The sequence below is a fragment of the Ornithorhynchus anatinus genome, chromosome 17, assembly GCF_004115215.2.
Source record: "Ornithorhynchus anatinus isolate Pmale09 chromosome 17, mOrnAna1.pri.v4, whole genome shotgun sequence".
Lineage (NCBI taxonomy): Eukaryota > Metazoa > Chordata > Mammalia > Monotremata > Ornithorhynchidae > Ornithorhynchus > Ornithorhynchus anatinus.
In genome coordinates this window covers 16,754,446-16,826,059 of record NC_041744.1, presented here as the reverse complement: position 1 = coordinate 16,826,059, position 71,614 = coordinate 16,754,446, and the positions used below count along the sequence as shown (strand labels likewise).

The following is a 71,614-nucleotide window of genomic DNA, read 5'->3' as shown; positions in this document are numbered from 1 at the left end:
TTAGGTCAGTGATAGAGGGAATGTTCAAGGAATGAAGAACAGTCCAAGGAGATATGGGCATCGGTGTTTCTGCCTCTCTATCTCCTTAGTCTGCTCTCTTTCATCCCATTCAGCTGCTGTGCCGTTGATTTCTGTGATGTCAGACAAGGAAGATTAAAAAAATATATGCCTAGAAATAGTGTCAGAAGACTGAGCCGATGAGGAGTTGGTGACTATTTCACCATGTGGCCATGCAGTGGATGCTCCAGGTGGTGGTGGGTACTTAGGTCTCAGAGAAAGAGATTATACAAACTTGCGCTCACAGATGTACGATCTGGCTGATGCACAATTTTCAGTATATACTGATCTTTGGCTTGAAAATATTGGACAGTCTTTACCCCTTCCTTTGTAGGTGTCATGACTATAGGGAAAAAAAGAAGAGAAACTTCGGTCACATGCATCTGCAAACAGAAATAATGTTGTAAAGGGCCAAAACCTCTTGGAAATCAAGCTCCAGATTTCCCCTGTTAAGATGGAATGACCGAGTGCCCAATAATTCCCTTAATGGCCCCAGCCTCCCTGACAGGTGCCTAACTCATTAAACCAACCACTGGATAGTTACACTCTCTTTCCTTTGCCACATCAGCCAAAGTCCCTATTTCAGAGTAAAATATCCATAGGCATGTATTAATGATAGACCACAAGAATTAGGAATTCTGTGTTTATAAATGGAATTCCGCAATTTCAGTAATGGGGGATTAAGACCTTTCCCCGGGAGGTTCAGTTGGAAGAAAATAAAATTGCTAAAAGATTACGAATTGAGAAGTCAGAGGATGTGGGTTCCAAACCCAGCTCTGCCACTTGCCCGCTGCATAACTTTGGGCAAGTCACTTAGACTTCTCTGTGGCTCAGTTTCCTCATCTGCAAAATGGGGATTCTGTACTTGTTCTTGCTCTTTTCTAGACTATGAACCTCATGTGAGACATAGATTTTATCGGACTCAATCAACATCTGCCTATTGAAAGCACTTGGCAAATACCACAATGAAGTGTTAATTTTTCACAAAAGAAAAATGTTGTGACTCCCTGTCCAACCTTGTTGTGGGCCACCCTTCAGTTAATCTCTGAAAAATGAGGCATTCAAGTAGGAGAAGCTTCAAGGGACTATCAGAGTAAATTTTCCAGTTTCAAAATGATGCTATAGCGCATTTAAATTGAGGATTCATTGGAGTAGGGGACGTATGAGAGAGAGTATACAGACAGTTCCATTGTGGAGAATGTACAGACGAATTCAGTTTGAGTTTTGGTTAGGATTGTGCCCTGTGTGTATGTTGTTTAGGAACCTGCACTGCAGAGTTGCTGGTCAGGACTTTCCTCTCTCTCTGTTGTAATGTACTCTCCCAAACACTTAGTAGAATGCTCTGCCCACAGTAAGTGTTTCATAAATATAATAGAATCAATTAATCTCTGGACCCTGAAAGTGAATGTGAGAGAGCCAGGGAATTTAGGAAAATCCCCATTGAACTCTCTAGTATTAAGGATATTGTTCCTTGGGTAGCTGAAGACTGAGCTGGCTATGAGGGGAACCAATAACTTTGACACTTGTCCCATCATCATCCCGTCCTAGGGCTCAGACCCCAAAGTTTCTCTTTCTCCCAGAGCCTTAGAGCTTCTGCAGATCCATGAGGCACATCAAGGGTAATGCCCTGGAGAACAGTACTGAGGAGAGACTTGCTTTTGTCTGGAGTAAGCCATTCCATCTTCCCACTGCCAAGAAGTGCTAGGTATGTCACGGGACAGTCCAATCCACGAAGAAAGTCTGAATAATTTAAAGAAATCCTGTAGGAAGTCAGAGGTACAAAGGTAATTAATTCTCCATCATGGAAAGGCACAGGCTAATCCCCTTTTTTAATTAGTCCCATCAATGATACCCTCATCTGGACAGTCAAGTCCTTCCTACTTGTACCAGAGCAGCTTCCCTCCAGACACTATAGTTAAAACCATCCAATCCAGAGAAAGTAAATAATCAATGGTATTTATTGAGTGTTTACTCTCTACTAAGTGCTTAGGGGAATTGGTAGACATATGTCCAGCCCACGGTGAGCTTACAGTCTATTCGGGGAGACAGACATTGGTATGAACTAATAATCTATGGCCATGTACCTTTTCTCTGCTGTTGTTTATGTGCAGGAGACTGGAGTTCTGGGACTTGCAGGCCTGCTGACTCTCCTTCCAAGGTTTCAGTTCAGCAGAATAGTGGTAACAATTCATGCCGAACTGAATCCAGTTCCCTGGGCATGGAGAGCAGGAACAATCTAAATGAGAAATTATATCAATTCCTGAGGAGAGAAGTGCATCATCCTAAGACTGTTCCAGCCCAATCCACCTTTGTCCTGGGAAGAATTCAGAACCACCATCCTCTGAAAGTCTGGCAGAGAAATGGGTCACGGGATAATCAGGGGTAGGGCAATGAGTGACATTTTACTGGTCCCTGTGGACGTTACCCATTCCATCTCCAACCAAGTAAGGAGGAGAGCATGGAGAATGAGTTGAATGGTTATACAGAAAGATCAGGAAGAATCTGAGGCATGGGCTGGAATGGAAATATCCTGGATTCTGGGCTGTCACCACAACTCTGTCTTTGGCCTATGTGTCTTAACCCATGGATGGTCTCTAGGTTTGGGCTGCCCCAGGACAAATATTAGGGTCACTGAAAGGACCTACCTGTCCTGGGGCCTGTCGTTGGCAACGAAGGAGTGTTTTGCGCTCCGTGACTGGACAATACTATGGAAATTATTGTTAGAATGGTTATTTTTTGCTGTGGTGAAACATGGTGAACAAAAAAAAAACCCTTTCTCGGCCCCACTTCCCCTTCCAGTTATCGCCCTATCTCCCTACTACCCTACCTTTCCAAAATCCTAAAATGAGTCGTCTACACTCGCTGCTTAGAATTCCTTAACTTCCATTCCCTTCTGGACCCCCTCCAATCTGGCTTCCGTCCTCTCCACTCTACCAAGACTGCTCTCTCTAAGGTCACCCATGACCTCCTTCTTGCCAAATCCAATGGCTCCTACTCCATTCTAATCCTCCTTGACCTCTCAGCTGCCTTTGACACTGTCGACCATCCCCTCCTCCTCCACACCTTATCTCACCTTGGCTTCACGGACTCTGTCCTCTCCCTGTTCTCCTCTTATCTCTCTGGCCAGTCATTCTTGGTCTCCTTCGTAGGCGCCTCCTCCCCCTCCCATCCTTTAACTGTTGGAGTTCCTCAAGGGTCACTTCTTGGCCCTCTTCTGTTCTCCATTTACACTCACTCCCTCAGTGAACTCATTCGCTCTCACGGCTTTGACTACCATCTCTACGCAGATGACACGCAGATCTACATCTCCGCCCCTGTCCTCTCCCCCTCCCTTCAGGCTCGCATCTCTTCCTGCCTCCAGGATGTTTCCACCTGGATGTCTGCCCGCCACCTAAAACTCAACATGAGCAAGACTGAGCTCCTCATCTTCCCTCCCAAGCCCGGTCCTCTCCCAGACTTCCCTATCACCATGGATGGTACCACCATCCTTCCCGTCTCTCAGGCCCGCAACCTCGGTGTCATCTGTGACTCATTTCTCTCGTTCACCCCACACATCCGATCTATTACCGAGATCTGCCAGTCTCACCTTTACAGTATCGCCAAGATCTGCCCTTTCCTCTCCACCAAACGGCTACCTTACTGCTACAGGCTCTCATCATATCCCGGCTAGACTAATGTGTCAGCCTTCTCTCTGATCTCCCTTCCTCCTCTCTCTCCCCGCTCCACGCTATTCTTCATTCTGCTGCCCGGCTCATCTTCCTGCAGAAACGTTCTGGGAGTGTCACTCCCCTTCTTAAACAGCTCCAGTGGTTGCCTATCAACCACCGCTCAAAACAAAAACTCCTCACTCTAGGCTTCAAGGCTCTCTATCACCTTGCCCCTTCCTACCTCTCCTCCCTTCTCTCTTTCTACTGCCCACCCCGCACGCTCCGCTCCTCTGCCTCCCACCTCCTCACTGTCCCTCGGTCTCGCCTATCCCGCCGTCGACCCCTTGGCCACATCCTCCCGTGGTCCTGGAATGTCCTCCCTCCTCACTTCCATCACTCTAATTCTCTTCCCCTCTTCAAATCCCTACTTAAAGCTCACCTCCTCCAAGAGACCTTCCCAGACTGAGCTCCCACCTTTTTCCCTCTGCTCCCTCTACACCCCCTTCACCTCTCCTCAGCTAAACCCTCTTCTCCCCTCTTTCCCTCTCCTCCTCCCCCTCTCCCATCCCACCCCCTCAGCACTGTACTCATCCACTCAACCGTATATATCTTCATCACCCTATTTATTTTGTTTATTTTGTTTAATGAGATGTACATCACCCTGATTCTATTTATTTGCCATGGTTTTTATGAGATGTTCTTCCCCTTGATTCTTTTTATTGCCATTGTTCTTGTCTGCCTGTCTCCCCCGATTAGAATGTAAGCCCATCAAAGGGCAGGGACTGTCTCTACCTGTTGCCAACTTGTACATTCCAAGCGCTTATTCATTCATTCATTCAATAGTATTTATTGAGGGCTTACTATGTGCAGAGTTTAGTACAGTGCTCTGCACAAAGTAAGCGCTCAATAAATACTATTGAATGAATGAACTAAAAATTGCTTTGAGCAAGGCATTCTTAATACTAATAAAGAGTAAGGTTGTTGAAAGACAGAACTTACCTGTACTGGAGTCTGTTGTGGGCAGTGAAGAAGTGTTTTGAGCTCCATGATTGGATGGTACTTTGGAAATGATTATTAAAATGGTTATAAACTTTGAGGTGGTTAAATATTGTTAAAAATGCTTTGACCAATGAGGTAATAATAATGACAAGAACGATTAGAATAATGATGACACAACTATGACTAATAATAACAATTAGAGTATTTGTTACACACTTACTAAGTGCCAACCTGTTTTAGATACTAGATAATTAGGATAGCCCAGAGGAATCAAACCTGGGGAAATAGAGAAGGAAAAATCATGGGACAGGGACCATGTTCAACCCGACCATCTTTTATGTACCCCAACATGATTACCTTGTATCTACCCCAGTACTTAGAACCATGCTTGGCACAGAGTAAGTGCTTAACAAATACCCTAATTGTGATTATTATTATTACATGGAGATGATGGAGGAAGTGTCGCAGAGGGTGCTGGTGTACAGTGGCCAAGGTGCACTGGACACCCAGTGCATGCGCTATTTCAAAGCCAAAAACTGGGTAAAGTGTTGTTGGGGTTGCCCGGAGCCTGCTTTGGGGGCTGTGGGTAGGCCCGGGCTTTATTTTCTCGGGGGAATCTGAGCGGTGCGGGAAGGTGGGGGTGGCCAGGCAGCCTGTTCTCTTGTTCTGCCGTTTGCTGGGGGTCTGGGGATCCGGTGGTATGGGTCGGGAACTCAGCTTTCTGGAGGTGCTCACCATCCCTCCCATTCCATCCCAACCCATGCCACTAGTGTGGTTTAGTGGAAAGAGCAAAGGCTTGGGAGTCAGAGGACATGGGTTCTAATCCCTGCTCCTCCTATTGTCTGCTCTGTGACCTTGGGAAAGCCTCTTCACTTCTCTGTGCCTCAGTCAACTCATCTGTAAAATGGGGATTGAGACTGTGAGCCCCACTGGTGAAAACACAATTACCTTGATCTACCTCAGCCCTTAGAACAGTGCTTGGCACGGAGTAGGCATTTAACAAATACTATGATTATTATTATTAGCAGAGTTGGTAAACATGTTCCCTGCCCACAGTGTGCTCGGCCACTTGTCAGCTGTGTGACCATGGGCAAGTCACTTAACTTCTCTGTGCCTCAGTTACCTCATCTGTAAAATGGGGTTTAACTGTGAGCCTCACGTGGGACAACCTGATTACCCTGTATCTACCCCAATGCTTAGAACAGTGCTCGGCATGTAGTAAGCACTTATCAAATACCAACATTATTATTACAGTCCAGAGGAAATACCTGTCCAATTGCCTTTTCAGAAAGACTTTATAAACAGGACAGCTCTCCTTCTTGAACAGGTATAGCTGTGATTCTGCCACTGAAGCAAGTGTTACTTCTTTCAGGCCACTCAAGTAAAACTGATTTCATTAAACAAGATGGACACATATCATATTAATGAGCTGAAAGAGTTAAGGCACATTTTACCATTCATGAAAGAGGTCGTTTGCCCATAAAGACCTGCAAAATCAGTGGTTTCAAAGTAAAAGACTTCTAAGCCAGATGACTATCCAACAAATTATTTCATCTCTGAGTACTCACTCCGGAAAATCTGTAGAGCCATAAATGCCACAGTGGCCACCAGCCCAAGGCACAGGATCCCCAGAATCCCAGCGATGAGCCTCCATGGAGGGGACAGGGAATCTGACAGAGAGGGTCAAGGAGATAATCAGCAGGAGGATGAGCAGAGGAAGCAACAAGAATGGGACATGGATGAAATAAGTCCCAATTCCCCTTGTCAAGATTGAGAAACCTGCTCCAGAACAAGACAATTATTTTTCCCCCGTGAGGGTCATGGGGGGAAGACACCTATTCCATGGGTTTCCAGAAGCAAGCCCTCTAGGCCTTCATTAACAGCACCAATCATTTTTCTACTTGAAGATACTTTATTTCGCATCGTTGATTCATTCATACAATTGTGCATGGGGGAAGATGATTCTCAAATCTACATTTCCTGCCCTGATCTCTCTCCCCTCTCTCCACTCTCACATTTCATCAAAGCATCTCTACTTGGATGTCCTTCCATCACCTCAAACTTCACATGTCAGAGACAGAGGTCCTTAACTTCCCACCCCAACCCTGTCCTTTCCCCGACTCTCCATCACTGTAGACAGCACCACCATCCTTCCTGCCTCATAAGCTCATATCGTTGGCATTTTCCTTGACTCCTCTCTCTTATTCAACCCACATATTCAATCCATCACTAAATTCTATGGGTCCATCTTTCACAACAACGTTTAAAATCCTCCCTTTCCTCTCCATTCAAATGGCTACCATGTTAATCCAACACTTAACCTATCTCCCCTTGATTACTGTAACAGCCTCCTTGCTGATCTCACTGCCTCCTGTCTCTCCCCACTCCAGTCCATACTTCACTCTGCTGCCTGGATCATTTTCCTACAAAAACATTCTTCCTTCTACCTCACCTCATTAATCTCTTACAGCAATACAGCCCACACATCTCACTCCTCTAATGCCAATCTACTGTACTCAGTTCTCATCTATCTCACCGCTGACCTCTCACCCGCGACCTGCCTCTGACCTGGAACATCCTCCTGCTTCATATCCGACAGAAAATTACTCTCTTACTAAAATTACTCTTACATCTTTACTATGGACATATCTCCTCGAAGAGGCTTTCTCTTCCTAAGCCCCCTTTCCTCTTCTCCCACTCCCTTCTGCATCATCTTGACTTGCTCTCTTTGTTTATCCCCCGTCCCAGACCACAGCACTTATGGAGATATCTTTAATTTTATTTATTCATTTGTATTAATGTCTGCCTCCCCCACCATACTGTAAGCTTGTGGTAGGCAGGGAATGTACATGTTTTTTGTTGTACTTGCCCAAACACCTAGTACGGTGTTAAGCACACAATAAGTGCTCAAGAAATACAACTGACTGAATGACTGGCTGAATATCCCCGGACATGACAAGGAGAAGAGTAAAATCCTTTGGGAGAAGCAGAGGGTGACCTGTCATACCTTTGTTCTGTCCAATCTCACACCTGCCTTGGAGCTGAGGATGACGAGGCAGTTTGAGGTCTGTGTGGGTCACTTGCTGATCACTCTGAAGACCTGTGTTCTGGGCGTCCTTATATCTTCTGTGTTGTAGATGCTGAGATGGCTTTGCATTTTTCACCTCTGTGTAGATCGCCTGTTGCTCCGGTTCGCTGTTGGGAATGTTCTTAGATTTTCTGTGCTTTCGCTGCTGAGAAGACTTGGAATTTTTCATCTCTGCTTGGGTCACCTCCTGCTCAGTGGAAGCATCTTTATTCTTGCGTATCTGTGATCTCCCATCTGGCTGGTGGGATGAGTTGCGAACAATCAATTCTGAGTAGATGACTCGGTTTTTTTCCATCTCTAAGGGATAGAGAGACAGAGTTCAGGTTTTCAGAGTGAATCTGAGAGGAAAGGACAGTAGGTCTGTTGTTCTCTTCCAAGGGCTTAGTACAGTAGTCAGTCGGCACTCAGGAAATTATAATGACTGATTAACTGATTAATCTGCCCCACCACTCTCTTAGTAGTAGAAACCATGTGCTCCAGTATGAGGTGTTTGGGGACAGGGAAGGATATTCATAACCTGTACCTACCCCAGCATTTAGAACAGTGCTCTGCACATAGTAAGCGCTTAACAAAAGCAACATTATTATTATTATTATTATTGTTAACAATAACAGTGTCACCCACTGACACACTGCTGGTTCTGACAGGAAATCCTTTTTTGTTGTGGTATTTGTTAAGCGCTTACTAGGGCTTGGATACTGGACTAAGGGCTGGGGTAGCTACAAGATAATCCAGTCGGATCCAGATCAGGTTCCACATGGGGCTCATAGTTTTAATCCTGATTTTGCAGCTGAGGAAGCTGGAGTGGGTTATTCCTCAGAATTCCAGACTCAGGGTTGGTTGGCCTCTTCTCTCCACATGCCGAGAGAATGGGGGAGTTGGTCTGGTTAGAGCTGTTCTATCAGACATGTGAATGGTTAAAAAAAACTCACTTCTTATAGCAGAAGAAGTTACTTATAGATGTAGATATTCTCTGTTCCATTTGAGGTTTGATTTAGAAATGCTTCACTTAGCAAGATCCTGTACGAATGCATCACCAGTCAGTAGAATCCATGATTATGCACTGTGAGCTGGACAATACTTTAAGCACAGTAGGAAGAAGAGAAGTAGAAGAAACAATCCCCATCCTCACGGGGTTTTCAGTAAACTGAGGGAAACAGAACTGCTGCGCACCCAGAAGCATAAAAATAGATGAAACAGATAATGAAACGTTTGAACATGAAGAAAACCTTAAGAGTTAAGAAGTTAACTCTTCTTAAGAGATAAGAAAACCTTAACCTCATCCCAGCAGCAAAGAGAAGTTAAAGGAGCAAATTTGCACATCTATGCCTAAGTTTTAAAGAATAAGTAGGTTGGTCAAAGTGGCTGGAGCCAGGTAAAGTGAATCTGGAAGGCTTCAGGGTGGATGGGTGAATTTTGGCAAGTTTTTGAAAGACAAGCAGGGGATAGTTCGGTGGAGTAGACGTTGGCGTCGACAACATCTCAAATATTTTGAATCCTGAAGTTTCTGTTGCTTTTCATAATTGTTATATCTAATATAATAATCATAATAACAATATGCCTGCGGTACTTAAGCGCTTACTATATTCCAGGCACCCTACTAAGCACTGGGGTAGATACAAGATTATTGGGTAAGACAAAGCTCCTGTCCCACAGAGAGCTCACAGTCTTACATCCCCATATTACAGATGATGTAACTGAGGCACAGAAAAGTGCAGTGACTTTCCCAAGAAATGGCAGAGCCAAGATTGGAACCCAAGTCCTTCTAATTTCCAGGCCTGAGCGCTATCCACTAGACCATGCTGCTTCTCAAAATGTGGAACCCCTTCTAACCTACAAACTTTTCAAAATGCTCTTACTGCTAAGGGATTCAAGTCTAACTAAAAAGCTAGTGTTAATATCATCTCTGTATTTTCCACAGCATTTTGAACCCCTCCATTTTCAGCTTTCTTCTCCTTTTGGATCAGCATAATTATAACCTTGTGTTAATCAAGATGATTCATGATTTTAAGAAAAATGTCAAAACCCACCAAAGTCCACCATAGAGAATCCACGTCTGGACTCCAGATCCTTGGAAAACGCAGAAAAGAATTATGATGAATATGTACATGGCATCAGAGGGAAAGGCTGAACAAATACAGCCCATCTATCCATCAAAGGCATTTATTGAGCATTTACTCAGAATGGATTGTGTCCAAAATAAGTCCAAAGAGTACAAGAGGAGAGAGTACAAAGAGTAAGTAGACATAATCCCTACCTTCAAGGAGTTTACCATCTACTGGGGGGGAGAGAAAAACATTAAAATAAATTACCAGTATGAGGTGGTAGCAAGCGATTACAAACATAGATACAAGAATGCCTGTGGGAAGCAGCCAATTGGGTGACTACTTATCTCTTTATCCCCTTATTATTATCCAAGATTATCTCTTCAACTGACCTCACATAGAATGTAAAATGAAATAGCAGGTACCTGTTTTGAGAAGGGGGGTTGCAGACCTTTTCTTTCTGAACGGTGAGTGTGTACGTTGCAATTCTCACCTGGGGATCTCAGAATTTTGCAATTGTGCTTCCAGTGAATATAGCTGTAGATCCTGCAGGAAAGTCTACCACAGAGAAAGCAACACCAGGAGTCCCCATTTGACTGTCCTGCGAGCAATGAACACTGAGCCACCAATGGAAATACATTCACCAGTTTAGTGCTCTGGAAGAGACCACCCAGGAAATGCTGATGTTAACTACTGGGGTGGAGTTAACTCCACCTCCTGAACACTCTCTGACCAGAAGGCTGTGATCTCTCTGGTCCTCAGTGGTATTGAAACCATTTTAGCTGAGCCTGAGATTATCTGAACGCAACTCCGGTAAGTCATTCCTATGGGACAGAACTCAGCGTGTGTCCAAGGCCCTTTTCCCATCCAGTACTCATCCTCTGGGCTATCTCTTCACATTTATACCTTATTGATAGCTGCCCTTACCAAAAATGCACTGTCTCTGAGCCTCAGCTGGGGCTAGATTAGATTTTCTTGGCTGTAATGTCAAGACACTCATCAAATCACGTTCTTCTCATTTTTCCCAAGTTAGCATCTGATGATGTTTCTGGCTCTCTTTCATTAGAATAGAAACAGCGTATCATTCAATCTATCAATCAGTGGTATTTATTACTGCGTGCAGAGAACTGAACTAAATGCTTGGGAGAGCATGATACAACCAGGTTGGGAGACATGATCCCCGCCCAAAAAGATCTTGTAGTCTAAAGGGGAAGATAGACACTGAAAGAAATAAAATTGCTGACAAGGGAAATGGCAGGGTTTGAGGCTATGCCTATAAGTGCTACGGGGTGAGGATGGGGTGACAATCAAAGGATGAAAGGGTACAGATCTAAATGCAGAAATGACACAGAAGGGAGAGCAAGTGGGGGGAATTAGGGAAGGAAAGTGTCATTAGCTCCTTCAGATAAGAAGGAACAGAAAGCCAGCCGAACCATCTTATGTCCCTGCAGTGATAGGCTGGCCAGATCCCTAGGCCATGAAGACAAGGTCATGATGGAGACAGTCTAGCAGAGGTCCTGGATACTCTTCAGCTTACTGTTGCTCAAAAGGGTACTGTCTCATTCAAGTTACCCCTCTATCTTCATCCCCCTGGGGACACTGGTTCGTTTGTTTCCGGAGATCTGGACAAACAGGGTAAGTCCTTTAGGGTGGGATGGTTTGAGTCCACATTCTTTGGTTCTTCCTACCTTGTCATAAATAATACCTCTTCTTCCTCCTCTCTCTGTGTGCTCTTCAGAGTAATAATTGTGATATTTGTTAAAAGCTTACTTTGTGTCAAGCACAGTAATAACACTAAGGTAGATACCGCCTAATCGGGTAAAATATAGTCCATGTCCTAGTCAAAGATCACAGTCTAAAAATCGACGTTTTATAGATAAGGAAATGGAGACACGGGACGTGAAGTAGCTTGTCCAAGGTCACACCGCAGGCAAGTGACAGAGCTGGGACTAGACCTAAAACTCAACATGAGCAAGACTGAGCTCCTCATCTTCCCTCCCAAGCCCGGTCGTCTCACAGACTTCCCTATCACCGTGGATGGTACGACCAACCTTCCCGTCTCTCAGGCCCGCAACCTCGATGTCATCTTTGACTCGTCTCTCTCGTTCACCCCACACATCCGATCCGTTACCAAGACCTGTCGGTCTCACCTTTACAATATCACCAAGATCTGCCCTTTCCTCTCCACCCAAATGGCTACCTTGCTGCTACAGGCTCTCATAATATCCTGGCTAGACTACTGTGTCAGCCTTCTCTCTGATCTCCCTTCCTCCTCTATCGCCCCGCTCCAATCTATTCTTCACTCCGCTGCCCGACTCATCTTCCTGCAGAAACATTCTGGGCATGTCACTCCCCTTCTTAAAAACCTCCAGTCGTTGCCTATCAACCTTCACTCAAAACAAAAATTCCTCACTCTAGGCTTCAAGGCTCTCCATCCCCTTGCCCCTTCCTACCTCTCCTCCGTTCTCTCTGTCTACTGCCCACCCCGCACGTTCCGCTCCTCTGCCACTCACCTCCTCACCGTCCCTCAGTCTCGCCTATCCCGCCGTCGACCCCTGGGCCACGTCGTGCCGCGGTTCTGGAATGCCCTCCCTCCTCACCTCAGACATTCTAATTCTCTTCCCCTCTTCAAATCCCTACTTAAAGCTCATCTCCTCCCAGAGGACTTCCCATACTGAGCTCCCCCCTTTTTCCCTCTGCTCCCTCTACACCCCCTTCACCTCTCCTCAGCTAAACCCTCTTCTCCCCTCTTTCCCTCCCCTCTTCCCCCGTCCCGTCCCACCCCCTCAGCACTGTACTCGTCCGCCCAACTGTATATATCTTCAACACCCTATTTATTTTGTTTGTCCTGTTTAATGAGATGTACATCACCCTGATTCTATTTTGTTGCCATTGTTTTTACGAGATGTTCTTCCCCTTGACTCTATTTATTTCCATTGTTCTTGTCTGCCTGTCTCCCCCCATTAGACTGTAAGCCCGTCAAAGGGCAGGGACTGTCTCTATCTGTTGCCAACTTGTACATTCCAAGCGCTTAGTACAGTGCTCTGCACATAGTAAGCGCTCAATGAATACTCTTGAATGAATGAATTAATCTAGATTTCTTACCACCCCCAGACCTGGGTCATTTCCACTAGACCATGCTGCTTCCTGGTTTAGGAGGCTGTTATGAGGTTATTATTCACTCCTTCATCTACAGGATGAATAATTTGACTTTGTCTAATCTTTCCAACTCGGTCTCATTTCTGAAGCTTTTAAGCACCTGAAGTGGTTGTCCTCTAAGCCATCCCCAATTTTTCCTCCCCCCAGGACTTTGTACAGAACTTCAGAAATGAAGGTTTATGCAGAGCGGAAGGATGATTTGTCTTTATGCCTACGTATGCAACCCAGGATCACAGCTGTATGCTGCTGAACTGCACTGCTACTTTCTGACCCTTCCCTAGATTGTTTTTGCTTTCCTCATATACTGTAAGCAGTCATTCTCATCTTTATTCATGTAGTTATTGCTTTTACTTTTTAATTGGGCTTTTGAACTTATTTTGTTTTTTGACCAGGGCTTTTTTAAGTGCTTTATGCGTGTATTAATCAGGTTGGACACATTTGCTGTTCCACATGGGGCTCAGAGCCTAGGTTGGAGGGAGGAGGATTCCCATTTCACAGATGACAAAACTGAGGCACAGAGAAGTTAAGTGACCTGCCCAAGGTCACCCAGCGGGCAAGTGGTGGATATGGGATTAGAACCCAGGTCCTCTGATTCCCAGGTCCAGGTTGTTTCCCCTAGGCCAAGATTCTCCTATTACCTGAAATTTTCCCGAAGTAAGCGCTTGATAAATACCATAAATACCATTGATAATGACGGTGGTTATGATGACGATGGAAACTCTTTTTTGACTTATATCTTGTCCAGTGACAGGAAATCTTTCTCTTGCATAATATGCTTCCAAGGGCATTAACAACTGTGACTTGGACAGTGACCATCACACCTCCCCACACCTTTGTAGGTCATTGAGACCCAGGAATTAATATACCTTGTGGGAAGATGTAAAATTTTAAAGAGGTTATGAGAAAGAGTCATGTTGAAAAAAATGAGATGTGAGGGTCATGACTCAGGAGAACAGGACTATGTAAAAAGTTCAGCCTTGGGAACTTTAACTTATCTTCAAAGTATTATATCTACCTTTAAGCCTCATACTGACCCAGTTGTTTATTTCTCTGCATCTTGGGCACAGATATAAATGGATTCTCTTTAAGGACTTTGCTTAAGCAATTGATTACATGTTGTCCTCACACCAAAAAACTGAATGTGAACAGAATGTCAAAATGACCCATATCATAAGTGGAAAGTTTGCATTTGCTAACACAGCAGCTCAAGAGTAGCAATTTAGGAATAACCACACTTCTGGGCACTTTTAAAGCTGAAATCATTCAGGAAGACTGAAGATCAGAGACCTCATTGTTTCATTGTGCCTGTCCTTGCCTCAGTTCTCAGAGAGAGGGTCTTTACCCTGTGATTCTGACCAGAATTGAACCGCCTGAGTTCTGGGTGATGGATGGAATGGGGAATATAAGTGTCACAGTCCCAGCTAAGATGAAATAAATCACAGGCTTAAAATCTCTTGGACTCTCTTAGCAATTAATGAGTTATTTCATTCATTCTCTTGTTTATGCAATTTTTTGGCTATATTATGGGCAGCAGCGGCATAGGAAAGAGTCAAAGGCGGATGATGCAGTGATCAAAGTGTTGATCAAAGACAGTGGCAGAGTCTAAAGTTTTTACTGTGGAGAAGGGAAAGGTTCTGAATTTTTTACCAAGAAAACTCTATGGAGATAGAACCATAGAGTCGTGATGAATCAGAAATGACTTGATAACTGAGGAGAAGATTTTCTGGATTAAGTAATTCAATCAATCCTTCAGTAGTGTTCATTTACAGTTTACTTTGCTCAAAACACAGACCATTTGGAAGAGTAGAATAGAATCTACATAATTTATATATCTATTGGGGCATATTCTGGTCTTATGACGTCGAGTCGTATCTGATCCATAGCGACTACATTGACACATATCTCCCAGAATGCCACACCTCCATCTGCCATTATTCTGCCAGTATATCCATAGAGTTTTCTTGGTCAAAATACAGGAGTGGTTTACCACTGTCTTCTACACAGTAAACTGGAGTCTCCACCCTCGACACTCTCCCATGCCGCTGCTGTCAAGCACAGGGGAGTTTTGACTTGTAGCAGATGGCCTTCCACTCGCTAGCCACTGCCCAAACCATAAATGGAATGGGTCTGCCTCTGCTTGACTCTCCCTCCCATAGCTGAGACTGGTAGAGTACTGGAAACTCTCCAGGCCTGATCCTGAGAGGGGAATGGGGCACAGAGACCCTAAAATGAATTTCAGGTAGGGAAAGCTACTAAGCCTAAAAGTAGGAAAATTCAAAAACTAAAGGGTTTGGTTGTCCTTTGAAGATGTCACGTGGTCATCATGATCGTCATTATCACCTTTATCTTGTTCATCATGGCTGTCACAACCATGGTCAAAGTTACCATCTCATCACCACTGTGATGGTGTACATTAATCCACAGCTTCCAGAGTGTGAGCTGCTGAAGCCTAAACTGCTCAATGTTTAGGGTCCCTATGAAGGGCAGCGGAACCTCAGTTTTACACATCTTTTCACCACATGCAAGAGAACCAGTTCAGCAGCACTGAATGAGAAATGAAAATCTCTTCCTCTTGCTAGATCACTCAATTTCATTTCCAGGAAATTACAGAATTACAGAGCACTGCCTAATGCCACTGAGCTCAGGGACTGATTTTAGGGGCTTCAAGAGTACATAGCCTGGAAAGAATTTGAGAAGCAGCATGGCCTAGTGGAGAGAGCATGGACCTGAGAGTCGAGGCACCTGGATTCTAATTCCGGCTCCTCCACTTGTCTGCTGAATGACTTGGTGTAAGTCACTTAACTTCTCTGTGTCTCAGTTACCTCATCTGTAAAATGGGGATTAAGATTGTGTGCCCCATGTAGGACATAGACTGTGTCCAACCTGATAAGCCTGTACCTACCCCAACATTTCATACAATGTCTGGCTAATTAGTAAATACTAAAATACCATAAAAAATAAAACAAAACTTGTGGGGTGTTGCTTAGTCCTCTGAGCTCAGTTAGGAAATATTTTAAACTGAACTGACTTGAGGAACTTCAGTGAAAGGCATTCATCAATCAAAGAAATTTGAACTAAGCACAGTGCTCTACACAAGGTTTTCTACACTGAGAAGCAGTGTGGCTTAGTGAAAAGAGCATGGGCTCGGGAGTCAGGGGACGTGCGTTCTAATCCTGACTCCTCTTGCCTGCTGTGTGACCTTAAACTTCTCTGTGACTCACTTACCTCCTTCCCTCCCAAGCCCTGTCCTCTCCCAGACTTCCCTATCACGGTGGATGGCATGACCATCCTTCCTGTCTCTCAGGCCCGCAATCTCGGTGTCATTCTTGACTCCTCTCTCTCGTTCACCCCATACATCCTATCCGTTACCAAGACCTGCCGGTTTCACCTTTACAATATCGCCAAGATCCGTCCTTGCCTCTCCACCCAGACGGCTACCTTACTGCTACAGGCTGTTGTTATATCCCGGCTAGGCTACCGTGTCAGCCTTCTCTCTGATCTCCCTTTCTCTCTCGCCCCGCTCCAGTCTATTCTTCACTCCGCTACCTGACTCATCTTCCTGCAGAAACGATCTGGGCATGTCACTCCCCTTCTTAAACACCTCCAGTGGTTGCCTATCAACCTCCGCTCCAAACAAAAACTCCTCACTCTAGGCTTCAAGGCTCTCCATCCCCTTGCCCCTTCCTACCTCTCCTCCCTTCTCTCTTTCTACTGCCCACCCTGCACGCTCCACTCCTCTGCCGCCCACCTCCTCACCGTCCCTCGGTCTCGCCTATCCTGCCGTCGACCCCCGGGCCACGTCTTCCCGCAGTCCCGGAATGCCCTCCCTCCTCACCTCCGCCAAACTAATTCTCTTCCCCTCTTCAAAACCCTACTTAAAACTCACCACCTCCAAGAGGCCTTCCCAGACTGAGCTCCCCTTCACCCTCTACTCCCTCTACCGCCCCCCCCTTCACCTTTCCGCAGCTTAACCCTCTTTTCCCCCCATTTCCCTCTGCTCCCCCCCCCCATCCCCTCAGCACTGTACTCGTCTGCTCAACTGTATATATTTTCATTACCCTATTCATTTTGTTAATGAAATGTACATCGCCTTGATTCTATTTAGTTGCCATTGTTTTTACGAGATATTCTTCCCCTTGACTCTATTTATTGCCATTGTTCTCGTCTGTCTGTCTCCCCCGCTAAGACTGTAAGCCCGTCAAATGGCAGGGACTGTCTCTATCTGTTGCCGACTTGTTCATTCCAAGTGCTTAGTACAGTGCTCCGCACATAGTAAGCGCTCAGTAAATACTATTGAATGAATGAATGAATACCTCATCTGTAAAATGGGAATTAAGACTGTGAGCCCCACATGGGACAACCTGATTACTTCGTGTCTACCCCACACTTAAAACAGTGCTTGACACATAGTAAGGGCTTCCCAAATATCATAATTAATTATTATAATTATAAACTCTCAAATGTGAATGAACCAATCAGTGATGTTTTCTGAGCACTTACCGTGTGCAGAGCATTGTTCTATATACCTGGGAAAGTTTTATACAACAGAGTTGGCAGATGCTATCCTTCCAAGGTTTTTACAGTCCATAGGGATAAACAGATATTAAAATTCTAACAGAGACTCAAGGTATTTGTTCCCCTGCAAAACCACACTCAATCTTCAGGTCCTTGTTTCTCATCTCCTCCGGGTAGATCTATAACTCATCAGGATATGCAGTATTTCTAGAGGAGATCTCCTGCCTTCTCTCCTGCTTTCTCTCAAAATCCAACCCCTCCACCTGATGCCTCCAGCCTCATTCCTTTGGATGTTATCAAACCACTTGCCCCCTCCCTTCTTCCCTTGGTAACTGCCGTCTTCATCTGTTTGCTCTCCATTGGATTCTTCCCCACTGCTTTCAAGCATACCCACGTCTCCCTTATCCTAAAAAAAACCTTCCCTTGAACCCACAGCACCCTCCAGCTATCACCCCATCTCCCACCTACCATGTGGCCTAGTGGAAAGAGAGACTCAGAGGATCTAGATTCTAATACCGGCTTTGCCACTCACCTGTTGTGTGACCTTGGATAAATCACTTAATTTCTCTCTGCCCCAGCTTCACCATCTGTAAAATGGAGAATCCATACCTGTTCTCTCTTCTACTGAAACTGTGAACCCTCTATGAGACAGGGACCTTGTTTAGGCTGAGTATTTTGGTTATACTGTAGGCTTAGAACCCCCCCCCCCTTGGCATTTAACAAATACCATAATTATTATTCCTAGGGAAGTATTATGGAGTTAGATGATATGAGTAGAACCATGTAATTGATTGTCCACCTCTGATTGTCACCTTCATCAATCATACTCCTCTTTAATGTCCTTTATTAGCACTTTTGGAGTCATAATACTGGGCTGAAAGGACCATTGGTTTGACAGACTAATGAAATTTTCTATACTTATTTTCTTATTTGGGTCAGTTTCCAGGTGGTCATTATCCTTATGCCACAGTAACTGCTATTTCTGAAATTTTATTAAGGACTCATTTTAGGGGATGCCATGGCAATGGAGATGACTTTTGTTTCTGTAACTCATGAGAAGAGCTATTTTACAGTTCTCTAAGTGTTTATCACCTTTATAGGACTTTCTATTGTCTTGTTCAGTGGAATGGATTTTCCCAAAAGACAAGGCTGTGAGAAACTCCGAGAAACTGTGACTGCGACTGGAGCTGGTTTGTAGCTACTTTAAAGCAGCAGGTTGCCAAGACATTTTTCATTTCAATTTGACTGTGAAATTTTACCTTTATTATCGAGACTGGGGCATTTAAAAAGCTCCATGCAAAATAGCAGTAAAAGAAAATGCATGATAGTAATATTGTAATGAAGAAAAATAAAATCTAATGCCTATGGGTTTAGTTCACTCAATTCTTGAGCCATCCACAGAAATGCCTATAAATCCCCCACAAAATATTAACAAAGGAAAATAGTTGTGATGAGAGGAGAATAACTAATAAAAATAATGAAGAATTAGAAGTTCCAATTTTTTTAAGAACAAAATGGGAGCTAATTAATTCTTTCAATTGAGAAATATAGAGTCCTGCAAGGTAAATTTCTCAAGTGTTCTAGGAAAAGTTTGTCTCCAATACTCTCTTGGACTCAGGAGATGGTTATAGACAAGCAGTGTGGCTTAGTGGAAAGAGCCCGGGCTTGGGAGTCAGATGTCTTGGGTAGGAATCATGGCTATAACACCTGTCAGCTGTTTGACCTTGGGCAAGTCACTTCACTTCTCTGTGCCTCAGTTCCCTCATCTGTAAAATGGGGATGAAGACTGTGAGCTCTATGTGGGACAACCTGATTACCTTGCATCTACTCCAGGACTTAGAACAGTACTTGGCACATAGTAAGTGCTTAACAAATAGCAACATTATTATTATTACTAAGCGCTGGGATGGATACAAGCAAATCGGGTTGGACACAGTCCCTCTCCCATGTAGGGCTCTCAGTCTCATTCCCCATTTTACAGATGAGGTAACTGAGGCACTGAGAAGCGAAGTGACTTGCCCAAGTCTCACACAGCAAAGTGGTGGAGCCAAGATTAGAACCCATGACCTTGTGACTCCCAGGCCGATGGTCTGTCCGCTAGGCCATACTGCTTTACTAGAATTATAGTTTAAAATGAAAGGCTGGAGATTAGGTGCACATATACACCAGCATTTTAATTACACAAAAGAACTAGGAACCACTGTGTCCAAACTGTTAGTGAAGAAGATTGATGATGAGTGTTACGAAAAGCAAATCACAATTAATTGGTTGGGGATTTATCTTCTTTAGGGGACAGTGCAGCTTCATCTCCTCTTCCTCCATCCAAGACCCAAGGGCACTTAAGATTGCTGTTGCCCTCTAGTTTGTAAGATTCTCGTGAGCAGGGATCATGTCTACCCCTTCTATTGCATTATATTCTTCCAAGAGCTTAGAACAGTACTCTGTAACCACTAAGTGCTCAATAAATACCATTAATTGGTTGATTACTGGTGAAAGGAAGGCACTGGAATCTGTCAAGTGGAGAAGCCAGTTTTAAGGATTCTCTTTCTTGTGAGTGACTCGTGGGTTGCTCTTCAGTCTGCTTTTCAAGTATTCCCGGCAAATGGCTGTCTTCTGCTGTATTCACAGATATAGTTCTTCGCAGTTGTACAGTTTTCTGCGTGTCCTGAAGTTCGTGAACCATACGCTATGCAGTCCCCACCAGGAGATTTCAGCTTAATGTTGAAGCTGTGAAGGGAACAAACAGGTCATTTCCACACATGCTTGTTCCCCGGGAATCATGACATTTAATAGGATGATAAGGAGACGGACATCATCTACCGATGTAAGGATTGTAAAACAGGTGACTGTTGCTTCTTAGATCCTGGTAATGAAATAAGACCAAGAGCTTACAGGAGCTGTGGGGCTGGTTTGGTAGAGGTGAAAGCTTCCTGGTGATCTCAGGCTGTGGCTAGCCCTGAACTATACGTAAAAGTAAATTTCTGCACTGAAAAAGTTCATGCAGATCGATCAATCAATCAATTATATTTACTGAGAGCTTACTGTGTGTAGAACACTGTATTCAGCATTTGGGATAGTACGGTATAACAATATAACTGATGCATTCTCTGCCCACAAAGAGCTTACAGCATAGATGGTGAGACAGACATTAATAAAAATAAAAAAATTACAGATATGTACAAAAGTGTGGTGGGACTGAGAACAGAGGGGTGAATCAGGGAGCTAATAAGGGCAACGCAGAAGGGAGTGGGAGAAAAGGAAATGAAGTCTGAGTAAGGGAAGGCCCCTTGGAGGAGATGAGCCTTCAATATGGCTTTGAAGGTAGGGCGAGTAGGTGGGTAGAGGTTAGAAACCTTTGGGGCTGGACTTCTCTCCTGCTTCAGGGATCGTCACTACTTTTGCAATAATATCCTGCCCAGGGCCATGCTAGGGCCCCAGACACTTTCCTGTCTGAAGATGAAGGTGCTGGGGTCTTTTCACAGTTATTCTCTGGGTTGAGACTCAATGCCCCACTCTGACCCTAATCCTTCCTGATTCCACTCAGCGGGATTCTTCTGGTGCCTAAATCAGTGAGAGGAGGTTGGTACCTATGCTGAAGAACCATTCACCCTTTAAACCATGAATCAATCCACACTGGAGACTGAGAGTCAGTGCTTTTCCCCTGGCCCAAAGTCCCGCCCTGCCCAAGGTGATGGACCTGCAGTGAGAATCGAGATAAAACACATGGCTCCAGAGGACAGATTCAAGGAGAATAAGAGTCATGAAACAGACAGACCTTGCCTAGGAACACAGACACTTACAGTCCAGAGGAGAACAGTGAGCCTTCTGTCCACTGCCAGGACCCAGCATTTTGGGAACGATTGAGTCCGATCCAGTGGTAGAGATAAAGTGAATTGAAGAAATCCTATTTGAAACACAACCAAACCAGAAAATCATGTTGCAGAGAAGCAGCGTGGCTCAGTGGAAAGAGCATGGGTTTTGGAGTCAGAGATCATGGGTTCAAATCCCGGTTCCGCCGCTTGTCAGCTGTGTGACTGTGGGCAAGTCACTTAACTTCTCTGTGCCTCAGTTCCCTCATCTGTAAAATGAGGATTAAGACTGTGAGCCTCACGTGGGACAACCTGATTTCTCTGTATCTACCCAGGACTTAGAACAGTGCTCTGCACATAGTAAGCGCTTAACAAATACCAACCTTATTATTATGTCGCATCCTGAACCTTTTCTGGAGCAGAGACATCATCAATGGGATGTGAGCAGGAGGTTCTGTGACCTGGAAATCACACAACTCGTCAGATATCCTTGGTTCAGTTGAATAGCTGCCTCTTGGGTCTCAGATCACATCACTCTTTTGCTCTGCACATCATTTCCCTTATCAATCATTCAATCATATTAATTGAGCATTAACTGTGTGCAGAGCACCTTGCTAAGTGCTTGGGAGAGTCTAGTAATTGTGGTGTCAAATATTTATTATATACCAAGCACTGCTGTTTGAGTGCTTTCTATGTTATAATTAATAATGATAATTTTGGTATTCAGTGCTTACTATGTGCCAAGCACTATTCTAAGTGCTGGGTAGATACAAGGTAAGCAGGTTGTCCCATGTGGGGCTCACAGTTTTAATCCCCATTTTCCAGATGAGGCAACTGAGGTACAGAGAAATTAAATGATTTGCCCAAAGTCACACAGCTGATAAGTGACAGAGCCTGGATTAGAACCCATGACCTCTGACTCCCAAGCCCAGGCTCTTGCCACGGAGCCACACTGCTTCTTTAGGGAGTGGTGGCAGATACAGTACAATCTAATAATGATAATATTGGTATTTGCTAAATGTTTCTTATGTTCCAGACACTGTACTGCGCACTGGGGTGGACACAAGCAAATTAGATTGGACAGTCCTTGTCCCATATGGGGTCCACAGCCTTAATCCCCTTTTTACAGATGGGGAGACTGAGGCCCAGGGAGGTGAAGTGACTTGCCCAAGGCCACACAGCAGATAAGCGGCAGAGCTAGGATTAGAGCCCCTGACCTTCTGACTCCCAGGCCAGTGCTCTAACCACTGTGCCAGGCTGCAGACACAGACCAATGGAGCCCAGTCTAAATAGGAGGGATAACAGTTATTAATCCTCGTGTTATAGATGGGCAAACTGGGGTAGAGAGAATCCAAAGCCCCATAACAGACAATTGAAAGAGTCTGGGATTAGAACTCAGGCTTCTAATCCAAATCTGGTGCTCCATGCACTAGGCCATGCTGCTCCTTCAGGGTTCGATTGTGTGCTCTGCTCTTCAGTAATACTGATGATAGAACTGATTTAAAACATACTGAATGTCAAGTAATGAGCTAAATGCTCAGTTAGATGCCAGATAACCAGATTGAGCATATTCTATGTCCCATGTTGGGATCCCAGTCTAAGGGGGAATGAGAACACTTATTCATTCCCCATTTTACAGATGGGGAAACGGAGGCCAGAATCGTTAACTTGGCTCAAAAAAATGGTTTGCTCGAGGCCAGACTGCTGGCAAAGAGCAGAGCTGACACACAAACCCAGTTCTTACTCACGCTGCTCTTTCCATTAAGTCGTGCTGGAACGCTGGTAACCTGCCAGAATTTGTGCTGTGAGCAATAGTTATTTCTGACACCACAGCCCCCATCACCCTTCCTCCCAGAAAACAGGCTCTAGCACCAGGAAAGAGAAGCCAGGGTGGCAGAAACTGATTCAAGGGTCCCCTCCCAGGGTGATAGTGGTACAATCTCATAGACTCTCCCTCTGGTTCTGGATAAGGTCAGGTGCAGATCATACATAGGAGTCAAAACTACCTTCATTGTCCTGTAGAGAAAGGAAATTGAGTGTTGGGAAAACACATTGTCTTTCCTTGGATCCTTGGGTCTTGCAGGATATTGATCCCCATCAATCCTCACCATCAGCATCATAAGCGTCACTGACATCATCGACACCATTATGATTTTCATCATCATCACCACTACCATCATCATTTCCCATTTACTTGTTCCCTTGTATGCAGTTTTTCGGAGAGATTCACAAATTTGGATCATTTATATAAAGGGAAACGCCTTGCTTTTCTCCCCCTCCCTTACAAATCAGTCGATCAGTTGAACAAGGGACACTGTGCTATCCAGGTAAGATGATTCGATGATATTCATTTCCATATTCCTGACTCCTGTAAGAATTTTGCTTTTAGGGGGTCCCCTCCTATTTCTCGGGAAATTCTCCCACTGCTTCTTCTCCTCTCTGACCTTGCAGGCCTGTACAAAAGAGACAGCAACGTTGGAATGAAGAACCTACCAAATCTTCCTTGCTGTCCATCTTCACGAGACTGGAGTTCAGAGAAAAGCAGGCCTTGTGGCTGTCTTGCCAAGTTTTATTTTCTACAGAAGCAAAATAACAGGTATTCCTATAGTTCATCCAATTGACTGGACATGGACCACAGTGACATTCTAGAGAAAGAAAACAGGTGAGTAGGTTGAAGGGAATTTATTTTTCCTCCGTTCGGAAGAATCTCTGTGGAATCTTGGAATTCTTTTTTTCAAAGGTAAATGTGAAATTTACTAATGTTCTGAATAAAATGTATTTATTTTTCAATCAGTTGTACCCCCCTTTCTTTTCCCTCCTTTGATTTACTTCTTCTCTCCCCACTACCTCTAATCCTTTCTTATCTTTTGCTTCCATAACTGCTTCTGTTTTTTCCCCTATACTTTGGGAATTGTGGGAAATTAATAGTACAAATCACAGATTATATCCTTCCAAAGTAATTATCTAAATCTACTGAATGGCGATAGGATCGATCAATCAGTCAATCAATGGTATTTACTGAGCACTTATTATGAGTAGAACACTGTAGAGCATGAATGGGAGTCAGAGGTCACGGGTTTGAATCCTGACTCTGCCACGTGTCAGCTGTGTGACTGTGGGCAAGTCACGTAACTTCTCTGCGCCTCAGCTCCCTCATCTGTAAAATGGGGATTAACCTGTGAGCCTCACGTGGGACAACCTAATTACCCTATATCTACCCCAGTGCTTAGGACAGTGCTCTGCACATAGTAAGCGCTTAACAAATACCAACTTTATTATTATTATTATTATTGAAAGAGGGGTTTTTAGAGGGTGCTGTTGAAACTGGACCTAGATGTTCCTCTTCAGGCTTCTATACCTCTAACTTGGAATAGAGACTGAGTCCTTACTGACAGCATCTCTAACCCATTGAAATACCACCAGAAAGACCAGCTTCCTCAAGGATAAATCCTTTCGTGACAATTTTCTTCTGGATCCAGGAGCACGAGTAAGGTTCTATTTCCAGCCTTGTCTGTGATCCATATTCAAAGCCACATCCAACCAGCTTCCCTGGCCTTGAAACCCTATTAAAGGTTTTGACAGGAAATGTCTGTGAGGGAGACCTCTCTAAGGAAACCTCCTAAGAGCATTCCTTTAATCAAATGATCCATCAGTAGAATTTCTTGAGCACTTAAGGTGCCTATAAAGAAAGAATTAACAGCATTGATTTGTGGTTACATTGTCTTCAGTTTCCTCTTTCCTTAGAATTAGCTCATCCTCCTCCTTTCATCCTCCGTTTTGATCTCTCCCTTCCCTTTCAGAACCCTGCTGAGATTTTTAATTGTCACTTTCCTCAATCAATCAATCAATCATTATCTACTGATTGCTCACTGTGTGCAAAGCCCTGTACTAAGAGCTTAGGAGAGTACAGTATAACAATTTAACAGTCCCATTCCCTGGGAATTAAATACCTCTTCTCCCTCCTACTTAGAATATGAACCCCAACTGGGACCTGATTATCTTGAATCGACTTCAATACTTAGTACAGTGTTTGACACATAGTATGCGCTTCACAAATACCACATTACTATTACGTGTCCCCATGCAAAGCAATGAAACCTGTACTAAAATGATGAAAAGTAATTCCAAAGAAGATTTCACGTACCATTCGGAGATGTTGTGTTGGAATGGGATGAGGAAGTATTGTTCGGTTCTTGGTCGGACAGTGCTAGAGGTAAAGAGAGGAATAACAGAGAGGTCACAGTTCTGACAATAGTGAACCTGGTAGGAACTCTTTGAGAATAAAGGAAAAATCAAATAGTCACAAGCAAATATTGCCCTCTAGCCTAAAGACTGGGCCATCCTCTGTCCCAGACTGATTTATTCAAGCCAAATTTGAGTTTGGGCAGAGTTGATTTCAACCCAGCAGACAAGGAATCCACTTCCAGACCAAGCAAATGCACTTCTTATCTCTTGCCTCACCCCACTTCAGATATCTTTAACTTTTATGAATATTTATACCCCTCCCCTGAATTTTGAAAAGTTGTTCATTCAATTCTGCATACAAACATTGTTCTTGACTACTGTATTTGCAAATATTTTTATATCTATCTCCCCTCTTATAGTTGTTAGAGTATAAGGGAAGCAGTGTGGCCCAGTGGATAAAGCACAGCCCTGGGAGTCAGAAGGACCTGGGTTCTAATCCCATTCCACCACTTGTCTGCTATGTAACCTTGGGTAAGGCACTTCACTTCTCTGTGCCTCAGTAACCTGATCTGTAAAATGGGGATTGAGACTGTGAGTCCTATCTGGGGTATGGACTGTGTCCAACCCTATTTGCTTATATCCAACCCGGCACATAATACAGTGCCTGGCATGTAGTAAGTGCTTCTCAGCTACCATTTACTTATAGTGAAGGGACATGTCACTTTTTTGTTTTTATTGACCAAAGACAATATAATCAATTAATCTGAGTGGGAGTTCAATAAATACTGCATTGCTGCTCTTACTAATATCACCACTATCCGTACAACGGTCTTGAAAATGGGCCAAGTTAAGAACATGCTTTTTGCACTTTCAAAATGTCCCCTTGATCTAGGCCAGTGTGATCCCATTGTGATCCAGTTCCAGCTAAATGACAAACCCATTCAAACTCCACCAACAGGGATGCACACATATTTGTCAACCGAGTCAATCATTTCAATTCACTGGACCATTATCATTAGGGTGATATTTTCTTCAGATACTCACTCTCGAAAGCCAGAGGTGTCACTGTAGCCACCAGCCCAAGACACAGTATCCCCAGTATCTCAGCAACGAGTCTCCATCCGGAGGACTGGGAATCTATCAGAGAGGAACAAGGAGATGCTGAGTGGAAGAACTAGCAGAATCAAATTGAGATGTATGTATCTTTAAATTATATATTATTAATTATTCATATTAATATCTGTCTCCCTCTCTAGAAGGTAAACTCCTTATAGGCAGAAAACATGCCCACTAATTCTGTTGTATTGTACTCTCCCAAACACTTAGCTCAGTGCTCTGCACAGAGTAAGAGTTCAATATGAATCGTGGATTGACTGTTTGAGGTGACCATGTCAAAATGCTTGGGCAATCAAAGCCCCTTACCAACTCGAGAGGGGATGGGACACAAGGTTTGTCAGCTATTGGAATGGCCTGAGGTGCCCCTGGGCTAATCTGGCCTGATTAAGGTTTCAAACAATTATGATGACAACAAAAATAACAGAAGTAATAATAATGACAAATACATCCAAGCCCAAGTGGAAGCAGCATGGCCTAGTGGATAGAGCATGAGCCTGGGAGTCAGAAGGACCCATGTTCTAATCTTGACTCTGCCACTTGGCTGCTGCGTGACCTTGGGCAAGTCACATACATTCTCTATGTTTCAGTTATCTCCTCTGTAAAATGGGGATTATGACTGTGAGCTCAATGTGGGACATGGACTGTGTCCAACCTGAATTAGCATATATCTACCCCAGCATTTAGTACAGTGCCTGGCACATAGTAAGGACTTCAGAAATACCATAAAAGATGCCAGAGACACATGATGAAGGAACACAACTGATAAAAATTCACTTTGGCAACCACCGTTAAGTCAACGTTGCTTACGAAAACAGGGGATTAGAGAAGCAGCGTGGCTCAGTGGAAAGAGCCTGGGCTTGGGAGTCAGAGGTCATGGGTTCGAATCCCTGCTCTGCCACTCGTAAGCTGTGTGACTGTGGGCAAGTCACTTAACTTCTCTGGGCCTCAGTTCCCTCATCTGTAAAATGGGGATTAACTGTGAGCCTCACGTGGGACAACCTGATTACCCTGTATCTACCCCAGCACTTAGAACAGTGTTATGCACATAGTAAGCACATAACAAATACCAACATTATTATTATTATTATCTTCACTAGGAATATCTGAATCTGAGCAAAACTGTAATTATATGGGGAAATTGGGCTTAATAGATTTATCCAAGATGATTCTTCAAGTAGACAAATTCAATTTGCAGTATCCCCTTGACCAAGGATAGCAAAATATCTCACTCTGTTGGAACGATGCAAGTGACAGAGCCTGGGGCTGAAGGCCTGTGGTACCTCTGCTCTGGGCATTCTCAGATGGGCTGCGCTGCTGAGGTTGATTATGCAGTTTCAGCTCCGTGTAGGTCACTGACTCCTCACTCACTGATCTTCTGTCCTTTGCACCCTTTGATTTTTGGTTCTGCCACCACAGATCAAGCTTTTCTGTACTGAGCTTTGAGTTGGTTACCTGCTACTCATTCATTTCTGCAGAGGGGAAGTGAATGGGAGAGAGCATACAGAGGACAGTGCTTTTGAGCAGAAGGAGAGGTAAGGGGATGGAGACAACTGGTGGGGTCCTAGCTCCTTCCCATTATTAAGTGGAGTTCTCTCAGTCCTGAGCGACACCATAGAATCCCGTGGTCAGAAGGAGTCCTGGTCTGTGGCGAAGAAAGGCCTATTGTCATTTTAGATCCTCCACATGCTCCAGTTGAGCAACAAGAGATGTAAAGTGAGCCCCAAGATAGAGAAGGCCCAGAAAGAGCTTCCAAAGAAACCTTAAGCTCCCCATCCCCCAAGATGAAAGACAGCTCAGAGCTCAGTCTTGTTATGAATAGTTGGTTTTTGCTTGAACTCCAAGGCAATTTCCCCAGTTGCTCCAATGAGGAGCTGGATCTGTCCTAGATGATCAGACCCAGGAACTTCATCCAGAGCAGGTTGAAAAGACGGATGTGATTCTGGCCTGGTTTCACAGATTTCTAGAGATAGAATTCCCACCAGGCCTCTTGGTCATCCACTTTACTGAGGATCTCTTCTTTACTCAGTCACTCTGCAGACTCTTTCAATGGCACTGACAAAGGACATCTCATTGACAACGGATCAGAGAAGAGCCAGACAGCACTTGAACCTTATAAATGGCAGAATCACCAGGAAACTCATGCCTCCTGGGTCAGGATGAGGCATGAGTCCTTTTGAGGGCAAAGGGAAAGTTTTAGTCTCTGGGACATTCTAACATGAGCCAAAGACAGTTCGTTCTCCTGATTCCTAGGAGAGAGGTGGACTGAGGGGCTCAGGTAGCGTTAGTGATAACTGGGCCATCTGAAACCAAAGGGCAAACCAAGTAATGACCAGACTGTAGCCTATGGAACCACATGGAGCCACTGAATCTGGAGTCTGGGTGCACCCTGACTGGCTACCATTGAGAGAACACGATATCCCTAGGGAAATGGGCCCGATGAAATGTGTATCCCTGCTGAGTCAGCTGCACGTGGCATGTCATGCTGGTTTTGATGTGAATATATTTCTAATTCTCTTTATATTGATGCTCTTGTTGCCTGTTTACTTGTTTACATGCCTGTTTCCCCTCTTCTAGACTGTAAGCCCGTTGTGGGCAGGGATTGTCTCTCTTTATTGCTGAATTGTACTTTCCAAGCGCTTAGTACGGTGCTCTGCACACCGTAAGCGCTCAATAAATGTGAATGAATGAATGAATGAATGAATGAATGAATACCTTTGCCATTGACTCTCTCCAGTTGGCTCTGCTGTTGAGAAGGCCTATGTAGTTTCAACTCAGCGTGGTTCAATATTTGCTCCTTTCCTGAGTCTTTGCTCTTGTTGGCCTTTGGACCCTTGGACTAGGACTGAGAGGACTTTTTTTGTTTCTACTTCGTACTTCGTTCTGTCTCTGCAGAGGGAAGAAAAGCGAGAGAGAGAGAGAGAGAGAGAGAGAGAGCAGATTCCTTTCTCTTTATATGGTATTTGTCAAGAGTTTAGTTAATCAGGTTGGACTCTGACTATATTCTACATGGTGCTCACAGTCTTAATCCCCATTTTACAGAGAAGGAAATTGAGTTTCAGGAAAGTTAAGTGACTTGGCCAAGGTCACACAGCAGAAAAGTGGCAGATCCTCAAATAGAACCCTGGTCTTTCTGACTTCGAGGCCTGTGTTCTATCCTCAAGGCCACACTGCTTTTCCTTTGCATTGCGATGGATGATGAAATGACAAGCAAGCAAGGACCTGGAACTTCCTTTTCCCCCATTGGACTTTTGAGACTCCTTGGCCTCCTGGATTCAGGCACAGAGTAGGGGAGGAGAGTGATTCAAGTCACAGGAGTATTGTGAAATTTTCCTATGCATGCCAAACCAGTGTACAAGCAATGAACAGTAACCTTTGAGGAAGAAAAATGCCTAAAAGAGAAAAAGGTGTGTCTCAGATTTCTATCCAAATAGATTTGATCCTCAAAAATATGTCTCGCTGTTGGGTGACAGGAGGCCTGTAAAATGTCTCATGGGATGATTAATATCTACAGACCTATGAGAAAAAGCAAGGGGAAATTTCAGACACACTGAATTTAGAGGAACACCACTATAAAGGCTTCAGTCTGGCGTCTTACAAAAGGCATTCATTTGGAAATACAAACAAAAGGCTATTTGGCTCAACAAATGTTAACCCATATCTTCTCAAGGTCCATGGAAAAGAGAAAATCAGCCCAAGTGTTCACAAACAGGAATATCAGGAAGATAGTGGGCCAAGGAGATAGCCAGGGGGCTTCATCTAGAAGGAGTCTGAAAATTCAGGTCTTTGGTCTTCTAAGATATAGTTCCCTAAGGAGGTTGTCTAACTTCTTGTTCCTCTTTCTCCTCCTCCCCTGCTCCAGGTCTAAAAGCAGCCCGTGTGATTTTAACAACCTGCCATGCCAGCAGGACCCTCCTCAACTTGATGTTCTGGCCTTTTTCTGACTCCAAATAAGAGTCAACATCATTCCAATCCCAGAGCTGGAAAAGACCTCTCATGCTCCATCCACACATACTGAGGCCGGAATACTCTTAAACCCTCATGCACGGGTAGGAAGGAGAATAATAGAAATAATAATAATAGTAGCAGTAATAATGATAGTAATATTTGTTAAGCTCGTACTATGCTTCAAGTACTGTACTAAGCACTGGGGTAGTGACATGATCAGGTCCCACATGGGGCTAACAGTCAAAGTAAAAGGAAAAACAGCTATTGAATATCCATTTTGTGGATAAACTGAGGCCCAGAGAAGTTAAGTGACTTGCCCAATGTTACCCAGCAGAGCAGTGGTGGAGCCAGAATTAGAATCCGGGGCTTCTGACTCTCAGGCTTGTGCTCTCTCTACTAGGTCATGCTGCTTCTCTTAACAATAGAAATATCATCAATGGGTCAGACCAATCTTCTGTCCTAGAGATGGGACAGTTCCCTTTTCACTCTTCATCATCCATCCCTGTTAGTTTATTCTTGTTCGAGTCTAACCTACCTTCCTTATCTAGCAACAAACACATTTCTTCTAGCCCAGCCACAGTAGAGATGGGGACTGGTTGTTCTTTCACTGAAGACCAAAAAATTACACTAATATGAAGACCAGAGCAACTTACCTCTCAGCCTTCTTTTCTAGTGGATGAATAATTCCAGTTCTACTAAAATGAGATCCTTCTCCAAACCTTCTTTTGCTCCACTGCCTCTTAGCCCTCCTTCCTGAGTCCAGTCCTGGAAATAAGACTGGTGTCATAGCCTGACCAAAGTCAGGAACACAGGAGGAAAACTTAATGAACGGGTATGGTTTAGTGCTATTCATGCCTCACAACAGCTGGGTGAATTAGGTTCCAAATTTTCTTGCCACTGTATTAGATAACCCACAGAAACCCACATTTCAATCTTCTTATTTATTTATTTGTACCGGTTGCCAATTTTTTTAAAATGCCGTTTTATCCAGGCCCCCCATCTGATTTGTATTTATGTTGGAGGATTTTCTTTCCCCTGCCTGAATCTCATGTTTAACTAACAATTTGAGAGATTTGAAACAGCAAACCTTTCTCTAAAGCACAAACGTTCCCCTTACCTGTTTTCTTTAACTGGGGGATGAGCTCCAGGACTCTGAAATAGCGATAGAAAGATAAAGGATTCTGACCTTGTTGTGGGCAGGGATTGTCTATTGCTGTAATGTACTTCCCCAAGCGATGAGTATAGTAGTCTGCACACAGTAAGCACTCAATAAATACGATTGAGTGAATGAACAGACTACCTCTAGCTCTTGAGAACATCGGATATAAAGAATGTCATAGTGTGCTGCTTCTATTTTTGAATTTAAATTCATTTTTTTCTGGTGGAATAATTAGAAATTCTATGGACACACACATACACAAATACATACACACACGGCATCTCAAGGTGGCTGTTGCTCTTGGTCAGTCTAGAGAGGAGAAAGAAAGCAAATACCTGTTTGGGGCCCAGACTTGTGGCTGGAGGGAACCAGCAGGACAGGGAACCCAGGAATCCAATGACAAGCAGAAGGTCTCAGCCTTCCACAGCACCATTTACCCCAAGAGAGAGAAATCCAGACAAGTGAGCCCAGGGACAGTATGCTGCTCAGCCCACCCGTCAATGGGAGCGGAGAGTGGAGCAGCTGCTTACTTTCGACGGTCGAGCTGATACTGCATAGGAAGCTCTCTTGTCACTGTTGTTTTTCATTTTGCCACAACCACTTGGGACCACCAGGGCAGAGAGGTATTATCTCTCTGCCCTTACCCAGCTTCGTGAGAGCAAGCATTTTCCTAGCAGCCTAATTCGTACTCCCCAGGAGCCCAGGTGAATGAGAAACAAGACAAAGCAGAATTCCAAGTCACAGTTGAAACACATTGATGTTTCTGCCTCCCTGTACTTTTCCGTTGTGGGTGCCATGAAATGGGGAAAAAAGCCCCTATCGCATAAGACACTACAGACTGTAAATAGAAAAAGTCAGCAAGGGGCTGTCTTTTAAAAGGCAATTAATGTAGAAGAGATTTTTAGTTCCTCAATGGTTTAATCAGCTGCACCTATACATACAGATTAAAACCTTCCATTTAATAGTGTCATCTCTGAACCTGAAGCACAAACCTACTTATGTGTGCATGTTCCAAAATAACACGACAGTCCGCAACAATTTTAGTTTGCGATAGGCCTTTCGGGAAAAAGGGACTCAAACTCCAATCTACAGCATAAACAGCAGATGGACTATTTTCTGCATCACAGTCTCTCCGGCAGCAGTCAGGACATTAGGATTCATCAGGCTAAGTTACCAAGATTGGGTCATGGACACTTACCCTGAATATACAAAGCCTATTTGCAGCGATAGATCAATGATAGTAGGCAACATCTCATGATTCAGGCGAAAGGAGGCTTTTTGAAACCTTGTGCGATGGCACATTTAGTTGATTTAGCATGTTGAGTGTTGAGACATCCAGGTAGAAGAGATACAAAGCTCTATTAACCACGATTAAGCTAAGGATTTTTACACATGCTTAACAAATATATATGGCTCCGTATGCTATCGCAGCTTAGCCTAGAGGAATGAGCATGAGCCTGGGAGTCAGAGGACTTGGGTTCTAATCCCAGCCTTATCATTTGTCTGCAGAATGATCTTGGACAAGTCACTTAACTTTGATGTGCCTTAGCTTCCTCATCTGTAAAAGGGGTAATAAATATCTATCCTCCTTCCTACTTGGACTGTGAGTTCCCAGTAGGACAGGGACTGAGTTCAACCTTATTATTTTACCTTGCATCTAACCCAGCACTTAGTACAGCATTTTTTATGATACTTCTTAAGCATTAACTATGAGTCAAGCACTGTTCTAAGTACTGTTCTTAGATACAAGTCAATCAGGTTGGACAAAGTCCCTGTCCCATGTGGAGCTCACATTCTAAGTAGGAGGTATTTTGGGGGTGCCGCATCACTCTCCCGCCTCTAGGCCATGTGATGCTTTGTAACACAAAGCAAGCCCTTAATAAATATCACAATTATTATTATTATTATTATTAATAGGGGGAAGAGCACCTCTGGAGAATCAAGATGGATCCAACCTCATCACCGGCAAGAAAGGTATCATGAAGAGATTGCACCAATATTTCAATATTATTCCAAAAGAGACATTCTCCCATCAGTCGTATTTCTTGTATTTCTATGTGTTATAGGGTCCATCTATGAGGGCCCTACAGAACATAGAAATTACCACATTCTAACAAGAATCCTCTGGATTGACTACTGAAAAATATCACTGAACACATATTTTGGGGGGATCACATAGATGAGAGATTTCAAACATGGGTAACAATAGAAATAATCTTTGCAGTTCCATCAGATACAGGAAAAATGCAGGAACAGTTTTCATTGCTCTCAGTTTTCCTTTAGCTAGTAAATATTTGAAGAATTGGAAAAGATAAATATAGTTATATATCCTCTATAAGAGTCATTCCACTTCTATTCATGGGACATCATTTTTTTAAGATCCATCTGGACCATGGATTAAAAATTGGCTAGCTGATGACACTGGCAAAAAGCTAGTGATAAGAAGTGGTACATCTCTCATCATAGAGAAGCAACGTGGACTAATGGAAAGAGCACAGACTTGGGAGTCAGAGGTCATGGGTTCTAATCTCAGCTCTGTCGCTTGTCAGCTGTGTGACTTTGGGCAAGTCACATAACTTCTCTGTGTCTCAGTTACCTCATCTGTAAAATGGGGATTAAGACTGTGAGCCCCACGAGGGACAACCTGATTACTTTATATCTACCGCAGTACAGTGGTCTGCACATTGTATGCGCTCAATAAATACTATTGAATGAATGACTTAGAATAGTGCCTGGCTCATAGTAAGTACTTAACAAATGCCATCGGTATTATCAGACCAACAAAGAGAGAACCTAGTTAGTGAGTGGGATGAAAGATTAAGAACTACTTGGGGTTAAGTCTGTCAGTGTTCTCATGGGTAAGATTTTAGGGGTCCATGATCCTAACTGTTTTTGTATATGAATTCTTAATTAGGTCAATGTCACCAGCCTCTCTCAGGGACCTCTGATGGACTGATGGTGGTCCAAGTGAACAGTGGACACCGGTAGATCTACAGTTCTTTGTTCTGGTGTCTTCAGCCCCAACCCTGGAGCACTCACCTTCTGTTTCTTCTTTTAGTCATGATCTAAGATGAACATCTTGCCCCCAGAGTCTGCAAACCGGGAAAGAGCAAAAATGTCTTCAGCTCCATCGACAATGAGTCTTGTTGGATGTGGTTGTTAAAAGGTATGTGTTCTTTGGCTTCCACTGAAAAAGACATCACAGCTCTGTGCTTGCAGATGAGTCTTTTAATATGTCTATATCTGTCCATTCAAAAACATTAAATATATATATTCTGGTTTAGGTGTGAAGAATTCACTTCTAGTGGTGAGATTCTATTTGCTTCGGAGTGTGTCCCATTCTTGCACGTGTTCCTTCTTCTGCTCCATAAATCACATGTAATTCCTTTCTTCCTTTTCATCCTCAGTTAATACAAGACTGGAGGAAGAAACATAGGGAGCTAATTAAAGTTGACCCTGGAAGGCCTGATAATGCGAAGGAAAGCAAGGCAAGCCTTCCCCACTGAACCGGGATGATGATGGAAGTGTGCACTGGAAGAAAAATGGAAGACCAACTCAAGATAGCTCTCTGCCCCAGCTGCTCCCAACCGACACCATCTACCCCACCTACCCACGACTGTGTGCCGGGGGTAATAACTAGCTACAGGGGAATAGCTGATTAGAACTATGCTGCCACTGATGAAGGTTTTTGACTGAAGAAACATCAAGGATATCCTGAAAGTAGCTGGTTTATAGAAGAGATGAACACTGCAGAGACTGTTCTTGGCCCTATGGATCAGCATCAGCATTGAGAGGCATATCTGCCTGGCTTCTAACTAGTTGTGCTCTGTGCCCCTGAGGGAACAGGACCGATGGGGGTTTGAGAGAGGAGGTGGGGGGCAAAGGCGTGTAAGTGCTGCTGCACAAACTGTCCTTACTATAACCTCTTGCTTTGTCCAATTTCTTGGCCCTAAAGTCTTCCTGACAAAATTATGTGGCAATGGGCCAACATATACGGGGGCAAGCAAAAGAGTTTCCATATGTCCTTAAACACAAACACCGCTGTATGCTGGAGGGAGGTGGTGTGAGATCAGTCAGTTAGTCAATTGTATTTACTGAGCTCTAGGTGAGCACTGTACTAACTGCTTGGGAGAGTACAATTCAGCAGTGAACAGACCCATTCCCTGCCCTTCATTGTCGAACCAGAAGCAGTGACATCAATGTATCTTTTCAGCAGGGCAGAGAAGCCCTCTTCAGGTACAGACCTGCTCACCACATCCAGGGATGGAAGACAAGATGATCCCTAAAACTACTGGCTTCTGCAAAACTGTGGATATTGGCCAACCACAGTCCGCTGATTATCCGCCTCAGAAGTAGGAAATAAATGAAGAAATCTCTGATCCCTGTTTCTTGGGTTATTTGTACGCACTCAGACAGTGACAAATGTCCCAAAGACTGACCAGTGATGTTGGCCAGGGTGCAATCTTGACATCAATCACAGTGGTCGTGAGTGAGACAAAAGTGAGTGATTATCTTATATCTACAACTGCACTTAGCAGAACACATAATAAGTGTTAAAGAAATACCAGCTTAATGCTTATCATTAAATTATTAGCATGTTATCATTATTATTATTACAACAGAACTAGCACAAACAAAACAACACACTTATATCCACCAATCACTTTACACCATCTTTGGCCAAGAACCATCTTACTCTTCTGGAAACAAAACAGAAAAGATGTACTGAAGATGAATCGCAAAAGTGTTCCACTGTCACTGCTGCTTGGGAGCTGGTAACACATGTGTAGCTGAAAAGGTCAGTGGAAAACCCACAGTCCTATCACATGGTGCTCATACAAAGACTGTCCTTTTTCGTGCTGTCATATTTCTTGTGCTGCTGGTATTGTCTTCACTTGTGTCTCATTATGACATTCACGAAGCTTCTACTTCGAATAAGTGCTCTTCTCTTGACCACAATGTATCATACCGGTCCATCCGTGACGACTGTCTTCCAGATTTCCACTGAAATGCAGTGTAATCTGAAGCTTCGTTTTCCTGGGTCCTTCAAATGTTTTCCCTCTACTCCTTGCTTTTGGTTTCCCAATCTGAGCTCTCCACTGCTCAGTTGTTTATGTAGTCTTCTGTCTTCCGTCTTCCATTCTCCTCCCATGTTCCGCCCAGCAGAGCTGTGTTGAAGTGAGCATAATTTCAATGGTAGTTGATTGATTTTTCTGTAAATGTTGGAGGAAACACAAAAAGCTCTGGGGCACAGAGAGCTTAGGTGACTTAGGTGTGTGACTTAGGTGACACACAGTTGACAAGAGACATGGGCAGGTCCCCAATTCCTAGTCCTCTGCCATTTCCACTAGATGATAATGTCTTTCCAAGGTAGAACAAAGCTTTCATCTTTCCCCATATTCTGCTGGGTCACTGCCTATATCCACACTTCACTCAGCCTGGATCATTCTTCGTTTCTCTCCTTTTCAGAGTCTCCTTTTTCCCCTTGGCAGCTCATTGCAATGTCTCTGGGAGTGCTCTTCATGGTGTTACTTGTGTCCATCCAGCTACTGCAGACACAATGTAAGTGTTGGGAAATGCCATCTGAAAGAAGAAGCAAATACTCCTGTCCTCTGGAGGCTAATATCAAGCTAGTCCATTCCTCATTTATTGGATCATTTTTATCTGAATTAAATTGGGAGATCAGAGAAGACAACTCTTTTGAATGTCACATTGTCGGAAGGGGTATCCTCCATCCATAGCCGCTCTTGTTAACGGAATGGACATTCAGGTTAGAGAAGTAACATGAAAGATGTTAAATGGGGCATTGTTTGACAAGTTAGAGGATGATAGGGAATAACTGCGATAAAATATAGAGTTAGAGAAGAAAATGGATTTTTTTGACATTGACTGAACATGGGTGGTGGACTTGGGTGAAATTTCCACCAGTGATGATTTTGAGGAGCAGCTTAAGATAGTTTCTGGTGCTATTAGGAATGCAGTTAATGGTTTTTAAAAAATGGGGGTATAAGGAAAAATGGAATAGATGTTAAAGGAGGGACAGAGATCAAGACAGAAAATGCTAGAAAAAGAGCTAAAATAAGGTATGTTATGTTTTTGACATTCTCCCTTCCATGCTTGTGTATTTGTTTCTCTTTTAATTCCACTGTCTTTCTTTCTCTAATTCCTTCTGACACTGTCTCTCTTTGCAATTTCCACTTGCTTGTACATGTGTAAATTTATTCTATGCAGTCACGCTGGAGGATTCAGCAAGAGTCTTGGATGCAGGTGTTAGAATGTCTCTCTGCTCCTCTGGTAAACTCTTCCAACTCAACTGTCCCTGCATTATCAAAAGTTGTAAAACGATGGTTTTTATATACCACACTGTGTTCTAGAGGCATTGGTGGTAATTGCCTTTCACTGTGCAAGTTCTCTATACCAGGCATAAGGGAAGGATTATATACTCTAATGGGGAGACATACATAAAGCTATTATTGATCACTAGAGAGGTCAAAAATGCATGCATAAAGCAAACATGGATACATGAAACTATGGCCAGACAACTTTTTTGATCCCTTACCATTCACGGGACCCAAACCAGCCCAGCAATACAGACAAATGATATAGCTAAAAAAAAACCCTGCGGTTCATACCAGAGAAGCTGTACACAAAATTAAGAATTTATGCTTAAAACACAGAGCTGAATTATGTTACCGAGGCAACCCTCTGGCTATCGATGCAATGATAAACAAGAAATAATTAAAATCAAATCAAGAAGGCCGGAACTTAGGAGAAACATCAGTCAACTAGCATTGAAGTCATGCTCACTTCGGCACGGCTCTCCTGGGCAAATCATTTGATGAGAATGGATGACAGAAGGCTATCCAATCACCTGCTCCATGGAGAGCAGGAATTGGGAAACTAAAAGCAAGGAGAAGATGGAAAACCAAGCCTCAGATAATGCTGCATCTCAGCTGAACCCTGGGAGACAATTGTCACCAATGGATCAGAATGATGTGTTATGGTCAAGAAAAGAGATTTTTCCAAAAGGATGCTTCATACAAGTCATGATGAAAAGAGAGAAAAGTGAAGATACATGCCAGAAGCACAAGAAATATGGTGGCACAAGAAAAGACACTCTTTATATGGACACTTTGTGGTGAGATTGTGGGTTTTCCACTGACTTTTTCAGCCGCACATACTCCACAACCTCCCGAACAGCAGCACCTGTGGAACAGTTTTGGCAAGTGGTCTTCAGTACATCTTTTCTGTTTCGTTTTGGAGAGGGAAGAGGCCTCCTGGCCAAAGATTAGTGGATGTAAATGATTTATTCTGTGTGTGCTACATAATAAGGAAAATAAAGATGAAATAGCAAAGTAATTGATGATGATGATGATGATGATGGTATTTCTTAACCACTTGCAATGTTCCATTCACTCTATTAAGAACTGGGTTAGATCCAAGATAATCAGAGATTTTTGTCTCAGTCAGGACTGTTAACATCAGTTTTGTGATTTCTCTCTGGCCATGATCACTGGTCATTGCTTGAGAGTGTTGTCAATTTCTGAGCATGTAAGAACAGCTTCAGAAACAGGAATCTGAGATTCCTTCATTTATTTCCTAGTGTTGCAGAGGTTGACCAGCTGACTGGTTTGGGTGAACAGCATTGTTTCTGGAGAGGGCTCTTCTGCCCTACAAGAAGGTTACAGTCCATGGAGTCATTTCCTGACTCTGATCTGAGCTGACTATTAGCGGGTCTCCACTGTCCCCTATGGCATTTTTGATGGTATTTATGCACTTAGTATGTGTCAGGGAGTGTAGTAAGTGTCGGAGTAGGTACAAGCTAATCAGGTTGGACACAGTCCCTGTCCCACATTCATTCATTCAGTGGTATTTATTGAGCTCTTATTGAGCACGGCAAAGTACAATTCAGCAACAAAGAGAGAAAATCCCTGCCCACAGCAGGCTCACAGACTACAAGGTGGGGAGACAGATATCAAAACAAGTAAACAGGCATCTATAGCATTAATATAAATAAATAGAATTTGAATTACAGCTCACAGTCTTAATCCCCATTTTGTAGATGAGGTATCTGAGGCACAGAGAAGCTAAGTGACTTTCCCAAGGCCCCACAGCAGACAAGTGTTGGAGGCGAAATTAGAACCCAGGTCCTTCTGACTCCCAGTCTCATGCTCCAGGCATGCTGGACCCCGACACCCGCTTTTAACACTTTAATGCATTTTACTGTCAGGAGTCTCATGGGTTCTAGCGACCTGACCTATTTACTGTCAACAACAGTACTTCATAGGAAGTGCAGGCTTGTTTGCTCTGAGATTTTCTCCACAGCAACGAGTTTCAGTGGAAAGAGCATGGGCTTGAGAGTCAGAAGTCATGGGTTCTAATCCCAGCTCCTCCACATGTCTACTGTGTGACCCCGGGCAAGCCACTTCACTTCGTTGTGCCTCAGTTACTTCTGTAAAATGAGGATTAAGACTGTGAGCCCCTTGTGGGACAACCTGATTATCTTGTATCTACCCCAGTGCTTAGAAAAGTGTTAGGCACATAATAAGCGCTTAACCAATACTATCATCACTACTATTATCACCCCCACAACATGACTTAGATTCTGAACCCTCAGAAGGCATGTAAATATTTAAGGTTCAGGTAGCTGATCCTACCCCAGAGCACTGGGTGCTGAGGCTCTGTAGAATGCAAAACACCCAATTCTCTTCTAGAATACCCATTTGATATAAACAAGAAACAGACATATAATATATATATATATATATACTATACATATGTATGCACATACATATAGAAATACTTGAATTTGGAGAGAGATTCTGTATATAATCAATATATATTTATAGACTCTATATGTATTTATATATTAATTTACATGTTTATACTTGCTATTTATATAAATATTCATATAAATGAAAATAAATCATATATATTTACATATATTTCTCCATATAAATCTGTATCTCTCCAAAATGAATATGGAGAGACAGATTCAAAATAGATCATCTGTAAACACAGGATGCAGGGAACAGACAAAAGATAAAAGTCAGGTAGACTGAAGCCCTTAAATGACAAGCAGATGGTATACATAATGTACGGAAAATAACAGTGAGAGAAATTGAACTCTCTTATCAGTGAACAAGTTTCTCTTATGCTATACTAATAAGCTGTGGGTTAAATGTCACTCCCTCCTCTCATGATCCCTAGAAGGATTCTTCTCTGGGAGCTCTTATTTCCTAAAATGGTTATCAACTGGGGAAATCAAATGATTTCCCCCGAGGTTAAAAAAGAAAGCAACTTCTCAGCCAGCTGTGGGAAAATAGCTAGGGATTCTCCTTTCGCCCATAAAACATCCTAAGGCAAAAATAGATCTAGGCTGTAGAATATTCAATACTATTTATTGAGCGCTTACTATGTGCAGAGCACTGTACTAAGCGCTTGGAATGAACAAGTCGGCAACAGATAGAGACAGTCCCTGCCGTTTGACGGGCTTACAGTCTAATCAGGGGAGACAGACAGACAAGAACAATGGCAATAAATAGAGTCAAGGGGAAGAACATCTCATAAAAACAATGGCAACTAAATAGAATCAAGGCGATGTACATTTCATTAACAAAATAAATAGGGTAATGAAAATATATACAGTTGAGCGGACGAGTACAGTGCTGAGGGGATGGGAAGGGAGAGGGGGAGGAGCAGAGGGAAATGGGGGGAAAAGAGGGTTAAGCTGCGGAGAGGTGAAAGGGTGGGGGGGGTGCTAGAGGGAGTAGAGGGAGAAGGGAAATGACAGTTATCCCCGATGCCACCATAGCCCAGAGCCACATTACCACAGACTCAGTGAAGGTCTGAGGAGCCAGAGAGTCTCCTGGGGTCAGCAAGCCTGTGCCAAGAAAGTCGATAGTTGAATTCCATAGAGTTCGATTTGTGGATGGGAACTAGGCTGGGGATGGACGATAGGGATGTTTTCATTTTAAAAAGGTGACCTAAGGGGTTTGGATTTCAGGTATGATTTCAGGTATGTAGGGAGTGTCCCTGAATCTGGTGAATACAGTTCTAGGCTCTTGAGTTAATGTGAGTAACAGCTTCACAGGATAATCTTGGGTTGGTGTTACGTGGCAGACACACTTAGCTAACCAGGCCTGCCTTGTGGTTGTGTGCAGTAGTTAAAAAGTTGTGATTGGTAAAGCTGCTGCTGAGCATGGGGGAAAAAAGCTGCTGCTGAGCATGGGGGAATCCTGAAAGTCCCTGCCATTGCTCATTTCCTCTGTGTTTCCAGGAAAGATGTTAAACTGCAGGTTGGGAGCTCTTTGGGAGCTTTCAGTGTTGCTGATCAAGCACATAGTACATCTAGCTATCCGGTCACTGCTATTTGTAGTTTAGTCAGAACTGACACCCCCCACCCACCGCTAAATTAGCTGTTTCCAGCCACAAAACAGTTCAGCAACAGCTAGGTCATGAGCTCAGCTCTTACCACCTCTTGAGGTACTGACACTCTGCATCGCTTCTACGTGAGAACCTGCAACTGACAATCAGCAGAGATGTACAGAAATGGAATCAAGACTTTGGAACCAACAAGCTCTATTTCCTTCCACACTCTGGTTTTTCCCACATATTCTCCGGAACTGATATTTTCGATCAACTGCTTTAGTCTGAATCCCTTACTGGTGAGGTGTACGTTTTCTTCCTGCAAAGTAAATTCACGGTAATACAGCCCAAATGTGCTGGGAGAAATGTTCACTGCATTCTAACTGTATTTGCAGGACATCTTCATGTTGTGGGGTTAATTACGAGTGATTTAGTGTCTGCACCTCCCTAACTAATTAAATTATCTCCTGGCAACACATCCCATAAACAGAAACAACCAAAGCATAACCAGCAGCCGCTGCCTTTCGGGTGCAGTTGTCCGTGATAGCAGATTTGTGATCTGCCTGGAGGACCTCTCTCTATGGCTCTTTCTCTGACTGCCTCAGATCCTTCCATCAGCAGCATAGATTTGCTCCAGTTGCTCCATGCTTGAATCAATCGGTCAATAAGACTACATAGTTTTGATTTAATTTTTAACTATTTCATTTTTAATAGTTTTTATTAGGTGCTTTCTGTGTGCAGAGCACTGTATTAAGTACTTGGGAGAGTATGATACAGCAAGTAGGGACATTCCTGTCTTCAGTTAGCTTACAATCTTAACTGCTGTGTGATGGCATTGTTTGTTTGCTCCTGTACGGGTTCAGCTGCTGGTACCTCTGGAACGTAATTCCATAATGAAGAATGAATATCCTCGGAGTTAATGTCGTCTCTCGTGATGTATGATGAGCTCTTTCTGCTTTCGTTGTTCAGTGGTTCACTGACATCCCCTCCATCTTATATCTGGTCCAGTGAAAAAAGTCTCAGACTGTGTGACTCACATGCCTGTTGACTGGCTGAGCTGCAGATTTTATTTTATTTATGGTATCTGTTGAACTCTTACTCTGTGCCTGGTACTGTACTAAGCCCTGGGGTAAATAAGAGCAAATTAGGTTGAACACGGTCTCTGTCCCACACAGGGCTCCCAGTCTTAATCCCCATTGTACAGAGCAGCAACTGAGGAATTGAGAAGTTAAGTGACATGCCCAAGATTACGCAACAGGCGAGTGACAAAGGCGGAATTAGAACCCAGGTCCTTCTGACTTCCAGGCCCATACTCTATCCACTAGGCCAAAATATTTCTCTAGGAATTGTTTTCCCACTGGGGGAGAAACAGAGCACACAGAGGGACTGATGGGAAAGTTGTCATTCAGTTGGATGTGGGGAGGAAGTCATTGACTCATCGCTTTATGCCAACCCCTTGCTCCAGCTCAGTCATGGGGTCGAGAGGTCTGACTTAATAGGTCAGAGGAGTGGGCTGGGCATTTCCTTCCACAGTATCTTGAGGGGTGCAGCCAAACCCCAGCTATTCCCAGCCTATGACTATCCAGGGCCATCTTGTCGGTGGGTGCTTCTCGAGGGTGCCCAGACTAGCTCAACTCCTTCCCCTATGACTAACCAGAATGTCCAGGCCAGCCTGAGGCCCAGCCCAGCTCTCTCAGGGGCCACCAGATGAAGGGGTATCCCCCTTGCAAGACAGGACCTATTGGAGCCATTGTGAGATGAAGGGAACTCCAGTTCTCCTCTCCATACTCCCAAATCACACCCTAGCCCCAAATGCGGCCAGAACCAATCTTTTAGTGAAGAGGGTGTGTGTGATGAGAATGAAAAGCAACCATCCATGGGGAGATGGAAATAATTGTCACCCAAGCTTTCTGAGTTAGGCTCCTAGACTTGCTCATCCTAGGTCTCTGATAAGATTTGAGAGTTCTCAACCAAGACTCAAACATGCAAAATGGGGGCTTTCTGACTCATTACCCTTTTGAAGCCTGTCCCCTCCCAATTCTCATCCCCCAACAAAATCCCTGTCCCCTTGTCGCTTTCCCACTCCAAATGAAAATTCAGCAACTCCCAAGGGAAGAACCCATGGCCAATCATGCAGTCTGGTTTCTTGTGATTTGACAAGGCTGGTGATGTTCATCTTGGAACTGTTTGATTCCCTTTTAGCTCCAGTCATATGTGAGGAACCAAGAAGCCTGTGCTGTAGACACCCACATGGGGAACTCTCTGGGAAAAAAATGACATCCACTAATCCATCCTCGGTGTGGACATCTTAGAACCATAAAGAAGAAAGGCTAAGCTACTCCCAGCCCAGAATCAGATAGTGAAACTCCGGGATAGTGGCAAGACAGAAGAAGAAATGCCCCTGGAGAGAGAAACTGTATTGACTGTCCTCAGAGACTCATTCTCTTGTTGAGTTTTGGCCCATAGAGCCTGTCTTTCCGGAGTATCTGCATTTAGACCATCTCATTTAGATGTATAAGCATACACCTCACACTTCACCTAAAAGTCAGAGAGATCAAAGCCCCCCAGCCAAAGGTGCTTGGGAGGGGGAGTGATGTCACAGCAGCAACAAAGTCATCGTTTCCTGGGTGATAATTTTTTTTCCACTGATGGCTCAGCCTGCAAACTGTTCAGAGGGCAGATAGATATGGGCATCGGGATTTACCTGCTCTTGGAGATTCACAAAGGATTGGGCAAGGAATTCCTTTTTAGGAATATCCGGAGATTTTGAGCTGCATCCATATCCTTCACAATCTCACCCATCCATCACATCCGTCACTGGACCCTCCATTCTAGAACAGGTATGTGTTGTGTCCGGGTGCATTCTGTGTTGTCACCAAATTCTGGATTTTAATTTTGGGTCTACTCTCTTCCTAAACCTTAAATTCTCCATTTACAACCTCTCTACTCTTTAAAGTACATTCTGAACAGGTATAAAAATGGACAGAAGGCAATGGTTAAGCATTATGATAGGTGGGAAATATTAAAGCTGATGGATGGATTGTGCCACAGTGACCTGTTTCTAGCTGCACCGTGCTGTCCTTGCCTCAATCCTTTTACATGACCAGTGCTTAGAACAGTGCTCTGCACACTTAATAAATATGATTATCACTCCTACTGACCATGACTTCATTAGGAATTTAAAAATACCCTCAGAGTTTCCAAACATCAGTGTAGTCATCTCTATGCGCTAAGCAGCATGGTTTAGTGGGAAAAGCACAGGCTTGAGAGTCAAAGGTCATGGGTTCTAATCCCGCTCTGCTGCTTGTCAGCTGTGTGACTTTGGGCAAGTCATTTAACTTCTCTGTGCCTCAATTACCTCAGCTGTAAAATGGGGATTAAGACTGTGAGCCCCACATGGGAAACCTGATTATCTTGTATCTTCCCCAGTGCTTAGAACAGTGCTTGGCACAGAGTAAGTGCTTAAAAAATTATCATTGTCATTCATTTATTTAATGAATTTGTAACGTAGGAGTTTAAATGTAACCTTGGTATTTTCCTCTATTCATTTCCCTCTTTCAACCTACATATTCAATCTCTCATGAAATCCTGTCAGTTCCAACTTCACAACATCGCTAAAATCTGTCCTTTCCTCTCCATCCAAACTGCTTCCTTGTTAATCCAAGCACTTATCCTATCCCGCATTGACTACTGCATCTGATTCCTCACTGACCTCCCTGCCCCTTGTCTCTCTACACTCCCATCCATACTTCATTCCGCTGCTCAGATCATTTTTTTACAAAAGCATTCAGTCCATGACTCCCCACCCCTCAAGAACCTCCAGTCGTTGCCCAGCCGCCCCACTACAAACAGAATCACCATACATTTGGCTTGAAATCACTTAATCACCTTACCCTCTCCTTCCTTACCTCACTGCTCTCTTACTTCAACTCAGCCCACACTGTTCATTCCTCTAATGCCAATCTACTAACTTAACCTCCATCTTGTGTCTCACCGCCAACCTCTCGTCCACCTCCTTCATCTGGCTTGAAACATCCTTCCTCTTCAAATCTGACAGAGGATCAGTCTCCCCACCTTCAGAGCCTTATTGACGGCACATCTCTTCCAAGAGGCCTTCCCTGACTGAGCTCTCATTTCCTCTTCTCCCACTCTGTTCTGTTTCACCCTTGCCCTTGGATTTTGCTCCCTTTATTCACCTCTCCCTTAGCTTCACAACATTTATGTACATATCCATAATTTATTTATTTTCGTTTTCTAGCCTTCTAGAATTTAAGCTCATTGTAGGCAGAGGATGTGTCTACCAACTCTATAACAGAGTTTGGTATACTCTACCAAACACTTAGTACAGTGCTCTGCACCCAGTAAGTGCTCTATAAATATGATTGATTGACTCATTCATTCATCCATTAATCATTAATCATAGATATACTTTCCAAGCGCTTACTACAGTGTTCTGCACATAATAAGCGCTCAATAAATATGATTGAATGAATCAATGAATGAATGAATGTGTTTTCTTTTTCCCTTCCATATTTTGATCGGTTCTGTAGACTTTGTTTTCCCATCATATTCTAGTGCTCTTCAGGGTAGAGACTGCATATTTTTAAAGAAGCAGCCATGGCCTAGTGGAAAGAGCACAGGCCTGGGAGTCAGAGAACCTGGGTTCCTCTCCTGGCTCCTCCATTTCTGTACCAGTGTGACCTTCAGGTAGCTGTAAGATGATCAGGTCCTACGTGGGACTTACAGTCCAAGCAGGATGACGAACTCTATTCCCCATTTGGCAGATGAAGAAACTGAGCAACACAGAAGCCAAGTGGTTTCCCTAAAGTCACACCACAGAGAAATGGCAGAGCTGAGATTAATAATAATAATGTTGGTATTCGTTAAGCACTTACTATGTGCTGAGCACTGTTCTAAGCCCTGGCGTAGACACAAAGTAATCAGGTTGTCCCGTGTAAGGCTCACAGTCCTAATCCCCATTTTACAGATGAGGTAACTGAGGCACCGAGAAGTTAAGTGTCTTACCCAAAGTCACACAGCTGATAGGTGGCAGAGCCAGAATTAGAACCCATGACCTAAGCCCAACCCTGGCCCTCTTATTCCCAGGTCCATGCTTTTTCCACTAGGCCACGCTTCCCAAGATGATGCATTCCTTATAGGACGGTGCTATAATTTATCCATTTTCCATAACCCTCCACAATACCATTTCAGTGTTTCCATTATTAGATTGTAAACTCCTAGAAGGAAGGGTCTGTGTCTTTAATTGCTGTATTCTCCCCAGCAACTAGCACATAGTCAGCACATACAAATATTCAATAAATAGTGTCAACTCATCATTGTGGGCAGAGAATACATCACTGACTTTTTTTGATCTTCCCAATCACTTAGTACACTGCGTCACAGCCAGCAGTTGCTCAATAAATACTTCCAGTACTTCAGCTTGAAACCCAGTCTAAAACATTGCGAGCTGTTGGCACGCCTCTACCTCAGATGGAAAAGAGCACTGTGCAAAGATCAGGACAGGGCTTGCTCTCCTTGAACAAAGACTTGGGGAGGATCAGCATACCAGGAGGCAAACTCACAAATGGATACGGGACCAGAGCGGGATAAAACTATAAACAGCACAAATCTATTCTAATGGACAAATAAGTCAGCAGGGTGAGTTGATCTCACATCAGGCTTTCCAGTCATATTCACGCACTTGAGTAGAGTCTTTCCCTTATAAATGGGCTGTGAGTGAAAACAGTTGAAAGAAAGAGTAAATGAATGAAGGAAGTGGAAAGTTACAAAGATCACTCGTTCACCAACACACAGAATCCTCTGGGAGTAATATTTTCAATTGCAGGGCTGAGTCACTTGAAGGAATTGCCTTTAGGTCCGTGAGGCTCATTTATTACTTTAGCGGAGGCAGTGTAAGAGACAGGGAAGTGAATTGTTCCTCACAGCTCAAATAGCGTGACCTAGTGGAAGACTCAGTTCCCTCATTTGTAAAATGGAGATTCACTACTTGTTCTTCCTCCTGGTTAGACTGTGGGACCAGATTATGTTGTCTCTACCCAAGCTCTTAGTAAAGTGTTTGACACGTAGTAAGCAGTTTACAAATACCATAAATGTGGTTAATTCCCCATCCTGTCCATTGCTCTGCTTGATAGAAGAAGTGGCTAACATGTACCCGATCTAATATTCATTTACAAGTGCCCTGGTGTTTAATATTGCTCTTCTCACACTTTTAGTCCAGGCTCAATTTTCTAATTGATTGAGCTTTCCGAATTTTAAGTCTAGTCCAAACTAAACTGTATAATTGATTGATTAGTTCTGAAAAGTCTCTCAGGGCTGAGGATTGCTGGATTAAAGGGTGGATCCCAGTGGACATATGATTTAAGATTTGGTCCCTCCTCCTCCAGTTCTCCAGTAGATTCCATACCCCAGTATCGATCCATCAGTCAGTGGTATTTATTGAGCACTTACTACAGGCAGAGAACTGTTCTAAGCATTCGAGAGAGTACAGTACAGTGGGAAGATATGATTCCTGCCCACAGGGAGTTTACACTTCAGTGGGACAGACAGACAATAAAGTAAATTACAAATATGGGAAGCAACAGGGTATGAGGGTATGGTCATAAATGTTCTGGGAAAGTTCTAGGTAGGAGGGAGGGTATAATCAAGAAGTCAAAAATGAAGGAGGTGAGATCAAAATTGATTCTGATGTTCTGGAGTCAGAACTCTCCAGAAGTTCTGGAGAAGCAGCGTGGCTCAGTGGAAAGAGCACGGGCTTTGGAGTCAGCGGTCATGGGTTCGAATCCTGGCTCGGCCACTTGTCAGCTGTGTGACTTTGGGCAAGTCACTTCACTTCTCGGTGCCTCAGTTACCTCATCTGTAAAATGGGGATTAAGACTGTGAGCCCCACGTGGGACGACCTGATTCCCCTGTGTCTACCCCAGCGCTTAGAACAGTGCTTGGCACATAGTAAGCGCTTAACAAATACCGACATTAATTAACTCTCCTGCATCCCTCCTTTCCACAGAGATGAGCAAGGATAAAGAAGTTTATTCCCTTTTGACTCTTCCAAAATCATCCCAGCAGCAGCAGGGAAGACTTAAGAAACACCAGCAGAAAGATGTCTCCGGTGAGCATCAGCTGACCTTCACAGAGGTGAAAAATTTCACACTTTCTCAACAGCAGCAGCACAGAAGATCTGAGAACATCCCCAACAAAGGTCAAGAGCAGCAGGTGACGTACAGCGAGTTGAAAAATCCCAAGCCTTCTCAGCATTGGCAGAACAGGCGGTCTAAGGGTGAGAAGCTCACTTGTGCAGAGAGTGTGCAGCAGGAGACCTACACCGAGATCCAGCATAGCCATGCCCAGCAGCCGGGGAGTTGTGAGGCTGGGCAGAGGACAGGTACGGCAGGAAATGAACAGCTCACACTGCAGGCTTTTCTCCTCTCTTTACCCATGCTTTGATGGCAGAATCACTGGCGTGAAATAGAGACTCTTCAAGTGAACGAGAGTTAGAAGTGATTGGTCTTGTTAAGCACATCCAGGAACTCTGGATGTAGGATTCTGAGACCCCATGGAGCGTCTGCCTTTCCTCGGGGTTCATGTTAGGGTCAGGGTTACTGATTTTCAATCCTCAAGCCCTCCCCTGGTGGGATTCCTTATCCCAGACTCGGGACGCCTGGCCATCGGTGTGAGGCCAGTTCCAGTTATTTGCACCGCCATCCTTTGGTTCAACATCTCCCTTGTTCCTCTCCCACAGATTGCCCTTCCCCTCCACTGAGAATCATCACTGGGATACTGGGCATCCTTTGTCTTGGGCTGGTAGCCACCATGGCAATTAATGCTTTCTGCGCTTTCTCAAGTGAGTATTTGGAGAAGATCATTTAAACGTACTGAAATTCTTTATTTTATAATGGTAGTAATGATAATACAATAATGCTATTTGCTCTATACTTATTATGGGCAAGGCACCATACTAAATGCTGGGGTGGATACAAGCAAATCAGGTTGGACACAATCTGTGTCTCACATGGGGCTCACAGTCTCAATCCCTATTTTACAGATGAGATAACTGAGGCACAGAGAAGTGAACATCATCGTCACCCAACAGACAAGTGGCAGAGCTGAGACTAGATCCCATTACCTCCTGACTCCCAGCCCTGTGCTCTATCCACTACATCATGCTGCTTCCTAAACAGTTAGGATATTTATGGATATTTGTTAGAGGGCTTGGGGCAGTAATGGCAGAAAAGGCCTCTAGCAAAGTTTGATTGTCACTGGGCTGGGGTGGGAATGGATACAGGCAGGGACCAAGATCTGGAGCAATGGATATTGGTGACTTTGTAATTTTTACTAGGTTTCAAATCATTTAACTATTGTTGCAAAGATAACCACACATTTAATCTTCACCTTTCCTTTAGTACATTCTCAACAAAATCTGAATCACACTTCTACATTTCATCACAACACATCTGATAAAGGTAATCTAAATATTTCTGTCTCTAGCTTTCACCTGGGAGATTAGGAGAACTCTAATGCTTTACATGATGATATGTGGTTCAAGGTGGCTAATGAGGACAGATTTTATATCTCTGCCTTAGTCAAGAGTGATCTCTGGATTCTCATCACACTGCCCCTTTATTTTGTGTTTTACCTGTAATATTTTGGTGGGGGGGGGAGTGCCTCCCTTGCTGCACTGTAAGTTCCCAGAGTGCAGGAGTTTTGTCTACTAACTGTATTGTATATGTACTCTGCTTAAAACTAAATACGTACGATCTGACGTAAACACATTTTTTGTTTTCCTTTACCTCTGTTTCCGAGTCACCACTTTCCTTAGTGGCAGAAAGAAACATAGCGCCAGAGGTTTTGAGTAGTCAAGCACAGTCTATGCTTATGTTCCGGAACTTTGCTGTAGATATCATAGTTGGTCTCTCCAGATTAATAACCCTTTCTCTTTTTCTAGGATGTCACTGTGCCTTGTGTCCAAAAAAATGGGTAAGTTTTAGAAACAGCTGTTACTTCTTTTCTGAGGAAAAAAGAACTTGGTATAACAGCACAACAGCCTGTACTGCTCAGAACTCCAGTCTCCTGAAAATAGACAACAAGGAAGAACTGGTAGGTCATTTAATCCGTCAAACTCTGCCATATTAATGATAATAATAACTATGGTATTTGTTAAGTGCTTACTATGAGGCAGGCACTATCATAAGCATTGGGATGGGGACAAGATAACTTGGTTGGACCCAGTCCCTATCCCGCACGGAGCTCCCAGTCTTAACCCCCATTTTATAGATGAAGGAACTGAGGTTCAGAGATGGGCAGTGACTTGCCCAAGGTCACACAGCAGACAAGTGGAGAAGCTGGGAATAGAACCCGGGTTCATCTGACTCCTAGGTCCATACTCTTTTGACTAGGCCATGCCGATTCTCTCTATTCTTCTGACCTGGAAGCTTGGGGAGAAAAGGCATAGGAGGATGAATCTCACAGGAAATGGGACAAGAATCCTAGTCCCATTTTAGTGGATTGAGCACAGGTCATGGAGTCAGAAGAACTTATCCTGGCTATGCCACTTTTCTACTATGTGACCTTAGGCAAGTCATCTAACTTCTCTGGGCCTCAGTTTCCTTAATGACAAAATGGGGCTTCAATCCTCCCTCTTACTTGGACTGTGAACCCCATGAGGGACAGGATGCCTGTCCAACCTGATCATTTATATCTGTCCCAGAATTTTGAACAGATAGCAAGTGCCTAACAAAAGGCCATTAATAAAAATGGTTGGGAGAGTCCATTATAACAGAGTTGGTATTTCAGTTCCCCGTCCACGATGAGCTTGCAGTCTAGAGTGAAAGTTTTCCTCTTTGTAGCTGGAGCGGATTTCATATGAAGGAAAGAATAGAGGATTGTACTCTCCCAAGCGCTTAGTTCAGAGCTCTGCCTGCAGTAAGTGCTCAATAAATATGATTGAATAATTGAATGAATGAAGGCTCTTGGGAGAATCTCAGGTTGAGGGTGAGCTATGACAAAAACTTTGTTGAAAACACAGTCACTACTCTGATTGTAGTAATCAGACATATGAACTGAAGCATCCTCTGCCTCCATTAATCTCTATCTTACCTTCCCAACCGACCTTGTTTCTGTCCCGTCCAAATCAGTCATATATCTTTGCTAAAATTAGAGCTATTTTTCTCTGCAATATTTCAGAGCCATAACCCTCTAGGCCTGATCTCGAATTTTGTACTAATTAAGCTCTTTGATATTGACCTCATCCCTAGCACCATAGCTCTTCTGTTGATAGCAGCATGACACAGTGGATAGTCAGAAGGTCATGAATTCTAATCTGACTCTGCCACTTTTCTATTGTGTGACCTTGGGCAAGTCGCTTAACTTCTCTGTGCCTCAGTTACCTCATCTGTAAAATGGGGATTAAGACTGTGAGCCCCCCTTGGGACAACCTGATTACCTTATGTTTACCGCAGTGCTTAGAACAATGCTTGGCAAATAGTAAGTGCTTAACAAGTACCATCGTCATTAGTATATCCTTATATTCTGCATTTCCTCTACCTTTAATTTATTTTGTCTGTCTCCCCACTAAATGATAAATTCCTTGTGGGCAGGGATTATGTCTTCCAGTTCTATTGTATTGTACTCTCCCAAGGATGTAGTCCAGTGCTATTCAGTAAGCAGTCAGTAAATGCCATTAATTGATTGAATGATTGATCGATTTTATGTTTTATACCAGTGATCTCACAGTGGGAGTCACTTCCAGATGCTGGAAGGAAAGTGAGAAAATGAGAATACAATAAATCAATTCTGAATCAGATTGGGAGGGAATCTCCACTAGAACAAGATGGAAAAAGGAGGAAACACAACCCAGTGTCAGTGCCCGAGTCCACTGGATACACAGGCAAAAGGAACTGATTCATTACAGGGCTTGTTCAGCACTTACTGTGTGTCAAGTAATGGTCTAAGCTCTGGGGCAGATACAAGATAACCTGGTTGGAAACAGTCCCTGTCCCTCATGAGCCTCACAGGTTAAGGAGGAAAAACAAGCATTGAATCCCCATTTTACAGTTGAGGAAACTGTGGCACAGAGAAGTTAAGTGACTTGCCCAAGGTCACACACCTAATTCACTTTAACTACCCTAGCACTTAACAAATACTATTTAAAAAGAATACAGCCTAGAATTAAATGAATCCGGATCAGAACCAGGGAACTTTCTACTAGGCCATGTTACGTACACGATCATCATCAGATGATGACGGTGATGATGATGAAATTGGCAATTATGATGACGAGGATGAAAAAGAAGACTGAACGCCTTACAAAGCTGAGGGATCTCCAGAAGACAGTGAAGCTGCCCAACAAGAGAACTAGGAAGTGAGTTTAGGCTTACCTGTCCAATGTATGAGAGTTCATACCAGGAGGCAAAGGAAGAGTCTAGCAGACCTTTCTTCTGTTAGCCCATGAAGAAGCCCTGGGGTCAGTCCCTGCCATCTTACTCTCTGTCCCAGGACACTGGAGCCCAGTTCTCTGGTCCAGTGTTCTAATATGAATCTCAGGAATAGCAGATTCTCTTTTAGTTCAGTGTTCTGCACAGAGTAAGCACTCAATATGTATCACTGATTGATAGATTGAGATCCCTGAGGAGGAGGGGAGGGTCATCGGCAGGGAAATATTACCCCTTTCAATTCAAAGCCCTCTAACCCTCCATCTTCCTGTTTGGGATCCTCTGAGGGAAGAGAACATCAGCATCACCACATGGTAAAGACAAACCATGAGTGGGGATGAAGGTCTGGAATCCAAGAGGAGACAGTGCAACTGAAGCCCAAATATGATCCCTCTAGACTGAAAATTCTTGTGGGCAGGGAACATGACTATCAATTCTTTTGTTTCATGCTCTCCCAAGCATTTAGTACAGTGCTCAATCAGTATAATTCTTTGATTGATTGATCGACCGCCTCTGGTTTCCAGAGACCCCACTGACTCGTACATAGAGTAGAAGTCCACATCTGACTCATAATGACTCTGCCCCTTTGAAAGGTGGGAAAACTGTAGCTTGCCGTGGGCAGGGATCGTTTCTCTTTATTGCTGAATTGTACTTTCCAACAGTTGAGTGTAGTGGTCAGCACACAGTAAGCGCTCAATAAATACGACCGAAAGCACAAATGAATGATGTAACTTTCTGGTGTGTTTGTGCTTCAAACAGAATTTCTTGAACCAACTTCCTATTTATTTCTGGATTGGACTCTATCGTCATGAAAATAATGGTTTTTGGCAGTGGACAGATGGCTCAGTGCTTTCCTCTAAACTGTAAGTCTCTGTAGATAAGGACTCTGCCTATTCAATGAGCATTAATCTTCCTGAATTCATCCTCTGGCCCAGTGTGTGCTAGCCCAATTCTCTGGTCCAGTGTTCTGCTATGAATCTCAGGAATAGCAGATTCTCTTTTAAAGCCCAAGTCGGGAATCATATGTGTGATTGCTTCTATATTGAGATTTTCATGGGATTGGAATGTACCAAAATAATTTCTTTGTCCCCATCACAGGTTGAGCTTTAAAGATACAAGTACCCCTGGGAACTGTGTAGCTTTTCATCCCCGAAGTTCAGGATCCGTACAAAATTGTTCAACAGTCTGGAGCTATATCTGTGAATTCACAAGATATTAATCCTTTTCTTGAGAATCCTTGAAAATGAGGCTCTCAGCTTTGATAAACCACGGACATTCTCTGCCGAGGGAATCTTTAAACAATCCAGCAACTTTTCCAGTACGGGTTGGGTGTGTTTTCTTCCCACTGATACTTGCAAGGCACCGATGACTTCACTACAAGTGCCCTTGGATCACCACGAGAAGAAGATGAGACTGAAGCTCTTCCACTCTCCTACAGGAGATGTTAACCAGCCATTTGGAACTCCTGCTTAGCGAACCTTCACCAGTCTCACTCCTTGAGAACAAAGAAGTTCCTCATCCATTTGCATAATTAAAATGTCAGTGTTTATTCACTTGTGTCTCACGTTTCATTACCCACCAGGGCAGTGATCCTCTAATCTTCTGCATTCCTGCTACAGCATTCCAAGGTAGAACACCATTCCCTTCAAGAGGAGCAGATCTGTAATCTGCCCCAGTGGTTTACCCTAGGCCAAACAAGGAAAGCGACCCCAACAGCTACTACTCTGCCATTTGATGCCTTTCTGAGGACAGAGACACTATTTGTGGGTCATCATTTTCAGCTCCAACACTAAAATAACCAGAGGACAAGATATTGCCGGTTGGTCAGCAGTACAGAAATTTAGCTTCAGGGACAGTGAAGGGTCAACCTTTGGACTTCTGAGTGTCTTTTTGATGTTGCTATACCTGTTGCTTCCCGTGGTATAACAGACCCAGGGCACCATTGCTTAGATCTGAACCCAAAGCACAGAGATGAGCTCTGCCGCGGAAGAGGGGAAAGCTGACCTTAATCAGAACAACAGGCAAAATGAAACTTTAAATTGTAGACATGGAGTCTGGTGGTCAGTCAGGCAGTCAGTTAATAGCATTAATTGAGGGCTGACTGACTGACTGATTGTCCTCTGGACTCCAAGTCTGCAATCCATGGTCTCATTCTGCCTGTCTTCCTGGTCATAATAATAATTATGGTATATGTTAAGCTCATACTAGGTGCCAGGCACTGTACTAAGCATTAAGATGGATGCAAACAAATTGGGTCAGTCACAGTCCCGTCCCCATTTTACAGATAATAATAACAATAATGGTATATGTTAAGCTCTTCCTGTGTGCCGAGTAACATTCAAAGCACTGGGGTAGATACAAGGTAATCAGGTTGTCTCACGGGGGGCTTACAGTTTTAACCCCCATTTTGCAGGTGAGGTAATTGAGGCATAGAGAGGTTAAGCGACTGCCCATGATCAAACAGCAGACAAGTGGCGGAGTCAGGATTAGAATCCATGTCTTCTGACTCCCAGGTCTGTTCTCTATCCACTATACCATGCTGCTTCTCATGGCCATGTATCTGTCAGTGCCCACTGGAGAAGTTTGACATACTTAAAATTGCACCAGCCATTTTGGCATCACTCCTATAGTTAAGAGTTTCATTGTCTTAATAAACCAGTGGTAGCTAGGAGTAAGATGAGGGATCATCATGATCGACCCCATCACTACTCTCTGCCTTCTCAGGAATTTTCACTCTTCCTCCCTCTCTCTCTCTCTCACTCCATCTCATCCTCGCACTTAGCAAGGATTTAATAAATATGATTACTACCATCTTTCATTTCTCAGAGCAGAATTTCTAGTGGAGAGAGCATGGAGCTGGGAGTCAGAGGACCTGTGTTTTAATCCTGGCTCTGCCACTTGCCTGTTAGGCCTTGGGCAAATCATTTCATTTATGTGTGCCTCAGCTTCCTCATCTGCAAAAATGGGGATTCTGCAAAAATGGGGATTCAAAACCTTATTCCGTCTCCTATTTACACAATCAGCCCCTTATGAATAGGGAAGGTGTATGATCTGATTATCTTGCATCCACCCCAGTGTTTAGTACAGAACTTGGCACATACTAAGTGCTTAAATATAAGGTTTTTTTCCTTATTTCATCTATAGAATTGTCCATGCCTTAAGTTACTAAACTACCGACGATTGCTTAGATTCAAAGCACTAGAGTACTAGATAAATTTTTGTTGGTCTGTGTTGGCTTTTTTTGAAAGCAGAAAATCCATTCTGAGTCTTGCTATAACCTATAAAATAAAATTATGTCAACCCTACCAAGGTAACAGGGCAGAAGTCCAAGGCTCCATAGCTCTCAAAAGAAATGTAAAAATAACTGTAATTACTTGATATTTGTCAAGGGGTCATCACATGCTAAGTATTGTATTAAGTGTTGGGGATGGAAATAACCAAGTAGAACACAGTTTCTGCCCCACATGGGTATTCCAGTCCAACTGCGGGGAGGACAGATATTGAATCCCCATTTTGCAGGTGGGGAAACTGGGGCATAGAGAAGTTCACACAACAGGGATTAGAACTGAGGTCGTCTAATTTCTAGGCTTCTGTTCTTTCCATTTGGCCACACTCTCAAAGGCCAAATGTGTGTGTCAGTAGAACTCGGATCAGGGTGAAGTTGCAGCAGAAAAAGGACTTAAAGAGTTATAGGCTAATTTTTTACTTAAGTTATAGATCTCCAAGTGGATAAATCAAATCTGCATTTTCAACAATTTTATGCATTTTTCCTTGGACCCTGGATGACAAAAATGGGCTTTTATTATGAATCTTATCCAACACAAGAACTTTGTCAAAATCAGATTAATAGACAGTGATGACTAATTACATAGTAATAATTCATTCATTCAATCATATTTATTGAGTGCTTACTTTGTGCAGAGCACCGTGCTAAGTGCTTGGGAAAGTACAATACAGCAACAGAGACAATCCCTGCTCACAATGGACTTCCAGTCTAGAGGGAGGGGGGAGTTATGTCACAGGGTGTTATTTCTAGTAGTCATTTCATGGACTTTTTTTTTACATATTCTGTCTCTGAACTGTCTTTGAGACATTCTTGCGTAGCTGTGATGCCGAGAGATATCACCTTTAGAGGTGCTGAGAGCTGAGCTCATGTTTCTGCTGCGACTGTAACTGCTTTGTGGCTGGAAACAGTTCCCTCAGTGGTGGGTGGGGGTGTCAACTTCTGACTATATTTACTGTTGGTGGCTGGTCAGTACAGAAAAGGCAACCAGGAAGCTCTGAAATGGCTCCCTATCTGCTTCTTGAATTCTTAGGTACAAACAATTTTGCAAAGGAGGCAGTGACCAGTGTCAGGTTCTTCTGGGGTTTCCACATGTTCAGCAGCAGCTGTAACAATCACAACTTTCTAACCTTTACACACAAACAGGAAACAAACTAAGAGAGCTAGCAATTCTGTCACATAGCCCCATGCCAGGATTAGGCTGTGAGGTGTTTGCAAACTTTAGCTCCTCTGTGTCTCCGCCTTTCAGAAATCTGGTTCTTTCTCTTTGGATTCAGAGACCCCCTCATTTACTCCCCAGCTCCCAGGATTAAAATCTAACCCCTCGGGTAGGGGTATTAGGAGGAGAAACAACATAAACTCCAACTCTCTCCTGGACCCCCTCCAATCTGGTGTCCATCCCCTCCACTCCACCGAGACTGTTCTCTCAGAGGTCCCCCATGACCTCCTTCTTGCCAAATCCAATGGCTCCTACTCTATCCTAATCCTCCTCGACCTCTCAGATGCCTTTGACACTGTCGACCATGCCCTTCTCCTACACACCTTATCTCACCTTGGCTTCGCGGACTCTGTCCTCTCCTGGTTCTCCTCTGATCTTTCTGGCCGTTCATTCTCGGTCTCCTTCACGGGATCTTCCTGCCCTTCATCCCCTAACTGTAGGGGTTCCTCAAGGGTCAGTTCTTGGCCCTCTTCTGTTCTCCATCTACACTCACTCCCTTGGTGAACTCATTCGCTCCCACGGCTTCAACTATCATCTCTACGCCGATGACACCCAAATCTCCAACTCCTCCCCTGTTCTCTCCTCCTCCCTCCAGACTCGTATCTTCTCCTGCCTCTAGGACATCACCACCTTGATGTCTGCCCTCCACCTAAAACTCAACATGTCCAAATCTGAGCTCCTTATCTTCTCTCCTAAACCGTGTCCTCTCCCTGACTTCCCCGTCACTGTGGATGACACGGCCATCCTTCGCTTCTCACAGGCCCGCAACCTTGATGTCATCCTTGACTCAGCTCTCTCATTCACCCCACACATCCAATCCTTCACCAACACCTGCCGGTCTCACCTTTACAATACCGCCCAGATCCACCCTTTCCTCTCCATCCAAATGGCTATCGTACTGGTACAAGCCCTCATACTATCCCGACTGGATTATTGTGTCAGCCTCCTCTCTGATTTCCCTTCCTCCTGTCTCTCCCCACTCCAGTCTATTCTTCATTCCGTTGCCCAGATCATCTTCTTGCAGAAACGCTCTGGGCATGTCACCCCCTCCTCAAAAACCTCCAGTGGTTGCCTATCAACCTCCACATGAAACAAAAACTTCTCACTCTTGGCTTTAAAGCACTCCATCACCTTGCCCCCTCCTACCTCACCTCCCTTCTCTCTTTCTACTGCCCACCCCGTGCACTCCGTTCTTCTGCTGCTCACCTCCTCACTGTCTCCCGTTCATGCCTATCCCACCATCGACCCCTGGCCCACATCCTTCTGCTGTCCTGGAATGCTCTCCCTCCTCACATCTGCCAAACTAACTCTCTTCCCCTCTTCAAAGCCTTACTGAGAGCTCACCTCCTCCAAGAGGCCTTCCCAGACTGAACCACTCCTTCCCCTCTGCTTCCCCTTCACCCTCGGCTCCTCCCTCTTTCCCCTCCCTCTCCCCTCAGCTGAGCACCTTTTCCCTCTGTTCCCCCTCCCCTCCACCCTCTGCTCCTCCCCCTTCCCCCTTCCCCTCCCCTCAGCATTGAGCTCATTTGTACGTATTACTTGTGACCCTATTTATTTTGTTAATGAGGTGTACATCCTCTTGATTCTATTTATCTTGATAATGTTGTCTTGGTTTTGTTTTGTTCTGTTTTGCTCTGCTGTCTGTCTCCCCCTATTAGACTGTGAGCCCATCACTGGACAGGGATTGTTTCTATCTGTTGCCATATTGTACATTTCAATCACTTAGTACAGTGCTCTGCACATAGTAAGCACTCAATAAATACTACTGAATGAATGAATCCTTCACCCCTACCTCCCATCCACAGATTGAGTTATGTTGAATCCAACAGTCAGTTCTTCTCTTCTCAGGCTCTCTGGCCCAGATATTAACTGTCTACCTCAGTAGATATGACTGTTCCCTCTAGAATGTAAGCTCCTAGTGGGCAGGGAATGCATCTGTTTATTGTTATACTGTACTCTCCAAAGCAGTTAGTACAGTGGTCTACACATAGTAAGCCCTCAATTAATATGATTGACTGACCGACTCAGAACTTTTCTGATTCTATGGTAACACGTGTCTGGGCTAAGGAAGAAGCAGAGATAATTGTGATTTCCCTTCTGTTACCTTAGACCACTTTTGCAAAGAGACTGCCATGTGTGGGAAAAGGGAATTCATACCCACCCTCACCATAGATGACAGAGGAGTTTCTTTCATTCTCAGTGAGAAACTCAGTTAACTTCAGGGGAGGGAATTGCTCCTACCCTCCCAAACGTATTAGTGGCTTGTCACAGGCCCACCATACTAAGATCATCCTGCTTGAACTCTGGGCTTTATTCCAATCAGTCAATCAATCGATGGTATTTATTGAGTGCTTCCTATGGGCAGATCTTTAAACTAAGGGCTGAGGAGACTACAATACAAATGTTAGTGGACATGTTCCCCACCCACAACAAGCTTGCAGTTCAGAGGGAGAGGCAGACATTCATATAAATTAGTCATTTACAATAAGTAATTTAAATATATGTATCTAAGTACTGAGAGTGGGCAGAGAATGTATAAACCATTGTTACACTGTACTCTCCTAAGCACTTAGCACAATGCACTGCACAAAGTTGCTAGACATGTTCCCTGCCCATATGACCTTTCTGATCTGAAACATCAAATTTTAAGGGGGTGTCAGAAATCCAGGGGAAAATGAATTTTAGACCACGCTAAATAGTTGTTGTTACTGATTATTACTCACAATATGATCACTGCTTATATGCTCACTCTCCCAAGGGCTTAGTACAGTGATCTGCACACAGTAAGCACTCAATAAATATGATTGAATCAATGAATGAGGCAACTGTTTAACAGAATATTTATTGGCAGTTAGAAGTGAGTGCTAATGTAGATTGTGAAAAGGCAGAAGAGAAAAATAAAATTAGAATTCTTTTCTCCATGATTAGCTGGGAAATTACGGTTCATCAGAAGGCTCCTTCACCTGGACTAAGCCAATGTGGAAAGACATGGAGACTGAAGGCAAAGTAAATCACAGAGTATCTGTCAATATTTGCAAAGAGGAACTGGACAGATGGGCTTCCTATATAATCTTCTTCTCTCTTCAGTTACCTTTATGAAGATAAAACTCTTTATTTTGTATGTTAGGAAATTGGTTAAATGCTTGTTCTTTAGAAGCTTCCAGGAGAATGGTTCCCCCATCGCATCTCACACTTTACCACGGCAACAAAACTCAGTAAGATCTCTGTTTCTCCTGTCTCCCCAACAGAGAATGCAGTAGAAAGAGGAACCTTACCATTTCCACAGTCACACACTCAGCACTCTGGCCTCTCACTGTACTGCAGGGCTAGAAAATTGCTCAGCATCTCGGGAGTTTCCTTTGTGGTTTGTATAAGGATACCGTGTAGCAAGATTTCTCTTCCCTGGCCTCATTCGGCACATTTCTAACAGAAATAGTACTTTGTCTCTCAGTCATAGGATTTACAAGGCATTTCAAGATCCTTTCCAGAATGGCAAGCAACCCAAACAGACATCTATTCATCAGAACAGGTAACAATGACTAAAATCTCGGTGCCGTCTGTGTGAGTGTAGAAAATGGATGCGTTATTGTTCTTGGCAGAAAATATAGCAATGAGAAGAGAACTTCAGGATCCCATGCACCACTGTAATCAAGGGAGAGATCGGGGAGAATCGTATCCAAAGAACATGCTGTTGTTTGGCATAGAGCAGTAGCAACTGCGCAACGGTCATGTTTCATCTTTTAACTACAGATCAAATGGCATCGGCCTGAGAGATGGCTCTTCATGAGGAGGGCTATTTCAGGAGGGGATAATTCTCCCTGGGTTTCATTGAGATTTTAAAAGTTTAAGGATAAGAGAAGGAATTATCATCAGGTTATCATTATTTTCCCCACCTTTTGAGGTAGTGCTATCCAAAACAGTGTGTCGAAAAGTAGCGGGGAGGCCCAGACTGTGCAGTTGGATCTGAGACACATTCCCTGAGTTTGAAGTAAATGCAAGCAGGAGCCCAAGTTAGGTCCTGCTGGAGGAAATGGAGGGTTCAGAAGGAAGCCCAGAGTGTGTGAGCTCAGATTCCCCAGCATGATCACCAACCACGGAACTGAGGGTTCACTTAGGTGGAGCTTATGTGCCCGGTCAGTAAAGTCTGGAGAAACTCCCATTTCAATTCGAATGACTTTTCTTGAAAAGGAAGACTCCCAACAACTCGAACGTCCCCTTGAATTGTTTCCTCCCCACATCTGATAGAATAACCTTGAACAATGAGTGGATGTCTGTAATATTGTTATATTGTGTTCTCCCATGTGATTTGTAATAATAATAATAACGTTGGTATTTGTTAAGCGCTTACTATGTGCCGAGCACTGTTCTAAGCGCTGGGGTAGGCATAGGGGAATCAGGTTGTCCCAGGTGGGGCTCACAGTCTTAATCCTCATTTTACAGATGAGGGAACTGAGGCACAGAGAAGTTAAGTGACTTGCCCACAGTCACACAGCCGACAAGTGGCAGAGCTGGGATTCGAACTCATGAGCCCTGACTCCAAAGCCCATGCTCTTTCCACTGAGCCACGCTGCTTCTCAGTGCTCTGCACACAGTAAGCGCTCAATAAATTCATTCATTCAATTCATTCAATCGTATTTATTGAGCACTTCCTGTGTGCAGAGCACTGTAGTAAGCATTTGGAAAGTACAGTTGGGCAATAAATAGAGACAATCCCTACCCAACAATGGGATCATAGGCTTGAACAGGGGGAGACAGACATCAAAACAAAAAAACCAAGTAGACAGGCATCAAAAGCATACAACTGATTGATTGAGGATTGAATAATTACCATCAATCAAGCAATTCATTGTACTGCACAAGTACCAAGCTTAAGAGCAACTACAAGAGAGCTCAGATATGCAATACCCTCTGCAGAAGACATGCAGATGTAAATTATTTACAGTAAACGGGAGAAAGAGAAAGGAAAAAAATGCAACTAAGATATAAAGAGTAAGGAAGTTGGGAAAGGGGATTAAGTGAATGAATAATTAGAGTGTTTAGGGTATTAACAAATGTTAAGGATGGATCCATGTTTATAACTCATGTACATAAGACAGATGGATGCACATAAGGTGGATGTTGAAGTGTCATGATCTGGGATTGTAGAGTTTAATGGGACACATTTCAATGACGGTGGGATTTCAGAAGGGCTTGGAAGTTGGGAAGAGATTTCCTTTAGCAGATTTGAAGAGGGCAAGCAGGGGAAAGGGGATGAGGAAGAGACTGGAGTCAGGTGAGGACATGATACAGTAAAGAAAAGTGGACTTTGTGAGGAGAGACGAGCTTAAGATGAAGAGCACTGGATCAGAAGTGTAGCTCTGTAAGAAAGGGAGAACTGGTGGAGAGGTTTCCAGCTAATAGGAGTTTCTTCTAGAAACTGCTAGGGAAATATGTCACAAGGGTCAATGGCATTCATCGAGCACTTACTGTGTGCAGAGCACTGAACTAACCATTTAGGAGAGGACAAACCAATAGAGTGGATAGACTCAACCCGTGACCACCATGAGCAATTCCGTAAAAAGAGAAGGAAGACTCAGAAACCTATGCAGAGTTTGAGTCTCTGTGTCATGCTTCTTTGGGTCTCAGACTCTGGGCTCTGAAGAACAGGTGTGCTCTGGCCACTAATCCTTCAGCCAGAGTTTACCCATATTCCCTACTCAGTGTTGTGAAGCAGAGTCCTTTTTCCTGAGTCTACTCTTTCCTTCCTCTGACACAACAGGAAGAAGTAAGGGTTTCAATGCTAAAATAATCCCTACCTTTTTGCAACAGCTTGCTATCCTCACCCTAGTCCTTTGAGGGATGGTAAAGAGGAAACTAAATCTTGCAGAGAGGGATTAAAGGTTCCATATGTCCCCAGCCATTCTGCTGGCACACTGCCCTGTGTCAGTATTTCAGTCTGCATAGATCATTCTCTCCTTTGTTTCTCTCCTTTTTAGCCTCTCCCTTTCCCGTATAGCGGCTCATCGCAGTGACTCTGTGGGTCTTCTTCATGCTGCTAATTGTATCGGTCTGGCGACTGCAAGCAAAAAGTAAGTGCTCGGAAGAACCATGGAAAATCCTGGGGCTTCTGATGATTTCATCATTGGCTGAGAATTGATGAGGACAGTGCACAAAACATTTGAAAGAAGAAGAAATTGCTCTTGCACTCTGGGGGTGGTTAATAATAAGCTGGCGTCTTCCTTATTCCTTATGATTATGATTCCTTATGATTAAGATTCCTTAATCATAATTGCATTGGGAGTTCAGGGAAGATGGTATCTCTGACTGTCACTTGGTGTCAAAGGGGTATCCTTCGTTCATACCCCTACTGACCCTGGAAGTGATAAAGGTAAAGAAGTAAAGAAGGTAAGTAAAGTAAAGTAAAGTAAAGAAGGTAAAAGTGATGGATTGTTTGATGCATTGTGGGCTGATGGGGAAGAACTAGATTGAAATCCCAGTATGAACAGGAAATACATTATTCTGAAGTTGATAATAATGGGGATAGTGGGTTGAAGAAGAGATTATTAGCAGTGATGGTTCTGGGGAGTAGCTTCAATCAAATGTTGGAGCTATGGGGAATCCAGGTGATGGTTTTAATAATTACAGGTATGAGGAAAAAGGGAATGTGTGGGTTAGAGAGTGACAGAGATCAAACCAAGGTGTTGGATAAAGTGAAAAATGAACTATGCATTCTGATTTTTTTGCATTTTCACTGATATTTCTGTACCCCTGTTTCTCTATTCCTCTTTCCATCACTTTCTGTATTTCTCCATCTCTTTCTTTCTGATTTTGAGAGTAGGAAGGAGATGTCAACTTGAGATACTGCTAGGAAAGATGGGAGTGTTGAATAAGGGGCAGTTTGGGGAAGGGATTTGAGAGGGGAAAGGGAGATTTAGGGAGATCTCTGCCATTTCCTCCTTATTTGAATGTGTGTTGGTTTATATTCTGTGCAGCCATGTCGGAGGATCCATCAAGAGACCTTTTTGTAGGAGTTAGAATAAATTGCTGCATCTCGAGTACTCTTGCAATTCAACAGATTTTGAGTACCTTATAAATCTTAGAAATAATGATTAAAGAATTGCTATCATTATTCTATTTATCATTATCATCACTGTCATCAGCTTTATTGCATTTAATCAGTGCTTACTGTATCTTAGATACAAGGGGAGTTTGTCCTTAAGTTTGAAGATGATGCAGCTGATGCAGCATGTTGTGCCCATGAATGACAGTAGGAGTAGGAGTATTTATTGAGTGTCCATCTGGTTCTGTGCACTGTACTAGACACTTGGGCAGTAGAGAATAATGATGTGACATTCCCTGCCCACACAAGCTTACATTCTATGGGGGAGGCAAACATAAAACTACTTACAACTACAGAGGTTAAAAATAAAGTGCATATTGATAGATGAAAATACAATTAGTTAACTTTTCTGGTCCCTTATTTACATGAGCCAATGCAGCCAGGCATTACAGCCTGGCAACACATCCTAAGAAAACTGAGATAATATATCACCTCACACCAGGGAAACTGTACACACGATGAAAAATATGTAGTGGTATGATAGAGCTATAAGGACAGCTCTGTTATGTAGAGAACCCACCGAACAATGATGCAATGATAGACAAGGAAGTAGAAAGTCAAATCAGGAAGATCAGAGCATCCTACAAAGTCAGCCTCCAAAATTGAAACTATGCTCACGTCTAAGCAACTATGCTCAGTGAGACCCTTGAGGAGAATGGATGACAGTAGGCTATCCAAAATGCTGCTATAATATAACCTAAAATTGGGAAAGCAAAAACAACATGAAGAGAGGAAACATTTCAAGAATACTATAAAACAAAGCCTCAGACAACTGTGTATCTTGGCTGAGAACTGGGAAACGAATGGCATAGAGGACCAGCGTAGCACACCGCAATCAAGAAAGGAGCAGCTCTTTTCAATCAGAAGCTTCCTAAACATCATGATAAAAGGAAACAAATATGAAGAGAGCACCAGAAATGCAATAAATATGACCACTCACTAAAGGATTATCTCTCTGGGTACCAAGTGTGGTTGGGACTATGGGTTCTACCTGGACCCTTTCAGCCACACTACTCACCCATAAATAAATTCCTCAATCAGTGGTAATTTCTTTGAGTGTTTAAACACTCTTTTGAGTTTTAAACACTAAATGTAGTGCTTATTCTCTTAGCGTGTGTGTATATGTGAGCGTGTGCACATACCTATTTGGAATTAAAGAAGCAGCATGGCTTAGTGGAAAGAGCACGGGCTTGGGAGTCAGAGGTTGTGGGTTCTAATCCTGCATCCACCACTTAGCTGTGTGACTTTGGACAAGTCACTTAACTTCTCTATGTCTCAGTTACTCCATCTGTAAAATGGGGATGAAGGAGCCTCACGTGGGACAACCTGATTAACTTGTATCTCCCCCAGTGCTTAGAATGGTGCCTGCCACATAGTAAGTGCTTAACAAATACTATTACTATTATTAATAATAATGATTTAAAAATAAGAAAAGAGTGCATAGAGAAGGAAAGAAAAAGAAATAGAAAATGAAAGGAAGATGTGGAGAAATGGGTAAAGGAATATGGAAGAAGAATGCACTTTTCATTCTCTATAACTAATTTTAAGATACCTGAAATCTAGGCTTTCTTGGTTTTAGAGAAATATGTAATTGTTAAACTTATAATTTTTATTATTTTTACATTATTAGGGATCTTTCCCATGTAGCCCATTAGGGTGACTAACAATTTGCTGCCTTCCACTGCTAGTTACACCCAAGGAGAACTTGTTGGACAGATCTGAAGAAAGGATGAGTCCCAAAAATAAGATCCAAAGTGTCATATTTTCCATAAACACTCATTTGGAGATGAAGCATGGCCTAGAAGAAAGAGCCCAAGAGTGGGAGTTAGGAGACCTGGATTCTAATCCTGCCCTTTCCTACTGAGTGAAAATGAGCAAGACATGAAACTTCTTTGTGCTTCAGTTTCCTCATCCTTAAAATGCAGATTTAATCCTACTCTCTCCTGCTTCGACTGTGAGCTCCATGTGGGACAGGGACTTGGTCCAGCCTGAATCTTCTATCTACCCCAGAGCTTAGTACAAAGTTTGACAAGAATAGTAAGTGCTCAAGAAATGCTTCATTATCTTTGTCATTATTATTCTGTTTGCCTTAGTTTCCTCTTCTATAAAATGAGGATTGATTACTTACTATTATGGAATTTGTTAAGTGTTTACTATGGGCCAAGAACTGTACTAAGTGCTAGGATAGATACAAGATAATCAGATTGAATACAGTGCCTGTCCCAAATGAGGGTCACAGTCTAAGAGGGAGTAGGATTTGTTCCCATTTTTCAGGTGAGGGAATTGAGGCACAGAGAAATTAAGTGACTTGCCTGAGGTCACACAGAAAACAAGTGTTGGAGCCTGAATTAAAACCCCAGTACTCTGACTCCTAGACCCATGCTCTCTAGCTGATCTCTAAAATGCATCTGGGGCAGGGATTATGTCCCAGCTGCTTAACTTGTATATTTCCTTGTGCTTAACAGAGTGCTTGGCATACAGTAAGTGCTTCACAAATGTTCCTCATAATTATTATTATTAGGAAATGATGTCTCTGTTGCTAACCCAACTGGTTCTCATTTCTTAGCCTGAGACAAGGAGGTTTCTCCCAGTCCCACGGAGCAGACAGGTAGGTAGACACTCTCTGCAACCCAACTGCCATCATGAAGTAACTCATAGACCAAAGAAGCTTTGTCTGAGGCTTCCTGCTGGGTGGAACTGGGGCAGAATTCAGAACCCAGGAGCTATACCTAGGCTCCTTCTCTAAAGCCCTGGCAGAATGCTCATTCCTGTTATGACTTTCACAAAGCTGAATTGATTTGTAATAATAATAATAATCATCATGGTTCCTGTTAAGCACTTACTTTGTGCCAAGCACAGTTCTAAGCACCGGGGGAGAGACAAGTTAGTCTGGTTGGACACAGTCCCTGTCCTGTCCAGTCCCTGACTAGGCCATGCTGCTTCGAAGTGTGTGCTGTGCGAGCCAGCTCATCTTCATAATAATTATGGTATTCGTTAAGTGCTTATTATGTGCCAAGGACTGTTCTAAGCACTGGGGTAGACACAAGGTTATGAGTTTGGACACAGTCCCTGTCCTGCATGGGGCTCACAGTCTAGGTAGGAGGGAGTGGTATTTAATCCTCATTTTTCAGAAGAGGAAATTAAGGCAGAGAAAGGGAAGTCACTTGCCTAAGGTCACACAGCAGAAAACTGGCAGAGCTGGGATTAGAACCCAGGTCCTTCAACTCCAAGGCCCTTTCTTTCCACTAGACCATGCTGGTTCCCATGCTGCTTCTCATGCTGCTTCTCAATGGGAGCAGCTAACTCTCCCGCACTCCCCGGTTATCAGGTGGTATCAGGAGAAGGGAGCAGTGCCAGATGGGGAGTAGCAGGGAAGATGAGCAATATGGAAGAAATAAAGAAATGGTGACACCAAACTTGGGGGCTTTTGGAACATAAGTAGGTTTTTGTTGTTATTGACTGACATGACAAAAGTAGGAGGAGATTTAGGAGGGAAGCTTCAAGACGTGTTTGCGGTGTCGGTGGGATAGCCAAATGGAGATGTTCTGGATGCAAGAATGTCCCCAAGATATATAGCAGGCTTAAAAAGTGGCATAGGTGATTTAAATGGGGATGGAGGAGGAGTTTGGAAATGATGCCCACACATAGAAGAAAGGAACTGGAACGCATGAGACTGGCAAACTCAAGAGCTATGGCCTACTTTTGTTGTGTTGCTGACCAAATACAATCTTGTGATGACAAATATCATATGTCTCCTTCCAAACAAGAGAAAAACATCCCGGATGTATCCACATTCTAAACCGAGGTATTGATGCATCATGATGCACCACGGGAACTCAATAAAGTATGGATCACAACAGCTGGATGTGGAGGAGCAGAATGGTGGCTGTATCATTTCTCCATCCTCTCCTGAAGATTATTCTGCCTTTAGAACCACAGCGCCACCAAGCCACCAAAACAGCTGAACATTAAGGTAAACTGGAGAAGAAAGACATCTAAGAAGCTCTGCAGCAACATCACGGCATTCCTAATGAAACACAAAAATCCAACTACAGGCTCAATCTCTATATAGAATGGGCATTTCTCCATGATGCCATACTGTGACCTAGTCGATAGAGCCTGGGCCTGGTCATCGGAAGGACCTGAGTTCTAGTCCTGGTTCTGTCATTTGTCTGCTATGTGACCTCGGGCAAGTCACTAAACTTCCCTGTGCTCAGTTCCCTCATCTCGAAAGCGAGGATTAAGACTGTGAGCTCCATGTGTGACATCGATTGTGCCCAAGGTAATTACTTTTATCCACCTTTTAGAACAGTGTCTGGGACATAGAAAGTGCTTAACGAGTATCATAAAAAAAAACTGTTAAGATATGGGACCCAGCCAAGAGAAATCAGCGAATTAGATGAATATAAATGTTTGAGATAGAAGGCCCTCTTTCTGGAAAAATGGACTGGAGAACCAGCATTTTACACCATCCAAGAACTTCAGACAGGAGTGAGCCTTTCAGAAATCTGTGTCACAACTTGCAAATAACATTAATGAAACATCAGCAACAAGTGGTGGGATGCTAAGCGGGCCAACTAAGCACTTATGTAAGCTCTTCCTCAACAAAGGGACCACTGAGGAAATGCCAGAGACTCTCATATCATCCATATCTTCAAGAAGAAAGGCCACAGATCTGATGTTGCAGTTATTGAGACATCTCATCTCTATTCCTGGCAAAATCATAGCCAGAGCTCTCCTGAATCAACTACTGAAGAATGTTGTCCACCAAACAGTCCCAGACTCATAGTGTTGGAAAATGCAGCAAGAGACCTGGATGGAGAGGTTCACTTCCTTACCTCTGGGAAACTCTTCCAACAGACCTTGAATATCATCCAAAGTCGCAGAGACAGACATTGAAGAATTTCCATATGCAGATAATTGGGACACAGAGGTATACACCCAGGAAAACATACAAATATTGAACACTACTTTAGCAGATCAGCCAGGAGTTACAAGACAGTAGTAATAACAATAATTATTATAGCATTTGGTAAGACCTTTCTTTGTGTCAATCCCTGTTCTAAGGTCTGGTGCTAATCAGGTTGGATACAGTTAATCATGTTCGACACAATCCCTGTCCCACCTGGGACTCGTAGTTTGACTAAGAGGAAGTAAGATCTAATCCCCATTTTACAGATGAGGAAAGTGAGGCACAGATAAATTTGTAACTTAACAAGGTCACATAGCAGACAAGTGGCAGAGCCAGCATTAGGACCCAGGCTTCTGGTACACATGAAGAGGATGAGTGACAGCAGGACCCCAAACAGCTGTCAACTCAGAAACTGGAGCCCATGGAAGACAGAGGAAGCATTTCAAGGACAGTGAAATTGACAAAACTGCATCCTTGGGAGTCATTTACCCAGGATAGGTCAGCATGGTATTCTGCAATCAAGAAAGGAACAAATTTGGGAGGGCAAAATCTACGTAAGGAAAGGGAAATGAGTAGGCAAAAGAGAAAACTGTTTCAGCTGCTGCAAACACAAATATGACAACATAGCAAGGGAGAGTCTTTGGGGACCCTCATTGTAGCTGGATTGTGAGTCCTGCATTGGCCTTATGGATTCCACATGGACTCATTAGTGATTTTCACTATCAGTGGCACCTTCTTCAAATAAGAAAGACAACTTTATACATACCCATTCCTCTGGACACCTTACCCGTGCGCTGTTGCTCCATTCTCCATAACAGATCATCCTGGTAATCCTTTGCCTGTTAAACTGAGCTCTGACTGTCATTGCCTTGATGCAGGTGATCCCCCAACGTTGTGGGATCTCAAAGTCCAAGATGAGCTGCAGCTGTTCTATTCCAGCTACCTGCCTAATTTGGCAGAGGTGGAGCTGGTCAAGTTGCTGGGACCACTACTCTGAAAACAGCAGGCTGATTCCTCTTTCCTTCCAGAGTCAGTGTTTCAGCACTGCAAATGTCTGGCACAGCTTCATCAATGAGAACCTTTTTACGAACATTCACTGCCCAAACAGCAGAATTTTTTTAAGGGCCTTAACATTCCACACCACTGAGGGATCCCATTTGAGTGAGTGCTGTGGTGTTGGGCTTTGGTTGGGGTATGGTTTTTATCTTTTTCCTACTGATTGATAATTCCTGTTACTCTGCCTTCAAGCATTCTCAAAACCCTATACTAAAAAAGCCTTCCCTGGATCCCACTGTTCTCCACCTATTGGCTCACCTCCCTCCTATATACGCCCAGACTCTCAAACAGATTGTCAGTATTGGCCGGTTCTCTTTGTGCTCCTCTAACTCCTTTTAGGACCCTACTATAAACTAGTTGCATCCTCCTCCCCTGAGAGACTACAGACTCCCAGGGTGACCACTGCCCTCCTCCTTTCTACATCTACTGAACTCTATCCAAATCCTCCTTGACTTCTTGACTGCTTTTGCTGCAGACCATTCCCTTTTTTTAGAAATATTATCTAACCA

At 43.6% G+C, this 71,614-nt stretch overlaps 2 protein-coding genes, 2 long non-coding RNA genes and 1 other non-coding gene across 6 annotated transcripts; 3 read left to right on the top strand and 2 right to left on the bottom strand.

Moving 5' to 3' along the window:
• Nucleotides 1-15,063: 15,063 nt before the first annotated feature.
• LOC114818140 lies at nt 15,064-15,201 on the bottom strand. Its single transcript, XR_003765961.1, has one exon. It is a non-coding gene; the product is annotated as a small nucleolar RNA SNORA7 (small nucleolar RNA).
• A 4,827-nt stretch (nt 15,202-20,028) lies between these two features.
• LOC103171361 (NKG2-D type II integral membrane protein-like) lies at nt 20,029-23,429 on the bottom strand. 2 transcript variants are annotated; one of them, XM_039914561.1, is made up of 4 exons: nt 23,326-23,422; nt 21,703-21,780; nt 21,311-21,414; nt 20,029-20,237 (listed from the first exon to the last, which is right to left on the bottom strand). In XM_039914561.1, the coding sequence occupies exons 1-4, from the start codon at nt 23,329-23,331 to the stop codon at nt 20,096-20,098; spliced, it is 330 nt and encodes a 109-aa protein (XP_039770495.1). In that variant the 5' UTR covers nt 23,332-23,422; the 3' UTR covers nt 20,029-20,095. The 2 variants fall into 2 exon arrangements, with proteins under 2 accessions (XP_039770495.1, XP_039770496.1); XM_039914562.1 differs by lacking the exon at nt 21,703-21,780 and having other exon boundaries at nt 23,326-23,429.
• A 109-nt stretch (nt 23,430-23,538) lies between these two features.
• On the top strand, nt 23,539-26,691 carry LOC120638948. Its single transcript, XR_005661000.1, has 3 exons — nt 23,539-23,646; nt 23,771-23,981; nt 26,541-26,691. It is a non-coding gene; the product is annotated as an uncharacterized LOC120638948 (long non-coding RNA).
• A 1,059-nt stretch (nt 26,692-27,750) lies between these two features.
• Nucleotides 27,751-36,103, top strand: LOC114817743. The gene is made up of 5 exons (XR_003765602.2): nt 27,751-28,152; nt 30,480-30,666; nt 33,642-33,698; nt 34,783-34,890; nt 35,132-36,103. It is a non-coding gene; the product is annotated as an uncharacterized LOC114817743 (long non-coding RNA).
• A 2,469-nt stretch (nt 36,104-38,572) lies between these two features.
• Nucleotides 38,573-55,089, top strand: LOC107547521 (NKG2-A/NKG2-B type II integral membrane protein-like). Its single transcript, XM_029082524.1, has 10 exons — nt 38,573-38,862; nt 41,731-41,742; nt 42,583-42,646; nt 44,777-44,932; nt 49,272-49,491; nt 49,849-49,950; nt 50,510-50,569; nt 51,052-51,203; nt 54,296-54,399; nt 54,635-55,089. Exons 1-10 carry the CDS (start codon nt 38,573-38,575, stop codon nt 54,753-54,755), a joined length of 1,281 nt encoding a protein of 426 aa, XP_028938357.1. The 3' UTR covers nt 54,756-55,089.
• The last annotated feature ends 16,525 nt before the right edge of the window (nt 55,090-71,614 follow it).

Bases quoted from the DNA above. Each gene is read 5' to 3' on its own strand.
- LOC107547521 (XM_029082524.1), top strand. From the start codon at position 38,573: ATGACAGAAGGCTATCCAATCACCTGCTCCATGGAGAGCAGGAATTGG. The intron at 42,647-44,776 runs GTGATCTGCCTG...GAGGGCAGATAG, and splicing joins TTGTCCGTGATAGCAGATTT to ATATGGGCATCGGGATTTAC. The intron at 49,951-50,509 runs GTGAGTATTTGG...CCTTTCCTTTAG, and splicing joins TGCTTTCTGCGCTTTCTCAA to TACATTCTCAACAAAATCTG.
- LOC103171361 (XM_039914561.1), bottom strand. The intron at 21,415-21,702 runs GTTGGTATTTGT...TGTTTCAAATAG, and splicing joins GGATGCGACATAATAATAAG to GATTTCTTCAATTCACTTTA. The intron at 20,238-21,310 runs GTAAGTGTCTGT...TTCCCTTCACAG, and splicing joins TCACTGTTCTCCTCTGGACT to CTTCAACATTAAGCTGAAAT.